Raw genomic sequence first — 72,089 nt, forward strand, 5'->3', positions numbered from 1 at the left:
TATGGGTGTTTAACGTCCCAAAGTGACTCAAGCTATGAGGGCCGCCGTAGTGAAGGGCTCCGGAAATTTCGACCACCTGGGGTTCCTTAACGTGCACTGACATCGCACAGTACACGGGCCTCTAGAATTTCGCCTCCATCGAAATTCGACCTCCGCGGCCGGGATCCAACCCGCATCTTTCGGGTCAGCAGCCGAGCATCATAACCACTGAGCCACCGCAGCGGCTTGCGTCGGACTGCGGAGAAGCATGGTGTGACGGCACGGAAGGTAAGATTTCAAATTTCCACTGCCGTCCACCACATCCTGCTGTGCCTCGTTGGATGCTGCCAAACAACGCTCGGCGGTCTTTGCCTTCGGTGCCGTTGGTTGTCTTCTTTGCAAGCGAGCGTTTATACGTTGTAAATGTACCGTTACACTCTATGACGCAATGATGCGCCCACCACTTGCCCTTTTTGCGCTGTGGTGAAGCTTAAAGCGCTAACCGCATGAGGCGATAATTCGCGGCGACACGCCGCGCGATGGCACCGCGCGATGAGCTGAGGGCCGCCGAACCACTTTCGCTCATCGCGTCGCCCAGTTTCTGGGTTTGCAGAAAATTTCGCCCATCGCCCGGAAACGGCGTGCGAGACTAGCCAATGACGGTAGGTCTTGCGGGTGCGCAACTTCCGAGCCGATTTGCGCGCGAAAGTCGTTTTTTTTTTTTTTTCAGCGGAGCAGCAGCCGACATGCCCCTCACCATGGCAGGTTCTGAACAATGCCAGTTTCTGTCGGCGTTCCATGGCGCGCAACGACGCTGGGGGGTGGGAGGGGGGGGGGGGGGGGGGGGAGCAGGAGGTAGGCCGGCAGCAGGCGGAAAAAGCGCGTGTTCATGGAGGAAGGAAAAAGTGTGCGCACTTTTCTATGTCACGTGACTTCGCGTATCAGACAAAAATAAAATTATTGCCCACATATATTTTTGTCAATATTTTTATTGTGTTTTATCTTGCGTGGAGCCCTAGAAACGTTGTTCGACGCATTAATTAACGCAAAATGACTGAACGCTGAAGTGGCAGCAGTCTAGCAACAGTGAAAACGCGCCGCTCCGATGCTCAGTCCCGTCGCTTCGTGCGGTTTGCGCCAGCGACAGCGGTGGGCGATGGCGTCGTCATCGCGCGACGCATCGCGAAGGAATATCGCCTCATGCGGTTACCGCTTGTGGTCGCGATTTCAATCGGCGATCACGTCACCATTTCAAATGCTAGCCCGAAAGGACTCCGCATGCTTTACCTGCAAGTTTCACAGGTCCGACCCCTTTACGTTTGTCGACTTCTAAAACATACGCAGTTGCCCTTTAAGCGTCTACTCGAGGAGTATCTCAGCGGTGGCCTAGTGGTGCAAGCAACCGCCTTCGCATGCGGTAGTTGCGTGTTTTGATCGCGAGCGTCGCCTATAATTCACCAGTGATACAATGAGTAAAAGCTTTCCCTTGCCTGGTGCTGGGCTTCTCTAAGGTGAAATGCCTGGAAATGGGTATTCGACCCCACCTTGAGTGAAGAAAATTCTTATGTAGTGCTATGGCGCTGTCTGGCCGAAGCTGCCCTTCAGCGAATAAATTTCGTCTTCATAATTATCCTCTACTAGAGTTGTTTACCGTGCTTGTTCATATATTTTCCTCGCCCTTAGAGGCAGCACCTGCGACTGCATCTGTATATCTCTACTTGTTCCGCCTTTCAGCAGCCCGTTAGACGCAACGACAGCTTTGCTGCAACAAGTAACAACGAGCCGCGTGCTCTCACCCGCTGCACGGTTGCTCACCTGAACGGGCGATCGTTTCCACCGTCGGAAGAAGTATTAGACGACATCCAGTGGCATAACTCCTCGTTCTCAACTTCTGATAGAAATCACGAGTTGGACATTGTACAGGCAAGCTAAGCGTGATGAACCTAACGGCGAACCATCTTAGTTCAGACCATGCGGTCATTATAGCCATGAAAACGACGCTGTCAGTTAGTCCCGAAACGAGACCCATTGAGGAGACCACCACAGCTTACGAAATTACGCAACCTGTGCGGATAGGCGGTTTCAGTTGACTCTATGGTATTCTGAATAGCACTGCATTGTTACGGAAAACAAACACAGAACTATCAGGAATAAGAGCAACGTCCTTGTGTTCGTGCCCCATAACAGTGCAGCGTAATTCAGGACACCATGTACAGCTGATCATCCCACATCTTCGCAGTGCTACAATTGGCTCTGACCAGTCGCATCTTTAGACTGCGTGTTCTAAGCGGAAGCTCAGCGAAAACCCAGTTGAGGGCAGCATCTCCTTTGTGCTTGAACTTTTTTGTTGTTGAATTAATCGGGCTTGTGTACTGTAGTGTCTGCAGTTCTTTACGCATCTAAATTCTCACAAGAGTACAAAATTGCCTGAGGCATCACCAGCATCGCCTCGAAAATTATTGTGTATCCCCTTTAAAGGTGGAAAGATTAACGAGACAGAGCCAAAAAATTTTTCTGAACTTCTTTTTTTATTAACAATGTTTGCTCAACGTTTAACAGCGCCACCGGAAACCATTTCCAGCAGCTCCAGTGTGGCAGAAGCTTGAAGTCTTGATTTTGTGGAAGATATTAAGAAAAGCATAGCTGTAGCATTCTTGTTAAGTCGCTTTGCAAGCTGCGTGTGCTGTGCACACAAAGCTGAACCAAACATGTTGCATCATTTCAAACCTGGATTCCAAACTGCGCACGAATAAATACGTTAAGTATAGAGGCACGCTTAAAAACCGACGGAGACAAATGACGCATGCATCCATGGTGTCTGTGGGTCCGTAGCGATATCGTATGGCGAGAGTATTATACAACAACAGTCCGGCAAGTGCGCGCGGAAAACAGTGGGCTCCGCTTTTTCTCAAGACAAAAAAAAAGTGACGAACTACGAGCAGAAAACAAATGAAGCGACATATTAAAACAAACTGGAAGTATGGTACAACAGGAAAAAAACGGAGAAACTAGTAAGTTTAACAGGCGGTGATCGCCGAAAGCATGCTCGTCTTTTTCTAAACACCTAAGCTGGGTTGGTAATAAAACATAACCATTTTAATCATGCACATAATGGCGTAAGACGACGACAGTGAGATGATATCCAATTTAAAGCACCTTTCGCAATATTAAGGGAAGGACAAATTAAAATTCCTGGCATCTTTTCCCGAATATAAAGCTAAAGTTCCTCGAAGAATGCACTCTATCAGCGTCAGTGTGTACAACCTATTGTCTCTAAAGCTTCAAAACTATCAATTTATAAACCCCAAGCGCCCAACAGATGAAAGCTCTGCTATATTGTACCCCCAATTAATATATCATTCCTTTGCGAAACGAGAATTCGGAACACAACAGCACGTCCAGAACAGCACACGAGTGTCTCGCCTCCGCATACATCGAGGCACGCTCGCTTCTGTACAACTTGGGAAGCGCAGACGACCACGTGCGCGCGGACTCTTCAAGAGCAGCGAAGCGCACAGAGAAACGCGTTGCTTCATTTCCTCAAGCAAAGGCTTCGACACCCGAAATTCCTAAAAATGTCCTCGTTCTAGCCATCTTCAAGCTCTCCGGCAGTCAGGTGCTGCAGCGGCACCGCGCACTTCTATGCGCGTAAAAAGCTTCAACAGGCGTGAAAAACCTCTCGTTGCCATTCAATTGCCTGCTACCGGATGTTACTGGGAATCTTGGCTAACGGAGCTTAAGTGTGCTTTGAAAGGCAAGCATTGTGTCGGTTGGTCGGTTGGCTCACGACTCACTGCTTGTTTCAACGTTGCCATTTCTGCGCTATATAAACAAACAGAACACTGTACTTCTCGAGAGTGTGCCGACAGGATTAGCTGAGGACATCACGTGCAGGTCACGACAGACTTTCCCTACTCAGTCGCTGAACGGGGGCAATTTCCGGAACTGAGGGAGGAATAACAAAAAAAAGAAAGAAGGGAAGCTCTTCGCTTGAGGGGATGAAACCGGATCCATAAGCTCTTGGGCGCCTGGTGCTCGTCCTACGGGCAGGTTGCTTCCTACTTCTTCTTGATGTACTGCAGCGAGGGGACGGCCGGCACAGCTGCCACGAGCCCCGTGTAGTATCGAGCATAGGACTCGACCACAGTCGCCCTGGGATGAAACGAGAACGAAGCAGCATTAGTCAGGAGTAACTTAGTCGGGTATCTCCATGTTCACGCGCGCGCGGGAAGAGGGAGAGACCATACAATAGAATTAGTGAGAGAGAACAAAATGAAACTGAAAGGAACACAAAAGTGCAATAAACTTGGTGTGCGTTCCGGCAGTACGTCCTGGCAATACTAAGCAGAGGTATAACCATTTCCTTGCGGGCTGTCCGGATAGAAGTCAAGAAGTAAGCGGCAAATGTCCCTCGAAGGGACATGACGTCGCAGTGAACCGCCTTGCATTTGCTAACCACCCGCGATGACACGCTACCAAATACAAGGAGGTTGATTGCGACGTCATCACTATAGGTCGACGCAATTGTTTGGAGGGCCTCCTTCGAGGGTCATTTGCCACTACGTTGGTGAGTTCGGTGCGACTAGAGGTTGAACAGTTCCGAAACTCATAGATCGGTTCTCACCTAATTTAGCCGCCCACTAGAGCGGACTCCATTTCCCACCACTCAGTCACCGCTATTGCACTCACCCGGTCGGCCGCAATTGAGGCGACTCGTATTGAGTTGGCGTCACGCAACGTCAATGTCACTAACAGAGCGCTTTGAGCCTGGCAATTCATCACGCCTTGTTTTCGGATTTCTTGCGAAACATATATACTTCTCAGGATTAGCAGCCCACCCTAAACACCAAAAACATCTCCGGGTGAAGTCTCACCATTTCAAAAGTGAAAGCGTCTTTTCGATGGCGAGAAATTTCAGATCACGGCGGCAGCTGGCTATCTCAAAACACGGCTGCACATTCTGGTCAGAGAAGACTGAAAAACATCTATTAAACATGATTGCATTCAAGCCTCATTCCCCATCGGAGGGAAGTGAGGCGCGCATGCCTGAAGTATCCAACGTTTTACATAAATGGGCGGACGCATTCCCCAGTGACCTCGTATGCCGCAAACGCGCCGAGCTTAAACGGCCCAGCCAAGTTGAGTCGCTAGCCACAGATAAAAGCGAGTATCACCACTGACATCCAGCGTACCAGCCCGCCTTGCTCGCCACTACCACTTCAGTGGAAACGGTCGCTGGAATCACGCCGTGCAAAGCACTAAATCCTTGAAATGCGCGAATAGGGAACGGTATTTTTCGAGCAAACGCATCCGTAAGAGTTGAACATATGATCGCTTTCCTGGATCGCCTGAAATGAAAAGCTAGCCGCCATTATTCCCGCTACGATAATTACTTGTCTTTTAAGAGTAGACGTTTTCCCCCTGGGGCACAGGCATGTTGCTGCATTTTTTTTTTTTGTTATTGCTCTAAAGGGTCTGCATTCCCCTCCAGGCAACTGTGCAGCCTCTTGGTCGCTACGAGCCACGCTGTGGCATTACCTGGCTGCACACATCCATGATATCGTATCAAAATACCTGTATCAAAAGAACCAGACCACGCCAAATGAAAGCATGATCAGCTGTAACTGGGACACGAATGGATAAGGAAAAAGTATTTCCTTCTCCTTATCTCTCTCTGAGACCTTCCTACTAAATGCCGTCGCAATTCGCCGATCCCATCGACAGAGTAAACCTGTGTAGCAATAGACATTGAAGAAGGGTGAAAAAATCAAAGTGAGAGTGCATAACAAATCAATGCCAATTGACAACTTACGAGTATTTTAGCCCAGGCGGAGTCTACCGTACAGGCAATGCGCCCAATTATGCGACAATAAGTGGTAATTTGCTACGACTTCATTTTATCTTTCGATGATACGCTTGATCGTAAACGAACTCTTTTATCGTACAACAGTGAAATCCTGACTTCACTGAGGCAGTATAGGTGACCTTGACGTCATATAAGGTTCGACTAAAAGATATGCACGGCCAGCATGAATATAAAGTGACCAGCGAAAATTTACGGGATGCTTCTGCGCGGGAAAAAAATGACCTCGGTACCGTCACACTTTCCAGTCGCCTGAAATGCCTATAAACATAAGAGGGCGTGCATGCCCTACCCGTTGGTATCGATACTAGGCGATCAGTTTGCGAGGCACAGCTACGATTTTGAGCACACGCATCGGACAAACCTTTACTATCAACTGTACCAAAAATGTAAATAATGTTTCAAGGATCGTTTCCCAAAGGTTCGGCGTTACTCGAGGCGCGTCGACAACTCGGCATGCAGTGGTGACAGCGCACTCGCCACAGCGGGGACGGCCGGGTGCCACTCACATGAAGACGACCTCTCCCTCGGGCTGGTTCTGGGGTGGCAACCAGAGCAGGGACACGTGGCTCTTGGGGTGCGCGTCGTTGTGCGTCACGGCGCTGCAGGTGACCGGGTGGGTGCCCTTCACCTTGAGGAAGGAGCCGATGCGCTTCTGGGTGCGCGGGTCCATGGCGGCGATGAAGAAGCCCTTGAAAGGGGCGCCGCCCAGCTCCACTGCGGAGACATCGAAAGTGGGCACAGAGGTCAGCTCGCGCAGGAACACACGCCGCCGAAACACACGCGCATTCGAAGCTAAACTAGCCGATTGCAAGTCCTTATTCTCGAATCAGGCGTCAACCATTCCGGTCAGTGTGTAGCGTGTACCGAACTCGTCTCACAGAATGCTGGGTTGAAGAGTAAATACAAAAATGCCAGCAGTCCTACCTTTCACAACGCAAAGCCAACTAGCGCATCGAGTGCCAGTTAAAAAAAATTGGAGGGGACACTTAAGCTCCGCCTTTAAGGGTACGACGTGATAGCTTTAGTGGGTCAATTCCCATACATGCAGAATGACATTCTATACTTTACATGCACAGATCCCTGGGAGTCCTCATACCCCTCCTGGCGCAGTGGTGCAGCGGTTAAGCGATGCGCCACTGCCCTGCGATGGCAGGTGCTCCCAGCGGGGGGCCTTGTGCGGCCCAGTTTGATCTTCCCGAACGACCAACCATTAATTTAACTGCCACCTGCCACGGTGGCAGCTTGTGATGACGCCTCAAGGTCACGTGACGAAGGTGGCCCACCCGCCTCCTGGGTTGCTCTTTGGACATCACCTGCCAGAGTCATGTTGCACACACGGCGATACCCGGCTTTACCTAGCAGAGTGAAGCTATCGCATCAAAAGGGGATGCCCCCCGAAAATAGCCCAGAGCTGTTATTCTGGTACGTGGCTTGGGAGGCTCTCAAGTATAATCAAGCTCTGAACTTAACCACTGCGTTGTATTTTTTTTTTCTCCCGTACGGATTGGGGATGCCATTTCGTAGCCCCCAAAAACCGCGGAGATAGCCATAACAGGCAACCCTTTTAACTTCGCCTTTCACGAGCAGTGCACTACTTTCTCATGCATCCGGTTGGAAGCTTACCGTGAAAGCAAGCACGCACTAATGTGAAGCGTCTGGTGCTCCACATTTAGGTCGGACAGAAAAGACAGACAACAATTAGGATCAAGCAGAACTTTTTGCTGGGCTAGTTGGTTCATTGCGACATGAGTGAAAACAGCGCGAAAGAAGCCCGAAGGCTAAACGAAGAAGGGTCAGCGCTCTTTCCTGTAAGACACTCTCCGGGGCATGTTGGTTCATAGCTGGCAAGAATATAAGCGCAACAAGACGACACACGTTTTTCCTCCTTCTTTGTGTCGTCTTGTTGCGCTTATATTCTTGCCAGCTCTTTCCTGTCCCTTCTTCGTTTCGCCTTCGGGCTCCTTTCGCGCTGTTCTCGCTCATGTCGCAATTAGGATCGCGATTTTTTGTTTGCACACCTAGTAAAAGCTCTAAAGAATATGACAACAGTGCTAGGCAAGTTTCCGTTCCTCTTTTCCCAAGAAAGGACAACATAGAGGTAAGACGATAGCTAATATATCCTCTTCTAATCATACCATCGATGCATTTTCTTCGACTCGGAGTGTAACACTCCTGAATAACTTTCTCCTCCCTGGTGCTCTTTATTCACGAAAGCGAGCAGCTTTGCGAAAACAAGCGCTTTAACTGCAAACGCGCCCAGCGAATTCCGCCAGATTGGAGGTATTCGTGAACACGATTTTTCACCCCCATCAAGAGGCCCCTATAATTTCTTCCGAACACTAATCCTGAAAAAAAAGAAAGAACGCGTGACCAGAATACACGCCCAGTATAGCCTTCCTTAACGGCCATTAGTGAGGTATATCTACAAGATCTAAATGCCCAAAAAAGGACCTAAATTTACTCCGTCGGGTTGTGACTGCAATTGATACAGTGCCCAGACGACTTCGCGCTGGGAAGCGTCGTAAAAAGTCAACGCACGTCGCGACGCTCTCGGCAAGCACGCGGCGTTCCGAGAAACGCCGCAGGCCTTCGCACTGCATCAAGCCCGAAGGAGGAAAAAAGAAAACCGCCGAAGCGCTTCGACATCCTGATGGCACGTTCTAACTCAGCTTCCAAACTTCGTGACCGCTCGGTTAAACAAGCTACGAAACCCGGAACTCCGTTCGGGCCCGCCGCTCTCAGCAGCTCCTTGCTGCGGGACTTGTATTCCCCGTGATCGAAATGTCCCGAACGCTATAGTTCGCCTACACGGAGCAGCGCGGGGATAAGGAGCCCAAAACCAGAAGCAGAGGGGGCCGGAAGCCTTCGAACTTTGTCCGGGAAGATTTCGCTCGCACGAGCGAGGAACGAGGACGAGAGGTTGTTTGCATTCGCTTGTGATTACCCGCCCCGAGGCGTTCCATTCTCTGTTCGCCACGAACTTGCTACCCAAGCAACATAGGTAAACGGCCCAGTACTGCAAATGGATGGTTTCACTCGGGCCCGCTGTAGCACCGGCCTTTGCCGATACGTTTCCAAACATCGCGCCAATTGCGTATGCTGTTTGGGTACCGTCACAGGACAGACGGCCGAGTGGACGCCAGGTGGTGTTTGCGCGATGGCGAGCGTGTACTGTGACGCACGTTTTCTTCCTCCAGGCCTACGTCAGACATTCAGAGTGCCGAAACGATCCACTCGATTCGCTCTTGCTTATCTGCTCCAAGACTGCGTGTAAGAAAAAAAACCTGTGAAGGACGTCGCTGGCGGACCCGCCCTGCGGCAGCACAATCGTCAGTTTCTTTGACCTTTCCTGTGGTTTCGCGCGATACTCGCAAGAGCACGAATATTGCAATTGCGGAGGTTAAAGGTCAACTCACGCCTCAACTACGCTAACTCTATGGCCCGCATAAGCGGCCGCACTTCCGCTTACAACCACGCATTTTTTCCCCAACGCAATAGCACTCTGGAATTCACGACCTAAAGACATCGCTTCATGCGTAGATCATAAAGCATTTCGCGAGAAAATAAGCGCATCTTTCATAGCCTTCACCGCTTTCGCGTGTTACCTTTGTTACCTTATTTTCTGTTATGTTGAACATGAATCCTTCGTGAAACATTGATATTATACATGCGTTATCATGCGTGTTGTTTTTTCTACTCCTTTTTCCGTTCCTGTTTTTTTTTTCTCGGTTCCTCTGACTTCTTTGTTGTTGTTGTCATGCGCGCTTTCACCGTAATTCGCCGTATGGAAACCGATACTTCCCCCTCCTTTCCCATCCTTCGGCCTCTTAAGAACACCAGAAATGATATGAAATGAAACTGAGGACAAATTTAAGTTGGCTTGCATCGAGAGGGCACCGCTTTCGAATCACAAATAAACCACTATTACCGAAAACAGACCTTTTACAAGCTAGCACACGCGTCGAAACTGAATGAACCTGTCGGCATCATCGGCCAATTTCGCAAGTAACATGCGGGCGTCGACACATATTTTTTGTGCGGATCACGGAGACTACGCTACGCCGCCATTAACTTCAAACTGCCGTGTAGCACCATTGTACGGCTTACATTGTCACTGCATGACTTATATCACCGCGGTGTTCTGGGAAGATGTGGTATAATTTTACGAGAGATCACTGGCCTGCCTATGTGACTTCTAATCGTTTTCGGATAGCGTTCCTCTAATGGCCAGCTTAGGCTAGCAGTCTTCTTCCTGTGTATGCAGGGTGTTCAAGACTGAACTTCCATGGATTGTTTCAATACAAAGGATGAACAGCCAGCGAAAGCCGCTTTTGCAGGTAGGATATGCGACCAGGCGCACGCAGAGTGAGAGGATAAATGTAGGCGTCAATCTTGTCAACAGGAAAATTAATTGCCTTTTAGTCAATGCAGTTAGCTTGCGTGAGGTAGTATTCTAATACTATTCCACTTGGTACAGTTTCCCAAGCTCGCCAGCGTTCCGAGACATTCGCCTCCGAATTTCCAACGCAATCGGCGCAATTACGCACGTAAGGCGGCGTGAACTTCTCTTGGTGTGGTGCAGCTATTTTTCACGGTGTTTGTTAATTTCCGCATGCCTAATGTGAAAAGGGGATAGTATCCAGTTTCACCTATTCCCTTCCGCCGTAGGAAAACGAAGCGCTAACGCTATATACGACTGCGGCATCACACCGGGAGGATTTTTGCGCCGAACGTCACCGCTTTGCACGCGCAGTTGTGCCGACTAAGGTTTAAATTTGGAGATGAATAACTCTCAACACTGGCGCGTTAGGGGAGTTCCACCAATGGAAGACTCTATAAAACTCTATAAACGCTATAAAACTCTATAAACTCTATAAAACATAAACACGTAGACTAACTACATGGAGTCACTAAAACTTTTATTGATCTATGTTCATATCGAGAATGACGACGACCATTACAATCTCACTGTGTGTCCTCCTGGTCGCGTAAGCTACATGCAAAAGTGAATTGCGTGCGCTTCTCTTCGTTTGTTCTTCAAAAATCCTGAATGCCTCATTTTAAACTCCCTGCATATAGGAACGAGTTTTTGAAATTCTGAGAGTTTCTTTCGTTCACGCCCGAAGTTCAGCCTCGGAGAACGAGAGCGAGAGCGCGCACCATTCCACAGCGTAACTGACCCGCGTCTTCTGCCCGCGCGGCGAGCCTTCGAAATCGAGGAAGAAAAAAAAAGATAGAGACGAAGACAAAGAGCGTTCTTCTGCCATGGCGGACGTCGCATAATCCTATCCTTCGCAGGCGGCACGCTTTCTGGCTTTTCCAAACAGCAGCGTAGCCCGTGGAAAGCTCTCGTTCCGCGGCGCATCCAGCGAGTAATGAGCTACTGCAACGCGGCACATTTTCCGCGCTCTGGCGTAAGGAGCGTTGATGACGATGAGCGTGACGGTCTCGAGAGTGTGTTGCCCGCGCCGGCGGCCTGTTTTTCCCTCCGACAGCCGCGTGAGCGCAGCGCATCCGCGTAGGGCCGGCGCAGTAATGACGACGCTGAGATGAAGCTTCTCCCGCGAAAAGGCGATGCATTCGTTCAGTGCCCTGTGTGGAGACGCGGAGGGGAAAAAGACGCGTTCTAATACACGGCTCGAGCTTTGACGGCAGACCAAGGAACACAAAAAGCGGTCTCCTGAATGCGAACGACGACGGCAACAATGCTGAGGTGTTCTGCCCGCTATGCCCGAAGTCATCTATCTTTCCACCTAAGCCGCTGCGTTAGGCGAGTTTCCTTTCGCTGCACGCGCCCAGCAGTGGGCGGCGCGTATGTAGATCTTCCCGACCGAGAGCCCGTGTGAACTGGTCCGAAGAAATCAGAATCGGCGCTGGCAGCAGCCACGAAACAAGAAGGCGGAACCGTAGCGCGTGAAGTTTCGCCCGTTCTTTCGCTTCGCCCCCCGACGCTGGTGTTCGTGAATAGACTGAGCTGGGTCTATCGCGGCGTGCTATTGTTGCCTTCACGATGAACTGGAATATAAATGCGAGACCGTACGCCTTAATTATCCCGACCTGCTTGTTGATGCTGCAGAGCGTAAGAATGTCTGCTAACTGCTAACAGCCTTTCCGTTATCAAGTTTATTGACCGTGGCGTTTCTCTCTGACGTCGGTAGTATGCTCTGCAATGACGTTCAGATAATTCAGATTGCATCGATGCACAGACATTTCAAGCTTTCGGTAAGGTTACTCGCGAGGAACTTCTTGTCCGCTCAAATGGGCCGCTTAAATGGGCTTCCAAGGTTCGTAAACGTTAATTTTACTTGCATGAGCCCTCGCTGTTAATTTTTTTTGTATTCTCGTTGCGGAATAGGGACGAATACGAAAATATCTGCGTTTCTCATTTTCTCCTTAACACGTCAGCAACATCACGGCGGAACGAAAAAGTTCCAAAAGGCCCCGGCGGCAGTGTTTGTGACGCCAGCGAACTGCTTGTTTTCACTCCTTTTCTTGCTTTATCATTCTCTACTCGCACCACCTTCAGCTCTTAGCAAGTCTATGTTGTCGCGGCAACAATTGCTGTGGTAAGCCGGACGAGGACGTTGCAAAACTACAGAAACACTTTTCTCCTAACGTCTTTTTTTCTTGAATATCATTATTTTCTGTGCAGCTCGAACAGTGCAAAGACCGAAGCCACCGACCAAAAGTAATTAAATAACTCCGAGTATGCGCGTATTTACGGACGGAATGTAACTCACGGAAACATGAAACGCTTTTTTTCCAAGCACACCTTGCTCCCGCAAAGGCGCCAGCAAGAAAGAGCACCAACTAAGCATCATCCTTCGTTTCGTCGCGCTCCGCTGTGCGCTTCACTTCAGCCTGTGACATTCCAGCGGTACTCAATGGAGCCATGCTACGCGAGAGGAGACGATCGCGAGTGCGCGATCATTCGCCGTTACTGCAGTTCGCCATGTCTCTACACATCACCCGCTGGCGCGTTTTATCCGAAAGGCAAGAAACAATTCAGTACACGACGCTGTTTCGAAATGTCGACCGTTCCTAAAACACGACGCGGAGGAAACAAGGCGAATAAAAATAAATCGGAGCGCACAAGGGGTTCGCGCAATCTTTCCCGGAAATCGGAGTGAACCAAGGTATGCAAATGGCATGCGGAGAATGCCAGCGGCGCGCGATTCCGCCGGTTTGTAGAAAAAAAATGCACAACTTTTGCGACGGAGGCAAGAAACTGGGTTTTCTCCGCGGCTTTGTTTCACCGGTGGCTGATCCAGCACCGATAGGCAGTGCCACGCGAAACAGTGTGGCTCAGTGCGTTTTGTCCCCGCGGCGCCATCAAAGTGGCCGATGCAAATGACGTCCTGCTGCGTCCTTACCGCAGCAACAGTGTATAACAATGCGTGAAGGCACGGTTGGCAACACGCGCGACAGGAAGACAATGCAGGGCGAACGATAAAGCCCCCACTCCTCCTCAGGACAGAAGCAAAAACAAGCGACGAGTTGACGGTTCATCGAAAGTGAACTGCACTAAGAAAAGCGAGGTACGCCACAATCGCTGCTGCCGCCTTGCACTCAGTGCAGCCCTTAATCGTGTTGGGTAATCTCTGTCCTCGAACTATGCCCCGCAAACAAAGGACTGGCGGCGGCGAATAAGCAGACGCGTAGCTTTATCGCAAAATAAAGGTGCACGTCTTGCGAGAAGCAGAAGCGTCCACTGTAACTTATACCGGTAACTTTTGAGCCGTAGTCGTATAGTGAGATCTGGAACAAAGTGCGGTGTTAGGCTGGTTAGTTAGCGATCATAAAATAATAAACGAAACGAGAGGGAAGCGAGACAAGGGGCATTCAAACCCGCTTCTTCTCTTCTCGCCTTGCCTTACATGCCACTGAGCATTTTAAATATCCCGAGAGCGGCCATCTTGGTAGTAGGAAACCTAATCAAAGCAGCAACTGCGCTGTCAATGTGAGAAGTAGCAGCCGCATCGAATATGGATAGCAGCGGTCCGGAAATCCCGGGCCCTCACAGCTCTTCATTAGACCCCTATAAAATTGTTTCTAAGTAAACATTCATTGTATCGTCCGTATCAGGCGACACATACCGTGGCAGCGAATCTGAACACAGCAGGTAGCAAACGCCTGCGTTATGCAGTGAAGCATACTTCAGTGATATTAAACTAGAAACTGATTATCAACTAGCGCGACACTAAGAAACTTCCCCAAGGGGGAAGGCGATGATGTCACGGTGTTATGTCTTTTTTCACCGCTTCGTTAGTGGCTCGCAGCTCTACGTAATAAGCAGTACATCATCATCGCCCTTGTTTTGCTGCTCGTCTCGCAAAATCACACCAGCGATTGTTGAGCCTCGGGCGTGTTTCTTTCCAAGCGTCGATGGGAGACTCGTTTACAATTGCAAATTAATTGACAACGTCGCAAATTCGCCTACAATCACTACGGACAAGTTATCTCGCCGTCGAGCACAAGGTCGCGGCTCTGACATCAACGAGCTCCGTTCTTCGGGCATCAAACTTGCCGATGAACCGGCTACACATTTTCAAGAAGCTTGTTGAGGAAAACTTTCTCAACGAATTAGTTTGGTCTATCGTTCATGGGGGTTTTAACGTCCTAAAGCGACTCATGCTATGAAGGAAGCCGTAGTGAAGAGCTCCGGATAATTTCGACCACCTGGGGTTCTTTAACGTGCACTGACATCGCACAGTACACGGGCCTCTAGAATTTCGCCTCCATCGAAATTCGACCGCCGTGGCCAGGATCGAACGGGCGTATTTCGGGTCAGCAGCCGAGCACCAAAACCCCTGATCCACCGCGGGTGCTTCAACGAATTAGTTGCAAAGCCGTTCTCAAATTAGGCTACTATCACCATCATCACAGCCACCAGTCAGGCTACATCTACTGCAGGAGACCTTACCCCTTCATCTGCAATAGGCGCTGACCGCCGCCAGCCGCAACCCCACTTAATTCGAGCAAATTTCCTAATCTCGAATTCCCACCGGCCACCCAAAACAACATTTCCTTCGCTCATAATGGACCCAGTGATATCCTAAGACAACCTCGACAGACTCTAGTGAGAGGGAGGAAAAGGTGGCGCTACTACAGTTTCACGTTGTCTCGCTCTAGCGAAGACGAAAGCTTGTACAACCCTGCCCTTCCGGATTGATGGCACACTTCCCACTGCTTCAGCAACGGTTCGCTCAGGTAATGTCCAGCGAACATTGTCTTCGGCCGCGCTGTAGTCATCACTCTGGGCGCCGAGGTACAACGGCACGAACTCACGTGCTCAGATGCGGCCGCAAAAAAAAAAAAAAAACCGCGCGTGATGAACGCAATCGAATATTTAACGCCCAAGCCATTCTTTTAAAGCGGATACTCTCGCATTGCGTGCGGACACGCACTTTCCCAGAAAGTTCCCGTTCCTTACAGACCTTCTGCGGCAAAACGCGCAGAATGAAACGACGAATGTGCTTTACTTCTTTTTTTTTTTTTTTCAGCGCTGTCGCGCCGTTACATCAGGCCGCGCTCGTAGTGCGCCCATAACGCTTGAAGGCCGCCCGCGAAACCCGCGGAAACAGCACGCATTTCCAACCCTCCCCTCTCTCCGCGGCCGCGCACGAGCGGACGCGTGTAACACCGAGCCGACGGCGGCATGCGCCCGCGAGCCGACGCCCAAGCACGCGAGCCCGGCATCAAGAGCAACCTTGCAGCTCTCAGCTGCCGAGGCGGCCGGTAACAACGGAAGCACGTATACAGCGCGCGCACGACGCCGTGCTTGCCACTCGCGGAGCGAGACAAGAGCGACACCCCCTCTCACTGCACCTGCTCGCATGCAGGCACCCCTCTCTGCTGGGATTTTTATGCGAAGTACGCGACATACATTCCGCTACTCCGTTTGGACACCGGTATGCATGCCGCATGCATGCCACAGCGGGGCAACGGTCGCCCGCAGCCAGACTACATCGACTGGGGGAAGTAGAAAGGAACGGCGAAAACAAAAACACTAAAGAGAACAACAACAAAAAAAAAACGCCCCTGGCACGGAGGTTGCTTTGTCGCCTTTTCTTCGCGTTCCGGTCACGAGGCGGGTGCCGCCGGAATGAACGCCGCCGGGCCACGATGGCGGCGCCTTAGCTCACGAACAACGTGGGCGCCGTTTTCTGGACATCTGGGTTGGATGCGTCGAAAGCAAGGAAAGTGGCTGGGACTCGGCAGACAGGAAGGGTTGCACAACCACTCTTCGAGTTGATTGTGCGCATGAATGAGCGAGCAAGTAAGAGAATAAGAAGGCCACTGAGGGAGGGAGCAGCCGGCGATAGGGGATCCCTGAACACTTCATTCGATGTGAGTATTACTGCACACTGTTCTGCGAGCTATCTACGTGTAATGAGCTTGAAAATGATCTTCCTGCTCTATATCAAGTGTCTGTTCAAACGAGTCACTAGCACTGTCGTGATAGCCAAGCCTAGCAGAGCTCTTCGCGACTTGTCAAAGCTGAAAACCACAATAAATTATAGGCCGACTTTTTGAAGTATGCACACAGAGATGGTTTAATTTTCTTTCCTTCCGTTACTCTGTTTTTTTTTTTATCGTGTAGGTACAGGCTAAGAATGTTAAATTAATTTTACGAAGTTTTGCTTCCTGACCCCGCGGTGAACTCAGCTATGCCTTGTACCTGTACGGACGCAGCCAAACATTTTCTTTTTTCGGGTGCTCTTTGACATTCGAGCCGCTTTTGGATCTAAAATTGGCCACAGATGTCCTGTCTCTTCCTCGCTTCTCACAAGTATTCAAGAGAATTCTCACAAACGGCACAAACCTTCTGCCGCCACGTTTTTCTACCGCCCTAACCCCCCCCCCCCCCCCCCACACACACACACACACACCCTTGTTGCTCATGGTTAATTTTTTTTTTCATTGAGTGCTTATATTTGTGGCCAGTAAAATACTCGTTTTCTGAAAACATCGCGCTTGCAGAATAGTGCGCGTAAAAGCGGCAGGCAACCTTTGCAAAGACGGAGATGGAAAAGCAAAAAATTCACACAGGAGAAGTGAAATTTTAATCGCAGCTTTTTATTTTATGTTTTTATTCTCGACGAAGGCGCGAGAAGTGCGGGCAAACTGAAAACTGCCGCTTTTCCACGGCACGGACAAGGTGATGTTTCCGTATGTAGCGCAAGAAATGTGTCTCCTGTGCGGCGCGCGGTAAAGAGCAGCCAGCCAAGTTCCACAGGGGGAATAACCTAACGCTCCCAAGGCGGAAGGTAAGTGCAGGTGAAAATGCCGCCACCCCGACCGCTCATCCGTGAAGACAGAGCACGTTGCGTTACCGAAATAGACTGACTAGGCAGAGGACAAGAAAGAAGGAAAGCCAACGACCCCGCAATGTAAATGCACCACTCCAGAAAACAAAAAAACTGCCTACTATATTCCATTTATTCATCGCCATTCACGTGTGTTGCGTTATGCGATAAATAACAAGCAGGGGGTTTTTTAGATGCTCTTTTTTTTCCAGCGGGGAAACCGCGAGTTGACTAACAGCAACGCAGAATGCGAACAGCTGCTGTCACCGGCAGCCCAGTATCTGTCCTACTTCTAACAGTACGCGAGCGGTGCTCTACGGAGCAAATAAACCACAATCCACCCTTCATGGCTGACAGTGACAACATTAATGCACGTTTCTAACTCTGTGGGCATATACAAGCCACATAGACGGCAGTACGGCACCCTAAGCTCAGAAGCTACCGCCAAATTTTGCTGCTTTCGCTCAGCATAGCAAAGATCATGCACTAGGTGTTTCACAACTTGTGCTTAACGCCATAGTCTCTCGAACACTGGTCCGAACACCTGACGGAAGATAAAGCCGACGCACGGGGAAACTATTTCCACTTATTCTGCCACTGATCAGAAGTGACGCTCAGCTTTGGTGGCGAATGAAAAATAACGGCGCAATTTTTCTGAGCTGCCGTGACACACACGAAAAGAAAAACAAACGCGATGTAGCTTCTGTATGCAGTGGTCATAAACTTTAAACTATACAACCAAACTCTCTTCGTTGAATAAGCAACTACATTTCCCTCAACGACTTAAATCCCGTTGTCATGGAGTGGATGCCATTTGAAAGAAAAAGAGACGCCCACCAGTAAAAAAGGATTTTAGATCTTAGGCTCCCAGCACAACTTCTCTCTCTTGTTTAAAATTTACCCACCCCGGAAAGGCGGGTTTCCGTCACACTCTTTACTGAACGGAACATCACGCCGATTAAATCCCGCCCCCCCCCCCCCCCCCCCTCCATTCCTTGCGGTAATTCCCCCTCCACCGTTTCAACTGTTACGCGGCCTGTTCTTGGAAGTAGCCTTCAAGATGCGCGGAAAGCATCTAAAGAACCAATGACCTTTTCCTTCGCGTCTCACCAGCACGCAAAGCCTGCAAAGTATTGCTTCAACACCGAAAGCAACAGGTTTGAGTGGCCGCCATGAACAAGTTGTTTTTTCTATTTTTTAATGGACCCTTCATGTTTGGCTCCTCGTATCCTGTTTCCCATGTGCAGCACTCAGCTTAACTCAGACTCGTTAACCTCCATTTCGTTCCTTTCATATCTCTTTATCTATTTATCTCCCTTTCTGTGTTGTCTCACTGCGAACGGCGCCATCATTATAAGTGACTGGGTTCAGTTTATCTTAGCTTTAACATTATATGTGACTGGGTTCAGTTTATCTTAGCTTTAACAAGTCGTGAGATTGAAATCCCGTGCAAGCATATGGCCTCAAAACCTCTTAGTCAGTGTATTGGAACGCCAAAAAAGAAAGCGACACACTTCCGTCTTCACCTCTTTCTTGTGCCATCTTTCTTCACCTAATCCATGTCATGAGCCAATTCCCCGCAGCTGCGCCGACTCTGGGCGAGTGCGAAAAAAAAAAAAAAGAAACCATCAAGATTGGAGTCCACGGCGCTCACATTCACCGCGCCGCCGCTCCATTGAAAGCGCATCCGCCCCGTTTTAATTGTTTCCTCTGCGTGACAAACTCATTCGCACGCTTTACCGTCTTTCCTTATACGGTGATGACGGGGCATTAGCGCCTTAAGCCACGCGATGAGCGCGCATAAATCACGCTTTGCTCTGGACGCCTCTGAAGGAACACCGTCGGCGTCAAGGGCGAGTATGGGATGGGCGCGATCGCGCCACTCGCTATGCAGATGAATTTCGCACGCCAGGTCGCGAGAAGTGGCTGTGGGAATCATTCGCGTGCTCCCTGCGGGCTACGAATAGAACTCCCACGCTTCATCACCACCAAGGGCCCAAGCGCAGTCATTTCTTTCTCATTTGGCCCTTCGCATCGAGATGCCCGAGCGAACGTACGAGACGCCTCCTAGGACACAGTTCTGAAGCTTAAAAAAGGTTCGGATCCTGAAAAAAGTATTGGATGCGGCAGGTTCACAGAGATCTGACCTTAACGAGCGCTGCAAACCGCTCGCTAGATGCTGACCAACTCACTTTAGATGTAAAATCGGTGCGTTAATGAGGACACACCCATTCTGCAGTGTACGTGCATAACCTTCCTGGTCACCATTGAAATTTGTAAGCTTAAAGTATGGTACAGTGGCTGCAAAGAGTTAAGCTTTATCGCCAGCAATGACCTCGCTGGAATCGACACTTTTCTCTCCTGCTTATGACTCACGCGCAGTTATGGCCGTGCCTTTATTGAGCACACAGACGTACCGCCAGTGAAAGATGTGTGCTGTATGAGGCTATGGAACCTTGTAGGAGAACGCCGACAGCGTTAAACGAGACGCTGAGGTTTCGCCTGCGGTTATTACCGCCGAGCGATCGAGGGCTCGTAGTAGAATTTCCAGCTCGTAATTGGCTGCCTAGGCTGTAATTGGGAGGATTTTGTTAGCTATGCGAACGTGAACCTTCTCTGAACGCCATGTTTTTTTTCACGGTGGCCGAGTTTTATGTCTAAACTATGATTGCCGAGCACTGTTGGGTTCCTGCGTTATCATTTGTCTAAACGCTGTCCTAAGGGGCACTGTCGCCCTCCGTAGCAGCGTAGGGATGAATTCAGGAATCTCCGCATGTCACCTGCGTCTTAATTCCCATTTCCCGCGATTCACGGCGCAAATACGAAATTTATCTGCATTACAGCAAGTCAGCGCTGCATTTCGATGAACTTCGAATACAAGAACCAAGGGGAAAACGGAACACTGTAAAGAAGATTCTTGCGAATTAGAAGAGCAGTCGATATCCGCGCATCAACAATACTGTGCGCTTGTATGTTTGAGTTCGACTTATCTTGTAACACACGAAACCATTCGTGCCAAAGTTGCTGACATTAGGCTGGACTCCACTGAAAACGATGCATGGAAGTTCCTCTGATGGACATTTTCTGGCGCATGAGCCAGCTGAGGTATATATGGCCCCAGATATCCCGTAAACTTAGATTTCCGCGCCCAGGTGCAGAAACCAAACCGTTTAGATAAATAGCTGACAAAGTCGTGCGACTGCAATCACTCTTCGACAAAAGAGCGAAAAGATCGTTCTAACTGATATGCGACGGAAGAGGAGAGAGAAATGAAAGCGCCCCCGCACTTGGGAAGGACGGCACGCGGGAGCTCACCCCCCGAGTTTCTCAACTTCCACCATTCGGCGTTCCAAGCGTTCGGGGACCTTGCGCCGCGACCTGGAACGACACCGCGGTGTCGTATGACAACGGGTGTCCGGCCGGTTGCGTGTAATTGCCACGACCTCGCTTTGTATGCGCATTCGTTAATAGGTGCGCACGGCGGCTGCCTGCTTCGTTTCAAGGAACCGGGCACGCGTGCCATGCCCTCGGGAACACTGGCGCCCTTGAAAGTGGATTAGATGCACTGACCGCGTCCAGCGAGCAAACGAAGAGAGGAGGAGGGAAAGCCGAACGGTACCTATACATCTATACACCTACCTCCTCGCTACGTTTTTCTTTTAAGGAGAAAACCTTTAATGGCTCACACTGCCGTCAGTTAACAAAGCGTGTCACATGCGTTTAACTCGGGAACTAAACAAGATAGAAGAAAAGCATTGGTTGCTTCAGATAGAGGAGGAAAAAATGTACCTAAAAGCCAAGTTTGATGACTGTAGATTAATTAGTTAATTATAGGCAAAATTTTCGAAATTGCGTCGAAATAGCGCGGACGTCGATATAGCCACGGGAACGGTGTGACGTCACATCCACCGGAAGTCGTCACGGCATAGTGTCCTCGGCTTTCTCCTCTCAACAATTTATTTGCCAAAGTGTCCAAGAGATTTTTTCCTCTCACTTTCTCCACCGTACGCATATTAACTTTTGTCTTCCATTACCAGGCAGTTTATAACACACCTCGCCCAACACTGCAAAAAATTCGGAGAGCAGTAGGTCGTACGAGCAGCGTGCTGTAGCGTTGCAAAAGAGAGCATTAGCGCACATTTGCGTATCGGAGTTTCTTTCAGGTGGTAACTTTTTATGCGAAGCATACTACTTTAGCTACCACTTCAGCCCTTCAAAGTGGTTATGCGCCTCCAAATCACGTGATAAATGACGTCACACCACGTGACACGGTGACGTCACGACAGTAGAGAAACGGGGACCCACCTCGCGCCATCGCTGTGATTGTGCGCCTCCAAATCACGTGATACATGACGTCACACCACGTGACACGATGACGTCACGACAGTGGAGAAACGGGGGCCCACCTCGCGCCGTCGCTGTGGTTGTGCGCCTCCAAATTACGCGACGCGATGATGCTTCGCATTCTCCAGGCTTAACCAAGTTAAGCCTCAGCCATTTTTTTTTTTTTTACAGAACATCCTAACAGTGAACGAAACTGCCTCACGTGCGTGTGTTCTTCGCCAAAACCAAAAGTATGCCCCCCGTGCCAGTTATAGCGCCCATTTGTTGACTATGTGCCGCGAAAATGCCCTGTGTATACATAGCCCGCTCTGAATTCTCGAGAGAACACGTCCACACGCTCGAGAGCACACGTGCGCACGAAAAGGAAAATAATATGAGCACAGAAACCGACGCGTACACGCTGGGTGCACTGAGGTGTTACTTTCTTACACGCCTAATGTCGGTATTTTGCTAGGCTGGAAAAAAAAAAATTTATACGCTCGGTCTTCGCAAACCCCCCAATTAGCGCGTCCCGTCTCGCCAAACCCATATAAACCTACACGGCTGCGCAATCACCCTGGGCTACACAGACATAGGCCCTGCGATTTAACTGCCTCATAATGCAGAGCCATAGTCGTCCTATTATATTTCGCCACTTCTTTTCCAAAGTGCTTAGTTCTGCACCTGTATAGTTCTCGCGCCAACACGCCGTCAGCGCCGCTCCGGCGCTGTCGTATACTCGAGTGACGAGCGCGGCTCCCGCAGTCGGCGCCCAAGTCGCCAGGCGCGTAAGCGAAGCGGGCGACGCTTTCGTCAGCCAGCGTGTGATCACCAAACAATGCGCGTTATCGTGAGCCAACCAGCGCTGCTCCGCGGGCAAAAGAGTACGCAGCCAAAATCTACCACTCCCACCCAACAAAGCGTGCAATGCCAACTCGCGGCCTCGAAGCGGTTCAACACCCCTCCACGTCCAGCCGCTGGCCGCGAGAGGCCATTTCTAAAGGCTCGCGTATCGCGGCGCGTATACACGGCTGACTGCGGCGCATAACAGCCGGGGCGTATGCCCGCACTGGAGCGAGGGAGCGCCAGATTGCCCGCCGTGCTGGCGGCCCATTGTGCGCCGTGTTGTTTTTCGCTGTCGCTCAACTACGCGGCATTGCACTGTGCGTGCGGCCTGTTGTGAAAACACGCCGACACGTATCGAAGAAAGCGTGACGCGATATTTAAGGCAATTTCAAATAGGGGCTTCGGCTCTCTCTCCCCCTTTTTTCTCTCTCTGTCTGCGACGGCGAGTTAATAATAAGCTGACCGGGCACACGAGGCGAAAGAAAAAGCGCGGACCACCGCCCCGCCGTAAAAGGCCGCCATTGTCTTCCGCGCCGCTATTCGTGCCGCTGTTCTGCGTATACGCGGACACGTGCGCCGCGAGCGGGCGTGTCTCGTTAAAGGCCATCATTCGCTTTTCGTGCGTGCGTTTCGCGCCGCTCAAGCGAGCGCCGCGTTGCTGTCGCTTTTTAGTTTCGTTAATTTTCCCGTGATCGGTAGATAAAGGCGTCTCAGTGTAACAATGGCCTTGAGGAACCGCGCCTCTCGACGCTGTCCTTTTGTGCGGGAATATACTTGGCCTCCTTCGCGGTTTCCTGCGTGCTCTCGGCGGCGTCGGAAGGCTAAGTGCAGTGGCACTTTGCTTTGCGTAGCGAATTTCATGTCCCCTGATTTGAAACGAATAGACGCGTGAGATACAGCGTGGAACAGAGAGTTTAGCCATTGAGAATGAGCGATTTACGACTTTACCCTAGTGAGGCTATACATTACGGCACTACCGGCTGCTGAGTTCTTCTATCTGTTCCTTTATTTTGTCTTCGTTGATCTCAATCGTGTTTTCTTTCTTTGTTTGTTTAATTTCTGAGCCACGTCTGTTTGCACACGAGATCCGGTGTGCTGAACTCATTGGATGGACGGGTTTCATTTGGCTTCGGATAAAAAGCCACTCATGTTGCACCAGTTGTGTTTCATTCCGTAACGAAAAATTCCCTCAGTCAGACACAAAATTCCTTATTTCACACCCTTTTTCCCTGCGCCAGCTTAAACGTCAATCTGGAAAAAGTGAGACAATTTCGGTTCTAAGAACTCCTAGTAACAAGCTACACGTTCCCCATTCGCCCAGGTTTACCCCTCAAATTCTCTGAAAAAGAGAAATTTCCCCGAATTTAATATCATTGTGTTCCGCAATACCCGCACTTGGAAAAGAAAAGCTTATATTACCTCTTTGTAAGCTACTGCAAGAGGACAATTTTAACGAACAGATAAAGCGCTCTCCGAGCGCCACGCACAATGAAGGGAGGAGAATAGATGCAGCCAGCGCGTTTTTATGTTATGTAGCCAGCTATATTGATCGAGGACATCGGTTTTTGCGCAGTTATATTGAACCATACTCAATACCTTGGTGATGAGCTTTTTAGTACCCAAGAAATGCTTTTTAACACCACCCAGTGTCTTTTAGCTTGGAATGCAAGAGACGGCATTTTAACTCTGACCGAAGAACAATGGTCGCTAGAGGTTATGTTCTGTGCGCAATTGCATTCATGGCATGTACAATGGAACAAAATATGTGAGCACGTTCTAGCCAAACGAAAGCTTGTTTTCTTTTCTACAAACACGCATATATGTGTCCATATTACATATGAGGACGACTCCCAAGAGATCACTTACGACTCACTACGCACAATTCCGCTCCTCTCTATTACAATAAAATGCAGATCCATGTACACTTCGCATCTTCACTTCGCCCCCTCGAAGCGTGTACCTAGTACTCGAGTCAATAGCATCCCAAGCAGTGCTAGCTTTCTTATTCGTCCTATCTTGTGGGATAATGGGAACGAGGAAGTTGTCGGATAGCCCCCATATCTCGCGCTTTGCGGTCATTTAGTTTGAGGGTTTGCTGTTTGCGTGTCGGAGACAATGTTTGCGCTCGCATTTCACGACTTCCTGAAGTGCTTAAAAATTGCGTACGTACTTCCAAAACCATCAAGGCAGATAACTGAGCAAGTTGGTAAATATTCATTGTGAATAACACAAGCGCTACAAACCCAGACACAAAGGGGAACACAGCGCTACTCGCACCTGAAGGGTTTATTAAGAAGTTCCAAGCCACGCAAATGCTCTCATCAATACTTGTCAAAACACACAGCATAGTGATCCTGCCCCTGAATAATGCAAGACTTCGATATTTTTTCAATCCCTGCTTTCGCGTCTTGGTCTTCAGTGACGAATCCTCACAAGCTTCGACACCAGCACTGACGTCATAAGAGCTAGCGACTAACAATCAGGAAAAAGTCACAATCGGTAAAATTTCGCAGCACGATAAGACCCCTACTCCGCCAGCACTCTCGTCTCACCTACCAGGGTCTCGGCTCGACGAGCAATCGTGACTCGTGCAGCAGCGAAACGACGAGTCGGCTTCGGAGGAGCCTGATAAGCGACATATTCTCATGTCCACAGCGAACTTATCAATCTATGCACTGCTTTTATTTTTCTGTGCATGATAAGGCGAAAGAGGGTTACTCCTTCTACTCTTCTCGCCGATTAATCAGTCTCCGCGAAACGCTGGACGCGGGCAAATAAACACTAAACAGGCGCACACGCTTTTCGCCGCCCGACAGAACACGACCGATATTCTTCGATCTCGGCGGCAATTAGCGTCATCTAAAATAAGCGAGGCAAACCCAGCTCTCCCCAGTAACCCGCACCTGCCGACCTCCGTTCCAGAACAATGGCCCGCAACGTAGTCGCACGGCCTTTGCGTCCAAAGCTTATATGCATATCGCGCTCGCCCCGTGCTTTGTCTCGCCCCGCGCACTGCCCTCGCTGCAGCTGCTGCGCTGGCACGCGTGTAGTACACGTGTAATCTCGCGGCGGGTCGGCCGAGCGGGCGTGGGGTGGAAGAACCCAACGCGTCGCCCCGTGGCGTTCCTGATCGTCGGACCGTGCCCGCTCGGCGCGTCCTTGAAGTTGCAGCGGCCGCCGCGACGCTCGTATCTGATCCGCGGCAGGGTCGCGGCCGGACCGCCGCTCGCTGGGACGGCGCCCGCGCGCCCCAGTGCGGCGCTTTTAATGACAAACACACCCACCACCCCTCGCGCGCTGTGCCGCTGCTCGCGGACGCCGTCGCGCTGCGTGCTTCCCTAGGACGGGGAAGTAACGCTTTGCGGCGAAAAGGGAAAGCGGCGAACCGAGCCCCCTGATAAAACTCCGCGAGAAAGTGCGGAGAGGAGTGAAGACAACGATGCATGGAATCATTTCGTCCTTTCCTTGTTTTATTTTCTGGTTCGTGGCACTCGTGCGTTCAAACCTCGCTGCCGGGTCTTTCCTTGGGCTCTGTACCATCGCCGTGCGTTTTCGGAGGTGCAAGGTCCGCACGGAAAGCCAGGCCTCGGGGCCAACTAGAGAAATGTCTCTCTGCTGGCTACGCACGATGTTTCGAATTCAGCACTAGTCCTTCATACTTATTTTCGCGGGCTTTCAGCAGCCGCAGTGGTGACGGCCTCGAGAACGAAAGAAGTTGTCGTTGTGGACAAAACAGTCGGAACCAAGAAAACCGGAAAATATATGGATTCACCTCATGACCTGAGCCCCAAGCGACGTCGTAGGGCTGTTCCTTCGAGAAATCAGTTAGCTGGGCCTTTGCGCGCATCCAAATACCGCCACTTCTCGGGATATTTCGCATATTCCTTGCAACAAAGTTTTCTTTATCGTGTTTAGACTGTCTATTGACTTTTTTTTTTTATCTGAAGATGGCAGCATTAGTACACTCCCGAAAACTGATCGTGCAACCGCGGTTTCCTACGTCTACTCGAGGGCGTCAGGCTGCGGGAGAAATGCCCAGAGCGGTGGGTGCTTTATGGCTCCATCTTCCGGAACCTGTCGCCCCACCAGCATAATGCAGGCTTGTCACCTGTCAAACACGGTTTGCTCGCGAATGTATCTGAATGGAATATTACGGCGGAATGACTTCCCGCGGAACGCTTATAGCCGTTCCCTTCTCTCACCTTGCCTATTGTCTAAACATTCCTCAGATCGGCATGAACGTTGCCCACTGGACTGAAGAACGCGTACGGCACTTTTATTTTTTTGCGGCTACATATGTGCTTCAGCTTTTTGACATGAAAACTGCCTCGCGAAACAGTTTCAGCAACTGTTTTTACAGTCCTTGGGCGGACCGGGTAGTATGACGTGGAAAGGAACAAGACTACGTTGACGCTTACTTTAGCATCGGTCGAGTTACCCGGCTGCTATCACTGACCTACTTCTGTAACATAAGGAAGAGCACTTTGACCCCCAACATGGACGCCAAGAAGGGTCGCTATATATACTCTCTCTCACGAAAATGTGACAGCCGACGACAGCAAATAACGGGTTCCTCTTTTGAAAGCTTCGAGCACGTGAGAATGGCCTGTTAGCGGCCGGCACCATGGACGTCATATTCTTTCACCAAGGTCGCCAAGGTCAAGGGAGCGAACTATGTCCTGAATTGTTCTTACGTTCCAACAGCGCTGGGAATGCGGCCCTCGGTTTACTAATGCCTGCAGCATTTTCCACGACGCTGCCATATACTTCAGCGTGAAGCATATATATGAAGCAGGCAATCCGTGCCGCTAAACGAGACATTTATGGTACAGGAAGCCTTGTTCCAGATGGGCACCTGCACCCACAAAGAGGCAGAATCACGCTGAAAATACTCCGCGAAAAGTGGGTAAAAAAACCGACCAGTATTTTTCGGTGGCGTCGTTTACGGGACGATGAGAATGTCGCGGATGGAGAGCGTCAGCGCGCAGCTTCCACAGGCGGGAATTCTTTAAGCCCTATCAAAAAGCGCATCAGCGAAGCAAGAGAAAGGAAAGGAAAAGGTAGCGCGGCAGAAGGTAAGCTGCAGCTAACCCGCGGAAGCCTCTCTGGCAGAATAATTACTCGAGCACCTCGGGCACGTACACACTGGATGCGCTGTTGCAGGCGCCGCTCCCTCGCTATTTCGAGAGGCCCGTCGAGAAAGCGCCCGGCCAACCGGCCGAACTGCGTTTGTTTCGTTTGTCGCTATTAATTTCGGGCTCGGCGGCCTTGTCCCACGGTACGAGCGCTTAGCGCTTCGATATCTCGTCCAGCGGCTTCGCTGCAAGCAGGAATCGACAGCCCGTCGTTTGACCGCTTGTTTCGTTTTGCTTTTTCACCCATGGCGCTCTTTTTCCCTCTTCTTTCCCGGCATCCTTCATGCCGAAAGAGGAATGCGGATGAAAAACTACCGTTTTTACGTCCGCATTCAAACTGAATGCCAGAGTAAAATAACGGCGTTCTCGAAAGTGAATCGAGAACTGCCATTTGAAGGCCGCAAAGGGGATTTACCCGTGTGTGGTCACCACTCAAATGCCGACGCCGGAAGCTGAAGCTGTTTGCTATGCGCTTCCGCAGGTGCAAAGAAGAAATGACAAACGTGAATGGTGCGCACGTACTATCGCGGTGGAAAGAAATGCGACCAACGCGGCGCCTACGCGCTCCGCTGTTCGAACTTCTTGCGATCGCGCTTTTACCGGGGTGGTAAAAAAAAGGAGTTAGAGTCGCCCTAGAATGCATCACGGACGACTCTAGCGTCTTTTTGCTACCACGGAAGTAAAAGCGCGATGAAAAGCAATGCGAACAGCGGAGAGCCCAGGCTCCACTCTGTTCTTGTTTCTTTCCATCGTGTGCGCAGACTGGCATATGCCTAAAACTTCTTTGTTGTGTTGTTGCTTAAGGCAGGAGACCTGACGACCATATAGCAATATATACTCACACCTTATCAAGCACTATATATATATATATATATATATATATATGTATTCTTGTTCTTTGTGTGTGTGCGTGCGTGCGCGTGTGTATGCGTGTGCGTGTGCGTGCGTGTGTGTGCGTGCGTGTGTGTGTGTGTGTGTGTGTGTGTGTGTGTGTGTGTGTGTGTGTGTGTGTGTGTGTGTGTGTGTGTGTGTGTGTGTGTGTGTGTGTGTGTGTGTGTGTGTGTGTGTGTGTGTGTGTGTGTCAGATGTTCTCACGAAGGCTGGTCCGACGAGCTAAGCGTCAGGTAGTTTCACATGTTGGTCTTCTTTTTCACCACATCTGACAGTGGCAAGAAAATTTCTTTCCATCGATTACATATATATCCGGTGAGCACTGCAGCTGTTTAATTGATTGCGCCCCAAGTAAGAAGGTTACTGAAGGTCATCGCCCTTTGACGCCTGCACTGTCAGTTTGAAGCGCTTCGGTTTGCCAACCACATAGAAAAGACTGAGTACTGAGGCGCAGCTGTCACTTTTGTTTCAACGCATCATGCTTGCGACCTTTGTTGTAAAAAGTACTAGGCGCATTACGACTTCGCGAGTCGGGACCTGCAGGCGCCTCTCACGAGTGCCGACACAGTTAGCTGTAGCCAGTAAACAAAACGCCCGCGAGTAATGGCGCCAACTGAAGAATTATTTTCTTTGTTTCAGAAAATACATAAACATCTGCGCTTGTGAGCTGTTTTGAGCTACGCTGGTCGCTCTCAGTTGTCGAGTAACAGGAGAGCCGTAAGAAAAAAGACTAACCTCAAGTTTTCTTTTTTATTTTTGCCTGAATAAAGCTTAAGCACCCGCGCCACTCAGTGAGAGCCACCGCTTCAATACACACCACTGGTGAATTAACCACTTTAGCTTTTCGGACAAGTTTGAAAAAAAATAAGAGTGAAAGTCTATCCATGATAGTTAAACGACCATTTGTAGAAAAGCATTGCTGGATGACCATAGCATGCCCGTCCGTTAATTAAACGCGAATGTCGCCAGACCATTTATTCTTCGTGTATGGGGCGATTAGACGCAAGCAGTGGGAGGACATTAATCGACCCAGGAGTTGGCCAGTCATAGGCAGTTCACTGAGAATTCTGTGGGACACAATAACGGACCTCTCCGCGCTAGCCTTACAAGTTCGATTTCTGTCAAGACACCAATCACGCAAGGTATCATCCATCTTAACGCTGTCACGAAGGCAAAGCTAGGCTTGACTTTTTTTTTCCTTTCCCCGCTTCCACAAGGGCCGACCCTGGGTATCAAGAAAATGAGCCCTAAACCACACCATCCGTCACAGCGTGGCCGTTCTCCAAGCCCACAAGCAGTGCGGTGCACGAAGGCGCGGTTTGTTCGCTTCATTTCTCATTGTTGTTCACCGCCACGTTTGCACAGGGCGCGACCTTGGCGCGGTAGCATCTACGGCTACGAGAAGCACGTCGTCATCCGTCACGCGCAAGGGCGCCACGTCGCCTGGGACACCAAACAGAATTCATGACTTCCCGGGCCTCTCGCGTGTGCCTCGCTCGAACAATGGCGCCATCTGTTATGGTCAGCGGGCCACAGTCGCAAAGGGCGGGCGCGTGCACACGACCAGCGACCTTTTCCGCCCCTCCGCAATGGACTGGCAGCGAGAGATAGACGGTGCACCTCCTCGGGAGTCGACGAAACCTGACGGCGGAAAGGACTGGACCTGGACACTAGACCTGTCTGCCCCTTGTGCTACCCAGGCCTAGCCACGTGACATCCTGCTATTTTCTCTGTCTTTTCGTTCGTTTAACGGTACACTGTGTTTGTCTATTTTATGCGGTAAATAAGAAACGAAGGGCATGACCGTGCCATGTAAGGTTAGTGCAGTTTAAAAGCACAACTTTAGCTTGCACATTGCTCACTCTAAAAGAGACATGGACGAAAAATTGTAGTTTGGCGCGTATCGATAAATTATCCCATTCTGATGACATAGCGGCTACTTTCACTAAAAACGGAGCCGTTTTAAGCGACAAAAGTTTTAAAGTGAGTTAAATCTACCGCCACCCCAAGCCGTTTTAACAACCAACCCGCAATGACGTCAAGAAAGTTGTTTTTTTTCCCGGGGGGGGGGGGGGGGGGGGGGTGGCGTGCGCGGATCCCTGAGAGTAGGCTAACCGCCCTTCACTCCAAAATTGTAATCACGCACTTCTTTTGCTCCATGCCGAGGAGAGCTTGGATTGACTGGCGAGAAAAAAATTACATATTTAAGTTTTATCTACTCACTAATCTCCCCAGAAAAAGTCGCAGAATAAGTTTTTACTCGAAACAAAATTTTGACAGAGTTGTACTCATCGTTCCATTATAAGGTGCAGGATGGGGCCGCAGAGAGAGTGAGAGCAGTTATACGGCAAACCTGGGTTAGTCGCCGAGGAGGAGAAGGCATAGCTGCAACAAAGCCTCTGGTCGTGTAATTGATTTGAGGTCATCTGAGCGCTACATAAGTGCAGGGGCTCGTTGCGGGAAGTGGGAAGAAATATGGGAATACTATGCCCGGTCGCCATATTTAGACATTTGTGCAGGTGTACGTATGCTATCAACTAGGAAAATCCACGAGACTATCGTTTTCGCATTACATTAGGCGTACAACAGTCGTAACATAGTAGCAGGGCAGTAGAATGACGCTTTGCTCCTGCTCTATACATCCTTCTTTCCTCTTGGAAAAAAAAAAGAACAGCAGCTCCTCGAACACTTTGTCCGCGCAACCCACACGCACAACGTCTCGTCGCCCCGTTTCACACTCTTAAAAACGGCCACGATGTTTACCTTCGTGATTCTCGCCGTTCACCATCGTTTTCCTTCCTCGTTTCACAAGAGGCGCATGACGAGGCAAGTTACCGCGCCGCGAGGACGGCGGTTTATTACATCACCGTGACCGCAGGTATCGGGGCGGCGGGAGCCGACCTCAGCGCTTAGCGCCAGCGAGACAATCGTGAACCGCTGTGCAATGCGTGGCACACACGCGATGAAGATGGCAGCCGCCTAATGGCCGCAGGCACGGCGGAGGTGTTAAACCGCATCCACCGATGTTATCCGGATGCGTGTGTAAGCGCCTCGTGGTATAAGGCTAACGAGCTCTCTTCCTTCGCCTTCCTGCTAAACCGTGCGCCGGTGTGATCGGTCATTAAACGGCGCGCGTTCGCACGGCGAAAGGACACCGCGCGTGCGCGTATGACGCGGCCTCCTTTCGAACTCGCTCTGCGTTTAAGCGCCGGAGCCAATTGACTGCCTCCAATGCCTGTGAGCGCGGGACGCCTGCATCCTGCGATTGCTGCGGTGGCGGGCCACACCGTGAAACACTGCTGGCGGCGACCTTTGAGCGGGATGCCCGCACGCCTTATAGGGCTGCCCACTTACCTTGCACAAATCAACACGTGGCTACAACAGCGATTGTCGAGAACGGAGCCGCGACCAAGGACGGCGCGCATTGCGGTGCTGACAACTGGGGACGGAGCCGCCATGGCCGCCGCCTAGCAATGTGTTAGCCGCGCTTCGTGAGATAGCGAGGATTACATATCCTGCATGCGTTTCTCGTAATCTGAACCAGGTATTTAAATGAAATGAAATGCGGAACCACGCGTGCGGATCAAATCCACTTCACATCCTTTACTGTAGAGTTACGCAAGTGTAGAGTTACGCATCTTCTCTATCGAGTCTTATTTCGCGTATTGAATTATTCAGAATACGCTAAATTTTATTTATACTCATTTAAAAGCAATCCGATGAATTGGAAAGTTGTAGAGAGCGTTCGGAAACACCGCACTCAGTTGTTTGCAGCAAGATAGCTCAGCTGTTAAAGAGTCGACGTTGCATAAGGAGATCGTGGTCATGTGACTCATGTCTCAGGGGTTTAGTCGGTCACATACTTCACTGACAATTAACGTACAACGGGTTATGTGACCTTGCTATGTGATGTGAAGCCATTACCATGAGGTGTCTGTGGTGGTCATTATGACAAATGCAGCTCACGCTAGAGAAACCGTACGATCTGACATCTGACTCGGAGGATCGTTTTAGACGAACGGAGTTTGTATATTCGCTTCCAGGTGAGTGTGGCCTGACGGGTGACAGAATTACGGAATACACACGCGCTCGTTAACCTGCACTCTGCTCGCGATGCCAGGTTCGCGAGTCTATTGGTGAGCAGATTCGACTCTTGACTGAATACATCCCGTTCAATGGCCAGTTCCGAATGACGCAGCTTTGCAAGTTGTGTCAACTCGTGCGTGGCTAGATTATTCAGAGCCGGACACATTGGGTTGGAAAACGCCCGCAGAACCGGTTTCTCCGTGTGGAAAAGCAACACCGACGCCCTGCTTTATTACCCATACTTTGGTTTCGCGAAGCACGAAAAGCGCAGTCTTACATGTCATTAAGCCCCGAAAACGAAACGGCTAAGTAGGAAGTTTTTTTTTTAGTACTACAGAACCAAGAATCAAATTCATTAAATGGTTGTGATGAGGCGCCTTTAGAACAACAGACACCTGTGCCTCGTTATTTTTTTTTTTTTTAGATTACCGATGGTACGGAGTGTCTCGTCCTCGCGCGTGACATGGAAGCAAGTCCGCTCGCGACAAATCGTGTCACGACCGGAAAAGAAGGCGCAGACGAAAGCTGTTCGTGTCCGCTCTCGTTTCTCATCACCATTGTTGCGAAAGCAACACTACGAAAGTCGCCGAGACATTTCGCGGAGCTGATCAAAGGCCATACTGCGCATGCGCGAGGAGCAGCGACGTCACACGGTGCACAGCTGGCGGGCCGCCGCCGTCGCTGCGCGTGTGACTCAGGGGTATCGCCTCCGCGCTCGCCCGTTGCGCATGCGCAGTAGCGGCGCATAGCTAGCGTGCCGGGGCCGCCGCCGCTGCCGCGCGCTCTCCATCGCCTCTCTATCTCTCCTCGTTGCTTTCGTAATCCTCCAGGTTTAACCAGAGCTAAACCACTGTTGTTTTTTTTTTTTCATTGCGCTTTCAAAAGCGCGCTGACTAGTACAACTTTCGAATCGGCTGATAGGCTACACGTTCAGACGGCTCGCGCTGTATACGCGCGTGACGCGGCGGCTCACGTTGCCTGCGCCTGGCGGCCCCTCGGCCTCGAACTGTGGCACGCGACCTGCGCGTGCCGACCGACAGAACTGCGCGAGTGTGTGCGTGCTTCGAGAGTGCCGGTTCTTGCTCCGTTTCCCGTCCGTCCGCGCCGTGACTTTTCCGCCGTGCCACTCGGCGGCCTCACGATCCGGCTGCAGTACACCTCCCCGGAAGGGGTGTGCTGAGGCGTCGCGTCAGGCAGCCGTGGAAAAGGACTCGGACAGCGCGAGGACGGGTGGTACGCGAACACCGGAAGGTCTGAGCTGGCTTGCACAGGCTAACAGGCGCTACTCGCGTGAAAAGTAAACGGAACATGGTTTACTGATCTAACTTCGCTGTTGTCGGAGGTGTTTTACTATCGCAGCCGCTGCATGCCGGCACTGAAAAGCGACGCTGAAACGCCCACACTTTTAGGCAGAGTACGGTCGCTAAATTCCACAAAGTGTGCGTCCATGAAGTTAAGTTTCAGGATCCCGTTCTATTCATTCTGATGCCATAAAATCTTATATTTCAGCAATTAGAAGTTCTCACGCCTCACTCTAAGACAAATACCTGGCTCGGTCATATGACCACTGTCGTGAAGCACAGCTCTCTCTCAATTCAATAGGAGGGCGATGACAGTACTTGCACATTATTGTTGGGATATTTTTTTTTTTGAAGGTTTGTTGCGATCGCGGTCCCTGCAACTCTGTTGCCCGTTTTGCTCTCGCAAAGAACGCTTCTCAACGAAGTGGCCAGGTAGACTGGTCCCCATGTCGGTATACTGTTTTTTTTTTTTGTCCAATATGACTGTTTAGTTCCCGCCCCACTATATTTCACATTCAACTATTTCAGAATTTCAGTTTATTTAAGATGAAATAGTTGAACGCCGGCAAACATACATGAGGGCAGAATTGGTACAGTCAAGAACCGAGAGGCTGTGGAGCTTTTTCGCGAACTCGAGGCGACGTTTTTGCGAAACTCCCCCAGAAAACGATAAACGCGCGCTAGCTAGGTGCGGGAAAACTCTTGAATGGCAACGCCCCGCACTTGCACACCTCTAAAGGCTTTTATAATGACAGCCCTCTGTGCGCAGTCATGCCGAATGTTGAGGACGCATTTTGCAGCGACACTATTTTTCATATTTTCTTACGGCTCAGTGCCACTGGTCGGCGCGGTTTTGGAATAAACGGCAGAGACGACGGACCGCACTGCTTGCTACCAGCTCTGATGTCACGGGAGGTATAGCAATCAATGAGATAGGGACGAACTAAAGAATAAATAAGAGAGTCGCTACGAAATACAACCTCCAGACCTCTGTGTGGCCACATGGAAAGCACGAAGTGAATGGTCAAATGTTTAGGGGAATCCCCCAAGGTGGAGTAGATTTGTAATAAGGGAGTAATTACTCATTGGCATCCACCCAAGCGCAGCCATACGGCTACAAAACAAAGCTATACAGCTTTCTCAGAAACTTCGTAGTTAAAGAAAAATTCGTCCTGGTCCGAAGTTTGGACCAGGACGAATTTTTCTTTAACTACGAAGTTTCTGAGAAAGCTGTATAGCTTTCCTTTGTAGCCGTATGGCTGGGCTTGGGTGGATGCCAATGAGTAATTACTCCCTTATTACGAAGTGAATGGCGACGCCAAAATCCCTGCACAGCTAATAACGGCGTAATGAGTAGATTCCCTGATCCCGCGGCGGGTGAACATCCCGTATCGACAGCCACAAGAGAACGGCTTCGAAAGCCGCCCCTCTGGCTCAGTGGTTATGGTGCTCGGCTGCCGACCCGAAAGGAGCCCGTTCGATCCCGGCCGCGACGGTCGCATTTCCATGGAGGCGAAGTTCTAGAGGCCCGATGTCAGTGCACGTTAAAGAACCCCGGGTGGTCGAAATTATCCAGTGCCCTCCACTACGACGTCCCTGATAGCCTGAGTCGCTTCGGGACGTTAAACCCCTGTAAAACGAAACCAAACTACGGTTTCGAAAATTGCACCGCGAAAAACGTCTCCGCGCTCGTTTACGCTCCAGTGGAAAAAGGGGAGGAAGTCGCAGTCCTCCCTCCCTTGCGGTCTCTGCCCAATGAGTTGTGTTTGTTCCCTCCTCATGGAGTCGGTTGCGCAACCTGACTCCCGTCCGTTTGCTCATCGCGTCTCGGCACACACAAGCGCGGGCGCCCGCATCGCGTGAGTGACGTTTCGCCTCGGCGGCTCAACGTGTTTGTCGACCCAGTTTCAGAGGCCTGCGGTGATACGCGCCCCTTTCGCAACTTGGCCGCACGAACGGGACGTTCAAACAGGCTCGCCGGAAAGAAAGCAAGGTAGTGCATGCGTCCTGACTGAAATCCTGAAAGACAGATAGCAGTAAACCAAGCAAGCACGAAAAGTGGCATCCGAACAGTATTGCGTCCTGCTTCTTGACGTCAGCCCTATTTCAGCTTTCGCGTGGGCGTTTCAGACATGCTTGTGATTATTTTTTTCCGTGACGAAAATGAGAAGAACGTAGCGGTGGTCCCGTAATCTATTACCCGTGTTTATTGCGGCTCTGGCCGCGTACCTATACTGCGAAACGGTCGATTATGAACTGCGAGCATGATTGCACAAAACAACAAAGGGCGTGGTCGAAATAGTCCAGCTGTATTGTGTACAGCGATGAACTTCAGCACAGCACGCGACTCGCTTTTTGACTTTCATACATACGTCGAATTGAGCTCGTTCAAAGTGCTTCCTATCTCGTCATTACGCATGCGATCAAATATTCACGAAAATGTGTCGAATGCTATTCGACGCGAAAATGCGCCTTCCCCCCACCCGCTTTCATTCGTCGTCATTTCTTCTGTACCGCCAGTGTTCCATGTTTTTACAAGCAGTACGCGTTGGACTGTCGGCCGGATCAAAGCTCGAAAACTCAAGTAACTAGCCGCATGCCGATTGTGTCACGTGCCGACTGTGTACCCGCTGCGTCAGCAAAACACTATAGCATGTAGCTTTGTTTTTTTCGTCAGCTGAAGACTGTGGGCGAGCTGGTGCGGCGTCATCCCCGAGGGAGCTTCTCACATCGAACACTTTACCACAGCCATCGGCACGACTCAACAGCAGCCAGGAGGGCGGAATAGGAACGGCGCCGAGCACTCTCCATGGAGAAATCACGGTGGCTGCTCCGTTGCGCCGCGGAACGAAAGAAGAGGAGAGGCACAACGCTGAGTCAATTCGTCGCGGTGCATTCAACGTTCCTCATGCTGCGCCACGCTCGACCACAGGTGAACGGCGCGGCGGGCAGAACGCGGTCATGCAGAGCAGATGGTGGTGCTTGCCACTGGGTGAGACATAAAACAAACACGAACGGGTGCAAGGCAGCGCTGGGTTCCGCTGACACAGCTCAAGTCTCCAGCGTTCATATGGTCAAAACCAAGAAGCCGTTCACCCAGCTCGAACTGACGGAAAAAAAAAAAAACAGCTCTCGACGGTTCCGCCTGTCGTGAGAGCGAAACTCCTGATCTTGTTTCTTTCTGAAAACTTTTAGTTCGGTTGCTGTTATCCTCGATGCTATTTAGGACCGTATCTCAACCCTCTTTCGCCTTTTTTTTTAATGCGATGTTGATTGCCTCAGGGCATAAAAAGGCATGTTATGATAGATGACGATGCCTAAATAAATGAGAAAAGGTTCGCTGATCTAATGAAATCGAGCAGCGAACGATGATGAGGTCCTTGTCTCCAAGCGTTGTATGAAGCACTACTGTTCGGCGAAAGACCCGCTGCCGCCAGGTGCCTAATTCTTGCAGGCTTCAACGCCGGGCAAACCCACAGCAGGTGATGAATGTCGGCCCCAAGATTTCGGTTCTTGCTGATTGGACACCCGGGGCGGGGATATACACCTTCGAATTGCGGCCACTTTCGTATCACGGCAGGTGTGAGGGAAACCCCGACCCGGATCCTCCGAAGCGCAACCTCCTCTGCACGGGTAAGACCACGGGGGAGGGTTACCGCACACGGAGGGATTAGTGCACGTGTGCGGCGCCTACTTTCAGCTCGATCCATAGTTCGAGAATAGAGGCTTGGCGAGGCTTCAAGCGTGGATCAGGTATTTGAGACATTGATTGCTCAACGGTTATGAGTGGCGAATTTCACACCAGAGTGTAGCCCCGCCCGTAAACAACGCCCAGCGAAAACAATAAAACGAGGGCGGTTTTCTACCGTTTTCAGGTTACATTACCTCCCGTGACAGAGACCGAGGCGGAAAACTCAGGTCGCCGATCATGAGCATCCACGCCACTTGACGCAACGCTGCACATGCGTACCGCTATCTCAGTGGAATGGACTATTCGAGTGCACCCCATTTCATGAACAGCTGTTCTCAGGGGTCATCAGTTGTGGGTGTCCTTCAGTGCGTCGTGCACTCGATGCCGTTCGCACGCTGGACACGGTACAATGAATTTATGCTACCTTAAAACCCATAAAAATATAAAGGGCATAATCAACTATAGCGCATGATATTTGTAACGATGAATGTTGCTACGAGGCCAATGCATGTGCTCTGCTAACCGCTCCTTTGCGAGAGCAAGGCTGACCTAGAAAGAGCGGTTTTCCCAAATCGAGTGATGAAATGAGAAAGAACTGAGTAAAGGAAATCAGCGCTGCGCCGCAGGAACTGCGGCGTGTCATGCGATGCCAAGGCAGTGTGTCTCTTTCTGTAGCCTGTTGGCTTTGGCTGGTTTTACCGCTGCGTGCTTGAGAATCGGACCTCATTCTCCGCCTGCTGTCAGACCCCCCGTTCTATCCCTCGGGAGCCTTTCAAGAGCCTGAAACTAAGCAAACAGAGAAAAGAGTGCCAAGGACCCCAGTCTAGACGTAATAAATGTCTTATGCCCCGTGGCGCAACTCGCCAGCCTCGGGTGTGCGCTGCCCGCGTCTCGAGGCCCAGCTCGCATATCGTGCGCGTGCCGAACGCCCAAAGCCGCGCCGAGCAGAGACCGTGCCCTCGATCTCATGCTTATTAGCTGTAGCCGCCATGGCGCGGGCCACTCAGCCCAACAGCGCACCTTGCTCCCATTCTTATTCCCGCCGCAGTTTCTCGTTCTTTTCCCCATTCGCGGGCAATTAGCTGGCGCAGTGCAAGCGCACCTGGGCGCGCGCACGCCTCTGACGCCGACGCAGGCTGGCGCGAGCATGAAGGCGCACGATTGAAAGCCAGAAAGGGGCCGAATGGTATATACTGCGCGGTATGATTTCATTATTCTTAGCGATTGTTTCCCCCTGTCGAGGGATTAGCGGCCGAATGCGGTTCGCACTAAGGCATAACAGTCACCCACCTCGGGGAGACGGCTTCCCTTTCTTAAATGTGATGCCGAGGTTTGTTCTGCTTCGAAAACGATGAATTTGCCGAAATATCACGCGTCAATCGTGGCTCCGTCTCCTTCTTTGGCGTCAGTTCTGCGTAGCTGTTCTGTCGTCCTAGGTCTACTTCTGACGGGCATACGTCTGGCCTAAGAGATTCAACGATACTCGCAAAACGTTAGATGGTTCACCATTAAGAAAGAAAGCATGTAAGCACTTGAGAAAGCAATACTGCAGGAGAATGAGCCGGGATTCGTAGAGAAAAAGACATAATCTCAATGTGAGTGGAACGAGACGATGTTAAGGTTATGGTGATGTATACAATTGCATTGGAGCGAGACATCGCGGAAATTAAAAGACGTATATAGCCACTAAAGGACGAACGCGAGGGTTCTATAAATTCTCACCCGAGGACGCTTCGGTTATCAATGACAGTATCTGATGGTTTTGTTTTAAGCTGTACTGCTCACACGGTCATCACCCATGCACTACCGTTGTATCCGGGAAATGACAGGGGGTGATGGAGTCCCATTGAAAAAAAAAAAAAGGACAGGTTATGCCGTTTGCGTTTGGCGACGACTGCTGCCAAAAACTATCGACACGTCGTTAATAATGGTCTCGCCTGCCGGTAAGGTGCCGCCGGCATAAACGCGATGTTGCCTTGCACTTAATAGGAGTTCCAGAGACATCGAAAAACGTGTCAACTGCCAGGCTTTCTTAAAATTTAACGAAGCACTATACAATGATTTCTAGTATATTCATGCCCAACCGCTATTAATTTTCTTTTCTTATACAACGTGTCTCCGTCCATCCCTCCCTGTTGCACCAGGACCAAGGCGTAAGATATTTATACCGCGACTGGGATGACGCCGATTATGCATTTATTGCCGCCCCTACCTTTCCCGAAATACGGGTCAGATTTTCTCGCGCCGCTGTCTCATACACATCGAGACAACCGCCCGGAGACATTTAAGCGCTGAAAGCACTGCCAAGGCAGCGAACCATTTACGGAAGTCCAGCCGTTCAGAGCGGAGCTATAGAGAACTGCTGGGCTTCAAGCCACAACGCGACTGTCGTCCCCCAACTCCAAGCACCCCCCTCCCTCCTCCCCACCACGGCTGCTTATTGAAACTGGCCCCAATTTCGCACGACATCGAAATCAGCTCCCGCGTGCCGGTCGACCGGTCACGAGCAAGCGATGCGTGAAAATGGGCGACTACTGAGGCAGCAGGCAGACGCCGCCGTGTTGTCGTCGTGCGCACCGCGCACTCGTGTGGACCGCGGGGGAGCCGCATACGCTGCGCGCACGCAAGCACACAGGAAGCTGTCAGTCGCGCGTGGGCAAATGCGGGCGCCACGGCTGATCGCCAGAGACAACGAGCCGCCCGGTGCCCTTCCGCCGTGAGCAGTCAACCCGCGCTCATTCGCGCCCCGTTTGCTGCCTCCTCGCTAGCGCGTTTCCTTTTTCTCGGATCCCACAAGCTGCCCGAATTTTTTATCGGGGTCGACGCGATGTCGCCTAAGGGAGAAAGCGGCCACTCTCCCACGAATGCCAGCTGGCTATACCCGGGGTTCGCACTTGGATGCGCAGTTCTCGTCCCACAAGTGGCTTCCGCATGCGGGCGGGCATGAGGGCGATGTTCTCCAACCAGCTGAGAACCTGTCTTTGTGGGCACCACGCACGAAGCGATCCCTGTCGGAGAGTCTGAAGAGTGGCGCGGGTCCGTGCAAGAGATCGCGGCAGCGACGACCCACATGCAGACAGCACCGCGCGCGCCTTTAGGGTTAGGGAGAACGAGGCAGCGAGGCTGGCTATAGCCAGTGAAAGTTGGCCGCTCCACCGGCCTTTCGCACGCGCGGCCATCGGCGCACTCCTTTGCAGGAGCAACGAGCCTGGGATGTTCAAGCATTTTCGCAGCAAACGCGCCAAGTTTTCCCTCGCCGTTTTATGCGGCGTTTAAGCAGGCATTCTTCATGGAACTGCCGACTCCATGTGAATACATCTACGACAAGCATTAAGTCCACAAAGGAAGGGAAAAAAAGGGCTATGACCTGCATGACGTTATGACATACATGACAGAAGCAAACAGTCACCGAAACCAAGGAGCATAGGTCTTTTTTTTTATTTGTGGGGCTCATCATTGGGACGGTTAGGGTTCGGACTAGTGGGCAACTGACATGAGGTTCCATAGAGTACAACAAGAGAGGGATACAACACGAGCGCTCATGATGTGTCTCTTCATTGTTGTGCGCAATGCAACCTCACATCAAATGGAGATTAACAGAGTAATTATTTTAAAGATCACTGCTTAGAAAGAAGAGGAAACAAGAACCGCATGCCGCCGGCGGGATATGAGCCCACGACCTCTGAATATCGCGTCCGGTGCTCTCCGGACGCGTAGAATTACGCACCATTACTAGTTGCGACGAAACAGGGCGAAATGCTCCGGCGGGATGCTTCATTACGCCGCCAGAGAGCCACAAATAAAGAGAATAAGGTTCCAAGAACCACGCGCTTTGATCCAGAACCTTGCCGAGTATAGTGGTTGCGTTCTGGTCTATCTACGGTATGACTGCGCAGGAGTTCACAGCGTCTCCTCATTTCGTCTATAGGGCGCATGGTAGTGTGCTTACGTCCGACCACTGTGCTCCTTTTTCTTTGGGCCACATCTCCTCCACGCCAGTATATATCGCTAAGAGACCGGTCATAGTCCGGATATTTCCTTTTCCTACTCTGTTTTCATCGGCCTGGTTTTTGCCGCGGAAGGTCCCGGCGCACAATCGTTTGAGTGAAACAACCAAGACGGCAGAGTGAACTCATTTAAGCATGGAAAGAGAAAGATCTGCCCGAGGTAAGCTGCTTAAACAATTGGAAAAACCACTCAATGCACTAAAGGCCCGTTGCTTGTGCTGCGCAGAATGTCCCTGCTGCAAAGTTCATTCGGGATTGCAAAACAGCGGCTTTACCGCTTGCGTACGTACGGCAATCCGCTCCGTAAGAGGGGAAGGGAGAACGCTGCGCTGAAGCATTACCATCTACGACTTGCGCTAGTTTCCTGAAACCGCTCCTGCGCAGCTCTCAACCGGCGCTGGCGGCGGCTAAATACCACGCCGAGTAAACCATGCCCAGGAAGGCCCGTTTGTTCGCGCCCTCCCGGATTTCTAATGGCCCCACGAGCACCACGCTCCACTGGGGGAGAGATAGTGAACTAACCTTCTCCGTCTCCGTCATCTGCAGCAGCCGGCGCAATGCGTTATCGTCGGTTCTCCCCGGAGACTTCCTTTTCTTTTCTTGCCTCGCTTTCGCCACACATTTCAGGACAAGCCACTGGGACGGAAGAAATACGCCCTTTTTGTCTTTTTTCTACCCCCGCCATCTCCGCCATCCACTTCTGAAGAGTTTTTTTTTAATCTTATTCTGTCCCCCCCCCCCCCGCGTTCACGGGGGCGCCAAGCACAGCACGAGCCGGTGATTTAAAAGCTGTAAAATAAACCCCGTTCACCCGGCAGCCGGATGCCCCGAGCGTAAAACGGGTCAGGAAATAAACAATACAAGGGATGAGAAGCTCTAAAGCGATGAAAACCGGGTGGGGTGGAAGGAATGGCTGTAATGACTGGCGCGGAATGACACACTCTCGCGGGGCTTACAAGCCCACGAAACTGGGTTGATAACGAAAGCGGGGACTGATGTAACGGAACGGTGATTCACTCGTGATGCACGCGCGCTGCTCCTCGCGCTTCCGGTAGCTGTAATGGCGTCAGTGAGGAGCCGCGGTGCTTTGCATGCGCCAGCAGCGCACCTAAATAGGCTCCGGGTGCTATATTCGGACTTTTTTCGCGGCGTTGAAGCAGGTTCTTAACGTGATCGCGCGCACTTTACCGTTGCGTGGCGTCGTACGTTACGCGATGACCCAGCTCACCCCCGTGCGTAACACATCCGAAGCTTCTGCAGCAGAGTAGACCTGAAAGTGCGTGCGAAGGTGCTGCAAGGCGAAACTGAAAGTTTCTGCCACAGAGCGGCGCAGCGCTCGAAATAAATTCGCGCTATCTGAGAGCGGAAGAACGAGAGGACGTTGAAAGAAGCGTTGCTCGGGTATGCGCTCCATTCAGCGCGCAACTCTGGAATCAAAGCTGCTGAAATACGTCGAGGAAGTTGTGTGGAATTAGGCGACTGAATGATTCAGTATCTCAGAAACAACAAAGTCAACGGAAAGAAGAGACAAAGCGAACGCTCGTGGCTTCCTATCTCTCTCTCGTCCTTGCTGCCCTTCTTTCTTATGCACCTTTATTCATCACTCACGCCATGCTGGCGAACAAGTATCGGTTACTATGTAAGCCAAAACTACAACTAGGCTGAGAAAAGCCGCAGCGGAGGCATCCGGGTTGATCCTGTCTTACGTTGTGCTGCGAAGTTTCAGCACACATGGCTTTTTTTTTTTTTGCGTTCCACCTATAATGGAGATGCAGCTGCCGCGGCCAGGCCTCTAACCACTCAAAGTCTTGACGTTATTGTGCAGCTCTTTACAATTTCTAGTGCGTTTCTTTGTTTACGGCAATACCTTTTGCCGTACGACGACGTTAGTGCGGTAGCGAATGAATAGCCTGTGTATGTCGAAGCCGAGAGCAGGAAACTCGCGTAGTCTGGGACAGTCGCAATAAAACGCGAAAAAAAAACAGGCGCAGGCCAAGGATTCAGGAACAAGGCGTTTGGGCCACGCACGAGAGCCTTGTTCACAAAGCTGCAGTAGGGGGGCCGTACCGGAGGTATGTGTGTGTACATTGCACGGCCTCGGGGCTTACCCGAAAGCCCGGGCCGGGTGCAGCAGTTTTTTGCCGGGCCCGTGTTTTCGGCTGCGGGCCCGGGCTGGGTTCTGGCCTGTAAGCTGACGGCCCTGGGCCGGGCTCAGAGTTTTCTACTGAAAGGATACTTTTACTGGACGCCCGCGTGCTATGTTCTCATGGGGTCAACGAGCGGGAGATCAAGACAGATAGGGCCTATTTTCAAGTATCTCCGGATTGCGAACTTCTTACTGTACGGTAATGCCACGTGATATGTTGGCCATGCACAAAAAAGTTAACATTGCAGAAAACGCAAAGCAATTCAGACATAACCGAGCATATCAATCCTTTTCCCGCAGCTCATCTGCTCTCTTCGAAATCGTCTCAGTTTCTGAAGCACTGAAAGTATTATAAACACCTTGCCACCATCCCAGCGCTGAGAGGAACATTATGCATGACGGTCGAGGCATCAGTACGGTGTCTGCACTCAGGATGAAGAAACAATTTGTTTTAATCATCGCCTGAGACCAGCGGGAACTGACAGGCTGTCTTCGCTGTACTACTGCTAAATTTTCAGCTTTGAATGCATCACAATGGCACATGCCATTGCTTGGAAATGTTCCACACTCAATGTTCGCAACTTTCATATTTCCTGATGATAGCTAGTATTATTTCCTCTGTTTCGTGGTGCTACTCCCCCGGGATGCCACATAGCAATTTGCATGCCGTGATCGGTCTGTGCGGTCTGCGTTCAGCGCCACGACGCGGTCTGTTCTGTGGCGCATTCGTAGTGTGATACGTATAGCCTTTAAATCTGGCAACGCGACATGGTACAGCCAGTTTTAACAAGCCCTGCCTTTATGTCCGTCATCGGAGCTCATAAACCTCGTACCACTTATGTACTCATTCATAGCACTCGGTTGTTGGCTGTCGTCGCCAGCAGCAAAAGGCAATTTTGCTACGAATATCTCGTGAAAGTCAATGACTTAACATACTGACTTAGTGTTTTATGTCCCCTTGTTGAGGTCAGTGTTGCGTAATTCGACAGCTAGAGCCTTAATTCCATAACTTATTGCGCCCCCGTTAGCGCTTCGCTGTTTCCCGTGAGTCTACGTTACGTACGAATTTTCGCAGAAGTAGCGAATAATCACACATATATTCGATTCGTATTCGATTCTTTCCCTGTTCGATTCGTATTCAGTTTGGTTCTTGATTACACTATTCGTATTCCATTCGGTTTCAAATTATGAATCGTGTGGTTAATACGTCCCAACGCGACACCGGTTATGAGGGATGCCGTATAGTGGAGGGCTTCGGACAATTTCGACCACCTGGGGTTCTTTAACCTGCACTGACACCGCACAGTATACGGGCATCTAGCTATTCTCCTCCATACAAATGCGCCCGACGCGGCCGGCATCGAATCCGCCTCTTTCGGGTCAGCAGTCGAGCGCCATAACCACTGAGCCACCGCTGAGGCTTCATTCTGTTTCGGAAAAGTGCTACTCGCATACCCCTACATTTTTTTCACTGAATTTTGTAGTAACAAGAACGTTTGCGCTTCTGAAGCGCGCATAGCTCTTATGCTGCTTCGGGCCTGAGCAGGACCCGCACACTTGGCGGGTCGGGCCGCACCGGACATATGTCAGCTTTTTCTCGGATTCGTGCCGGGCCCGATCGCATATTGGAGAAACCAGGCCGGACTCGGGCGGACAACGGTAGAGGATGCCGGGCCCGTACCGAGCCAGGCCAATAGTTACGTTACGGTCCGTGCAGTGCTTTAATGTGTACCGATCACAATTCTTCCAAAAATATCCGTTTGTTGGGCAGGGTTCCGCGGATGATGTGCTGAGATCAGCTAGCGTTTTTTTAGCCACTGATCGTACCGTTTGTATCGTTCTTAACAGGGCTCGCCGTTTATATGGTCCATCGTGTAGTTTAATCGTGCCGCTAATGCGGTCCATCCTGCTCCTCATGCTATTTGCAGAGATGGAGTTTTTCTTCTAACTAGAGGGCGGAGGAGAGGGAAATATTTCACGCGGTTTGCGCTTCTCGAGGTCGTACATTTCTCACCCACGTTTAAAACCCTGAACCATTTACTCGTGCTCCCGCCATTTTCATTCACAGCATGCGCTACATGTATATACAGCGCAGGTTGCCTTGCGCTCTCTGACTACAACGCCTTTCAGCAACCAGGCCCCTGCAACCACAATTAATCACACGCCCGCTGCACCAGAGAGGCTCTGTTCCCCGCAATCACGTAGCCGCCGCTTACCCTGGCTGCTACTTTTTTTTCTCTCTCTCTCTCTCGCTGTCTCTCTATTTCCACGCGCATTTCCACGCTTCTGGGCTGCCAATGGCAAGGAGTCGGCAGCTACCATTCCGGATTGATTGTATCGCCGCGTATGTACGAGAGGAACGACTTCGATTGCGCCCGCCCCTCCTCGTCGATGTAACTGTTTGATACGGTCTACTTAGCACGATGACCGGGCCCTGCGCACTCTCGGTCTGCGTTCGCTCCGGTATCCCAGAAAAGCCGTCTGGGCCGAAATTTTTTCCCCGAAAGCGCACGAGCCTAGCAATCGCGCAAGGGGAACGACGCGGCTTGACGCTATATTCCCCCTCGAATTGAGCCCTCCCATTCGCCTACGTGCTCAGCGTGTAATGGTAAGCAGTGCAGCGGTTAAAAACGCAGGCGACCAGCCGAACGACGCGAGAAAGTAGCCCAAGCGAAACAACCGGAGTACAAATTCACACGCGCTCCAATACCGGCAGTGGGGGAAGGGGTTTTACTGTTCGCCTTGTCTTCTTTCAACGCCGACCACCCCAGGACAAGTGACTCTTTGCTTCTTTTGCGAGTGTTCGCTCGGGAGGCCTTAAAACATATACGCCGCGTTTTCCACGCGAAAACACACCGCGACACACCTGTCGGTCGCCACAAGGAAAACGATAATGGATACGAAGACGTGGAAAAAGAAATGAGGCAAAAAAGAGCTTTCTTTTTTCTCTGTCGCTGCGTGTTCCCCCGTCTAACCTGGTTCTCGCGGCTCGGGCACTTTAGTAACACCGGCGTTTCCGGGAAGACAAGAGCGGCGCCGCGACGCGACACGGCGGCCAGACTGCGCGCGCGACTGCCGACAGCCCGGAAAGACGCGTGTGCGGCCGCGCGATATCGGCCAGAAATGCGAAAACCAAAGAAGCCGGGGAAACAATAAAAAGAAAGCGCGAGACGTATGGTACAGTCGCAGAGGCAGATATAGCGTGCCTGTCTCGGCCCAGTGCCGGCCCATCGCTTTCCCCGCAGTGGCGAGCGGGGCCGACAGGGAGCCGCGTTCGCGACGAAGCGTGATTTGAGAATGCCGCTCGATAAACAACAAAAGGGAAGCTATAGTGCCGCGCGAGTCAATTGGGTGGGCGGATGTATGGTCACGGCTAGTGGACAAATCCCGGGCCGCGCTTTTATTGAATGCCCCTTTCTCACGTTGTGGTCTTCTTTTTTCTTTTAGTAACGCGTTAGGTTTTAATGGGGCCACCGCACAGTGGAGTGTCGCCACCGAAAATTATCACCTAGCCTCGATGGCCAATGAAAATGTTACATGGGTGGGTTGCGGAGTCGCCGGTCCACTCCCACCACGCTGTCATGCCCCTGAGGGGATAGCGTAAATGCCTCATAATTTTCGTCGTACATGAATTCGTGGTCCATGCACCGCCGTCTGCTGTCGCTTCACTGTGGATGACTCTCCATAAAGGCTGCACTTCTGCTGTCTGGATAACCCCCATTACCCAGTCCATACATTTGACTACTTTCTCTATCGTTTCCCTTCCGGAAAACCAGTTCTCCACTGCGGCATCCTGTTTTCTTGTTTTTTTGCCCCCGACATTACATATCCTGCACAAACATGCTTCGCAACCGGAAGTGTACTGGAACGATGGAATTTTTTTCTTCATTTTAGCCATGAATTAAATTTCCCGACCAACGCCACATGTACGCCAAGAGGGGGATATACGAGGCTGTAACTAATGGGAGATTTGCGTGGTCGATTCGCAACAGCGATTTTGATCTCGCCTGTAGAACACGCCATACGCAAACCACTCTCCCTGTTTCGGCTTCCCCCGCGCTATAGCTTGGGCTCGTGGTGAAAACACCAATAAGACCTCGCACCAGAAAGTCGAAGCAAAAGTCTGCTACTAGAATCCGTGACAGCAGTCAATTTCGGCGTTAAAATGCAATGTGCTTTTATGGCGCTTAACAAGACGCCGCCCTATAAACGCCGTAGGTGGCACTGTGCTGGAGCGGCTTCTGTTCTCAATGACGTTATCGTCTTAATCTGATATTCTTACATCCCGCCTGCACTCCTTAAAAACCGGGTTTACACGCTACTAGATCTTGCACTCTGTCTAGCATGTGACCATACGTTACAAGCACCCAGTCGCAATTTAAATTCAGATTTGTTGTATTTATACTGTGTTAGAATAATGGGAGCACTTGCTTTTAACGTTGGCTCATCGGTACACACATTGCAACACTCTTGATACAATTCGCTAGCAAGCTTATGCCGCGTGCGCACCGCGATTGCCTGCCCCGCTCGAGAGGCAAAAATCAAAAGTAAATTGAGGCAGTCTACCAGCCTATGAAACGAACTGCTTCGACGGCTTTCACCTGCGAGTTGAAGGTACGGCCAGAGTTCACTCGCTCTGCCACTATACGAATAAGTTATCTTCATGATGGTCGTCGTGCCAAGAATATAGGGACTGTCGTATCACTGCGGTGTCGTAATCAGTACACTGTGATGCAATGGGAAGACAGCTAACTCCGATGACACTCTTGGGCTAAGCGCGCTCCGAATTTTTCTCACGATATGCTTTCACTCACGACATGCTAAGACTTGCTTAGGTGGAGACACACTTGCCTCATTTCTAGACGTCGCGCACAAACTTCAGCCAAGTCAGACGACAGTAGTCAATCAGTTGAACCTTGTCGTAGGAAACACTTGTTCTTTATTCATTAAAGTCTCTCTCTCTCTCTCTCTCTATTCCTGATATGGAAACGAAACATTTCCCAGAAGGGCTAATAACGATAGAAGCGTGTTGCCTCGCTACATAGCCTTTCGCAGTGTCTGCGAAGCTTTTATTCTTAAAGAGGCCTTCAAAAATATCAAGGAACAAATTAAAATAATTACACCAAGGCGCGTCGACACGGAAAACGAGTTATGGCGGTGTAATTTATTAATTTTCGGGAGAGAAGGTGACAGGCGTGACAGACGCGTGCCATTCAGGAAGGAGGCGACTCAGCTCCCAACATCGAAGGGCCGTTACAACTGCCACACAATTTGAAAAAGTGCACAAGCTTGGGTCGGTTTGCTTGCAATTAATGTCAAGCTAAAATCGCGATTTTTTTTTTTAAACGCAACACTTTGAACACCCGGAACAAAACTTAAAGGATAAAAATTTCGCTTCCAAGAAGACATCTTGCTGTTAACGTGGAGCGCACGACAGAAGTTGATAGATTTCGCAAGAACTTAAAATACGCCCCCAACTTGTCAGTTTTTAAACCATGTAATAGATAATACGACTTATAGTTATGATTTTACTGCTAATACGGCATTTTTACTAAACAGACGTCTAGCTGTGGCCACATGAACAGGTGTGCTCCGGGGTAATTTAACAAAGTCAGTTATTCCCTAACATTCCGAGTTTTTCCGAGTTTGTGCCCGAGACACAACAAACTGTTTGATTCTTCGTAACAATTACTCCGATGTTTTCGCGATTGCAGGGGCATGCCTACACGGTAACGCAAACGATACTCAAGTCGCACTTTTTTTTTTTTTTTTGCAAAGTAAAATACTTGCAGGCACAACCCTGTAGAAGGAAGAGGTGGTGGTATCTTACTCGAAAGAAAAAAAAATCGTTAATTCCTTATTGATTCAAGTAGCTCAAGTAGCCCATAGATAGCATAGGCGACGTATTTCAGTTGCGATAGCGACACGTTTCACGTAGTGGTAACCGCGACACGATAACCGTGACACGTTTCAGGAAGACCGTATTTGAAACAGCGCGAGGATGGGAAACAGTAAGGAGAGCGCCCGTGGTTTATCCTCACTGTGTCCCATCCTCGCGCTGTTTCAAATATGATCGGTAACCAACAAGCCCAATTTACAACACTCGTAGAGTTTCACGAAGCGTAGGTGAAGGATTACGCTAGCATCGGCAAACAACGTTCCCTGTTCATTTCTTGCCTCGTGAACGTTGGCTTTTCTATTCGTAATCGTAGTTGCGTATTTATGGTTTATTCCTTCTCTATATTGTTCCTTTACGTAGTCTTCCCGGGTTACTGGCAGGTATTTTATTCAGATTTGTTTGCCATGTTGTTTTAGCCACTCGCCTTTCAGTGAAACATTCCTGTACAGTTTCTCTGTGGCTTTAAAAATTTTTTTAGACCCCTTGCTGAGTACCCCACGCAGGGTCCTGTAGCATGAGCAAATGAAATCTCGATAGGAGCTGAACTGAACAACTTCGCTGAGAGCACATGAAACAATATACATAAGGCAGGACCGCGCACACCGCGAAAGACTCGGTATCGCCGCAGGCAATCGCCAAGCGGGCAGAGCAGCCGGTGGCAGTGCGCATAAAGCACTGGCTGCCCCAATAACGGCCGCTTGTTCCCAGCCGAGGAGAAAGCGATGCATTCCGAGATCAGGACTGAGTCGGAGAAACCTGCAAGCTGCGCATTTCCTTCTGGAGCAAGGAAGGGGCCCTGCTTTCGCCTTGGCGGCAATTGTTCTTTCTTTTATGCCTCTCCTGCCTCACATATTCCCGCGTGCCCGAGCAGGGACTTCCGTCACTTCATTTATCTGACAGCTGGCGCGGAACACATTTATCTGACAAGCGGGGCGAAACAAAACGCGAAGGCCGAAATTCTGACACGCGTTGTGTGCCCATTCCAGCGTCAACACGTTCCACACGGGCATATACTTTTCAACCCGCTTCAGTCGCACGTATCTGCCTCCCCTCCCCCCCCCCCCCCTTTTTTTTTTTGCTGGGGACGCGGCTCGATAGAGATATTTGCTCATTCCTTCCCACTCCCCCCCCCCCCCCCCCCCTAAACGAATGACCGCGCTGTCGCTACAGGCGCCGGGGCCCAGGGCGACGCGAGTGGCCTTCTCGAATTTCGTTGCGAATTTCGTTTTTTTTCGCGGTTATAATATATATATATATATATATATATATATATATATATATATATATATATATATATATATATATAAAGCAAACAAGGGAAGGGGAATGAGGGGCTCGTTATATATATATATATATATATATATATATATATATATATATATACACACACACACACACGCCGAGACGCGAGCGTTTTTGCTTTTCCCCTGCCGCCCCCTTCGTCCATCGACTGATTATCTGCCGAGCAATGTAATGGATACCCCCCGAAGGTGTGCCAAAGCGCTCGCTCGTAAAGAGCCGTTTTCTGCTCAACTTCCTTTTTTCTTTCCTTCCTTCAATCGCCTTCCCCACTGCAGCCCTTCGTGTTGCTGCGTTGCCTCGGGTGGCGCCCGCCAGCTGTGGCGGCAGTGTCCATGCACGCCACACGTAAACGCCCTGCAGCAGACAAGCACTGCCACTCGTTTATCGGCCCAGGCGCACACAGACCACCGCCTCCTTCCCCATCACGCAAGTTTTTATTTTCTTCTCGTCTTTCTCCCGATCAGCGTCTGGTCTTTTCAATATATCAGCACGCCTCCCCCTCCAGAAGGCTGTCGGTCAGTGCGCACTATGCCCCCGAAGGCCGGAGCATGCAGCTGGCGCCGCGTGCTACGCCGAGCCCAGGTCAAGCCAAGGCGAGCGCGTGCCTGCGGACAGCGAGGTCCAATTGATTGTGCTGCGGCGGCGGCGGACTGCCAGCGCAGCGCTAGGGGCAAATGGGACAAGAACGCGAATCCGATTACAATCTCCGTCGCTACCCTCGTTACGAGTGTGCGCGCGCGGCGGCCCGTTAATGGGAAAACGTGTTTCGCGCAATGAACGCAGTTGTCGCGAAAAAGCGCTGACGGCCTCAACGTCTACCACTGGAGGGTGTACAGTGCCAGTGCGTGCCTTTGCCCGAAGTGAAAGAGCGGCAGCTGGAAGGTGAGATAAAACGGGCTGGCAGAAGCGAGAAAGGCAGCAGAAAGCGTGGGTAGTAATAAAATAGTATTCAGAACTTAAACGTTAACAAATTCTGACATTGCAACATTTCGGGCAATGTTGCAATGATGGCGAAATCGCATATCACTGTTCCGACCTATATATCTTTCAGGAACCAGTAGAACAAGTCCTTTGACTGGATTCTTTGTGTCGGAAACAAGGTTGCATCACTTCTGTGGAACTAATCTAGCTGAACCTTGTAATATATTGTAGTAATCTATAATAAATTCCAGACTTATTACCACGGCTTTATAAGGTTGCCGCCTACGCAGGAGAACGGGGGGGAAAAAAACGCGGCCATTGCAAACTCCCTCGATCACTTCGGGCCCTGGCGGAGAAACGTATACGTGGAAGACTGGAAAACTTGTGGGAACACAAGAGATGCCGGATCAGTCAACCACAGCGGTTCTTACAGCGCCCTTACTCAACAAGCAGCGTGTTGCGCTTTTCAGCCAAACGCTCCGGCATCGTCATTAGTCCATCGAGCCGCACGTTCTAGGCAAACATGGATCGTAAGCGGACAGCCACGACCATGGCCACGACGCCTCCATTCTGTTCAGTGGCTCTCCACCTCTGCGGCGAGTCCATCTTCCTTCCACCGAGAGAGCGCAAGCGTCGCATTTTCACGCGGCACACTTCCCTTCGCCACCCTCGGCGTCGCCGCTGCTCGAAGGCGCGCGCAATGAGCGGCGCTGCTGGCACGGCCACGAGCATACGGCGCGCACGACTTCGCGGGCAGAATGACACCGGCGTCGCAGCAGCGAGAGCTGCACGGAATGGGAGCAGCCGGCACGCGCAGTGCGCAGGGATCGCTTCGTTCCAGGCACTGCAGAGAGACTGCGTGCGCGCATAGCTGCAAGTCGTACTCGCACGCAGGCACGAGGAACCCGGGGTCTCCGCGCGCGATATGCCGCGTCGTGCGCTGGACGAAGGAAAAGCTCAAAACGGTGTCGCGCGCGCAGAGAGACGGCGACCCTGCGAGAGACGCTCCCATCGGCGGCGGCGCTCTGTCGCCGCGGCTGGCGTCGTGCGGCCCTCGGGGCCGGTTGATGCCCGGCGCACGAACGTGCGTGTGTACGGTGCGAGACGCGTTCCCTGTTTGTTTGTGCGCCCGCCTGTTTACCCGCTCGGCGAGGACGCCGCACGCATAAAGCCACACGCACGCAGCCGCGGAGCTGTTCCTGGTGAGCGGGCGGCGTGATCGCGCTTTCTTCAAAGGGCCCGATGCAGATCTGGCCTGGCTATCACCTCCGCGTTTTTAGCCAGGGAAAAGGGGAAAAAAAAACGGACCTGCAGCAGCTAGGCCGCCGCTGCTCGCCGTTTGGGTGCCTTCTCTCTCTCGGCGGCTATTAGCGCCACGGACCGGCCCCAGTGCACCCACAACGACGCACGCATCTGCGTGTATCTCTTCTCCAGCCGCGTTCGATCCCGGCGGCTTCTTTTCTTTGCTCGCTCGTAACCAGACAGCCACCGCGCAGCCGGGAGGAGTGCCGATGCAAGCGTCCAAAGCGAATGCGGCGGACGAGACCTCCTCTCCGCCTGTCCCGAAACAAACGACGCGATGCTGCAGACAAATCCGGGTTTCGGACTCGGCCCAGTCTTCGTTAGGCGAAGCCGCCGCACGCAATTCGCGCGACGCTTTGGTCTGAGGACTTTCGCGAGGTCCGAAATTGAGATGCATGGTCCGTCGCCGCGAACGGTAAATTGTATACCGTGGCTTATCGCCGCACAGAGCGAGGGATGCGCGCGGCGATATCGAACAGAGGCGCACGCGCTATACATACATATCGCCGCGAACAGCTCCCGATAATGACGCGCGTCGTAGGGCAGGTAGCGAGCGAAGAAATCGCGTTAGCCTACATAGTCTGCGATGGCCGCGTGACATGCCAAGAACGTTTCCCCCTGTGGCACGTGCGGTAGCTGAGGCGATAATATGCTGTCCGCTCCAGTTGCATATGGTTGGTTTGGTTTATTGGGTTTAACGTCCCAAAGCGACTAAGGCTATGAGAGACGCCGTAGTGGAGGGCTCCGGAAATTTCGACCACCTGGGGTTCTTTAACGTGCACTGACATCGCACAGTACATGGGCCTCTAGAATTTCTCCTCCAAAGAAATTCTAGCCGCCGCGGCCGGGATCGAACCCGCGTCTTTTGGGTCAGCAGCCGAGCACCATAGCCGCTGAGCCACCGCGGCGGCCCAGTTGCATATGCTTCGCGCAAGCGCTCGGAAGCGAACGTCGAAGACCGAATTACTCGAATCCACGCCTCTTCGTGGATGTTCACTGAGCACGCCGCACCCGCGGTTTGAGGAGCATCAGTGGCCGATGTCGTTATAAGAGCATTTTCCTTGGAACTTACTATCGGTATCCGAGATATTCATGTGACGTCATGGGCGCCATTTTTGTGGTGCAACGCGCAGCTTTAGCAGTGCAAACCTGAGCGGGTGGCAATAAGCCGATTAGATATGATTGTAGCCTTTCTCTGCCCTACGTGCATCGCAAAATGGCCGCCAATGTGATGTCGGTGCGTACTCATCTCAGGATAGGCGTCAGAAAAGACCGTGTGGCATCAATCCTCAGGAGGAGTGAAGAAACGTGTGGCGTCTGGACGAAAAACTGCTACGCGGAACACTTCTGTACGCTGCCGTTGCAGTTGCGCTCCTCAGACAGAATTCGCTGACCGCCTGGCTTCCGTTTTTTCGGAACACAAATCATTTGTTAACAACCACTCGTCACTCTGAGCTGTAGCAAGGCGCGTTGCGTCTCCAAACAGCCTTTTACCTCTCACCTTGCTCTTATTTTTCTTACAACTTTCGGGTCTTACCGTTGGTTTCGCGCTTCGAGGCTGCCGTTGGTATATGCTCCATGCAAAAGAAGAAAGCAATAAGAACAAAAGCAGTTCTTATGGGGGTTTAACGTCTCAAAGCGACGCAGCCTATGAGGGATGCCGTAGTGAAGGGCTCCGGAAATTTCGACCACCTGGGGTTCTTTTAACGTGCAGTGATATCGCACAGAACCCGGGCCTCTAGATTTTCGCCTCCATCGAAACTCGACCGCCGTGGCCGGGATCGAACCCGCGTCTTTCGGGTCAGCAGCCGAGCGCCGTAACCACTCAGTCACCGCGGCGCCAACAAAGAATGTGTAGAAACACCTTCAACGAAGATTTCAAAGCAAAAGAGAAAACGTGGAACGCAAGGAGGCAAGTGCGCATCTCCAAACTTTTTCAACCTAGCACCACATTATGGAGGAAGACATTGCTTGCTGACTTCCTGGTTATATATGCAGTTCGAAGGGTGCTTCCTGAAGGCGCAATAAAAAACAAAACAATGAGAGCATCAGCCCCCAAGGTCAAAGCAGCGAACGCATTGAGCACATAGCGACTGTGCGATCTCCCCGCATGTCGAGCGGACGAAGCACCTCTTACTAGATCAGCCGAGCCATCGAGGTAGATCGTAGCAGAACTGAAATAATCAAAGTGCTTTTCTGCAAGTGTACAAGCTCTGTGCAAATTCACGCTATGGTGCTGTGAGCGTCCTTCATAATGCCTGCAAATGATGCAACGAGCACTAGCGTGAGAAGTGAACAAGCACATAATGCGCACGCCATCGGAGCACGCGGCCCCCAGGCGTCTAAACAAATCCTAAGCCGCCTGTCTTTTAGTAACGCTGCACAATCGCACAGTAATTTCCGTCTGGACAAATACTCTACCAACGGGAGCACGTTGCTTTTCAATATGTAATAGTAGAGGGTTCATTCGCACGCCCACGGTTCGCATCAAGAAACGGTGGTGTGGTCCTCAAGAAAAGACAAGCAAGCTTTGGAGCAAAAACAAAGGCAAAAGAAATCTACATCTACAATGTCGCGAGCCGTTCTTTCAGGATGGCGATATTGAACAGCTTGGCGAAAAACAAAACAATAAAAAATAACTCGTGCGCAGGGAAGGCAGAGGCGGTGCCGAGTTTTCGCCCTCTGTTCTATTCCTACGCCTCCGTTCCTTTCGCACTCTTCCCACCATGTAGCCGCGTGAACTCCGCCCCGCTAGCCACCGTACACTGCGGTGTTTAACGCGTTCTGCGTGCTGTCCCTGTGCCTCCTCCGCCTTAAAGTGTTCAGAATATCGTGCCCTGTACTCTCTGCCGATCAGTTGCGCCTGCCGTATATTTCCATCGTGACTCCGTACCATAAGCCTCCAGCACAAAGGGTGGCAACTACCGTGTGGCTGCTGTCATTCAACGGCTAGTTCCTAGCTCCGGACAGCCCAAGCAGCACAATTAATCGGCCCAGTATTGAAAATGAATGGTTTCACTGTGGTGAAACCATTCCCTTCCATTCCCAGCGCACGTCAGACGTCATTCACGATTCGCGTCTTCTCATGGCACTGCGCCAAAAGCTCCGAGTTTCAGAGATTTCTAGGCCGAAACAAAGCAAGAAGCTGAAACCGTCAAACCTCGTTTTTAATCTCGATCGTTCATGTTTAACTTTGTCCTTGCCGGAGAAATATCTATATTGTAGGCGATAGAATAGCTTTTAGTGTTGCGAAACATGTAAACTTGTTGAACGGGCATGCCTTTTTTGGCGCTTGGTTCTTATTTTACGTTAGCACCCTTCACTGGTACAGCTCGAGCAGTGACCGTAGCGAACGATGAGCACCGGGTCAATCAACCGCGTAGCTTCCAACAAGGAATGAAAGGTCTACGTCGTACAGAGCACGGGGGGACGGCTTTTGTGGAGTGCTACGTCAACCTGTTCGGCGGCTGCACGACCACTCTGGGGATTCCCGAAAAGTCCGTCGACCCGCGAACAACGCAAGCACATTGTTAGTTACAGTCGCGTTTACACCGCAAAGGAAGACGGAGAAGCCAGGCAACGCATACAGAGCCCGTGTTCGTCCTCTTTATATCGTTCGAGTCTTCCTGGCGCAATAAACATAGCCGCACGAAACCAACCAACCTATTAGCCAACTCTTCTGAATTGTTGAGCACATCCACAGTGGGGAATCCCCAGCAGTGGACGGAAGTCAGTCGCCTGCGATAAATACACAGAGAAGTTCCACGAGCGTCAGCGCGACCTTCTCGCACGTAAACGGCAGTGCGGAGGGGACCTTCCAACGTGGGAAGGCAGTGTGGGCGCGTTCAAGGGGCCAGCCTACGCAAACTACCGACGACATTGCAGGCATTTGCGAAGAAGAAACTAACAAAAATGTGCTATTGGAGCGGGCTCGGTTTATCAGCCCCTAAGCGACCGGCCCACAGCACGCTTGTTTGCTAAGCAAGAACTGATCTTGAAGCGAAAGCAAAATTCGCGTAGTTGTCAAAGCTAAACGGATACACCGATTCGGCAAGACAAAATATTATTGGAAACGACGCGGTACAAAGGTGCTTTGTTCGAAGAACAGTGTGTCAGTATGCACTGCATGTCTGCTTCTAAGTTGCTGAAATTGCGGCGACGCAGTTGGGTGCTCTCATTTCGACTCTGAATGAGGTGACGCCGAAAGCGCATGTGGAGAAACTAAATCAAGCTTCAGTTCCGGTAGTGTTCCGACCAAGACGGGCTTGCTCGCAAGTGGTGCCGTGAAGCTAACAGCGTAGGGACACTTTGACGAAAGAGATGGAGCCAAGACGAAGAGGGCGCTGCTGTTCCCTGCTGCCCACCATGCAACTACGCCACGGCCGTTCTCTGGCATCCGAGTTTGCGAGAAATCTTTCGCAGATGAAAGCAAATAGTCCCGTCACGAATCGCACTGTTCTGCGAGCACTGAGCGCTGCAGTGAAATGCATTTGGTGACGCGAAGCTGCGCTCTTGCGAAATAATAGTCGTTTCCAGATGCGCGGCACGGTTCTGAGAACGAAAAATTTTTCTCGTCTTTCTAATGCCGCTAACCTGGTTCGGAAGTTTAATACTCCCGACGTCACGCTCGGCACATTGTCCAGAGCGCAAATGTAATGAAATAAAACAGGCAGACCTTCTACCCCCTTTAACAAAAGCACTAATGCCACCGAAGAAGTGCTGCTACAATTTCACGCAGCAGCACAATGCAGGAGGAAGGAGCTGACGCTTACGAGTTAAATACGGAGTCTCTTGTGGTTCCAGCACGCACACAGCGCTAATAGAGCGCAGGGAGCCAGCAATCATTCATAAGTAATAAGCGACGACGAGCGTGCTAACTGGGACGCAGCTGTCGTGAGGCTTTTCGTTCAGTTAGTACTCGCCACACGAAGCCCGTACCCGTCGTAGTCGTGCGACCTGTACCTTTCCAAATTTCTCCTACGGTATGAATCTTGTACGCTGCGTGAAATCCCTACTGTTGTTATTGTCGCGATTTCAAAAACTGAGCGGAAAAAAGCGTGACCGAGCGAGTTAACGACGCAGAAGGAACTTGCAGAGGCTAAGTTGGGAAGTTTCAATGCAGGCGCTTCACCGAACAACGGGTTACTGCAGGTAATGTGCTCTAGCTGGCAGCGTCACTCAAAGGAAGTCAACTGATAAAAATAATGCCTCCTTTAGGAGCTTATGCGTTATGTGTGCGCAAAACTCCGTCGAGCGCAACAATGAGCTCCGTGATGCGTTGTATTTCCCATTTTTCGCATGCATCTTACAAATTTTTCATCTTGGTCTTGTTTTGAGTGCAAATCACAGTGATTTATGCGGCTGTTGATTTGCTCAACAAGGGCGCTGTCCACCTGGTAAATACGGCCCATCGTTGTCATAATCTCTCCGTTTCAAATACGGACTTACAAAACGACGCACTCCTTCTGTGCACTGAGTCGTGCAGCTAGTAGCGTAGAAAGTAAATCTAACTTAGCGCAGACAAGTAACCACACTGGAAGCAAAAATAAGATCGAGCACTCTACGCAACGTTGCACTAAAGCACAATTCAAGGGAGCATTCAGACGAATGATGCAATAGCCGCGACGCCTGAAACATGCAAAATGTATTGAGACGGTTTTTTCTTGCTTGCATTATCCATAATCTACTGAAAACAAAAGAAATGACGGATACGAAAAAAAGGTATGCTCAGGTCTAAGACGGGCAAACCGCGAAGCTGCATGAAAGTTGAGGGAAGTTGTCATGCATTTCGATAGCAGAACACTAAGGCCTTGCTTCCATAAACTGCAGGGGCGTCATTGGTCCGATATTGGCCAGTTTCACTGCCAGTATTGGTCCAATAGACGTCCTGTTTTTGCGCTGCAGAAAGGCAGATTAACAGGCGACTATGCACTCTTCCAGCTTCGTTATGCAGTGTTCGCAGCCGGAGCTCGGCGATGTGGGTGCACTTACACCCCTCCCTGCTACCTGACAATGTATGAATAGTTAATATTAAAAAACTGTGAACGACACCATTATGGTTTGTCAAGTTGCTTTTCCATGAAAAAAATCTTATTTATAGCAAAAAGAGAAGCCAACAACATCGAAAGAGTAACTTACCAAGAATAAACCGAAACTATGAGACGAACGCGAGGCACCACGTTCACCTAAAGTGCTGCCTAGTGAAACACACCGTGCCGTCGAAAGTGATAACAAACACGGCTTTCTGCATCAAACCACTCACCCTGGATGCCGTCGACGTTCTGGAAGGAGTAACGGTTGGCGGACGCCACGAACGTGTAGGGCGACTCGTGCGCAGGCTTGGGCGCCGTGTAGACGTGCCTGGGCAGCAGCGAGTCGCAAGACTCGGCGGGGCCCCCTTGCGGGAAGGCCTCTACGCTCCAGTGCGATAGCGCTGTAGCCAGCAGCAGGGCCACGGGCGCACAGGCTAGCGCCGAGCAGACTCCGTTCTTCATGGCTGACTCGATGCACCGGCGCGACGGACAAGACGAGCACGCTGGAGAAGACGGGCGGCAGAACCAAAACAGAAAATCCGAGAGTTTTCTGTCCTCTGCGTCTTTGGTATGCCGCAGTAGCTCGCAGGCCTGCTGGAAGGCGCGTCAAATCCTGCTTCTGCTCGCGGGGATGGTTCGTTCCTGGACTGCTGGGATGCTGGCTGTCCCTCTGGCCGCTGACGGAAGAGAGGAGACCCAATCCACTCTCTCTGTCACTCTCTCTCGCTCCGAAAGTGACGCTCCCGTTGGCGTCTGGCGGCTCCCCTCGCCGCTCCACCTTCTTCCGTCACTTCTGGAGCAACGGTTTCCCTTTTCAACCGCGGGGAAGGCGCTGCCTCCCTTCCCTCTCCGCCGGCTTTCTCTCTCGGCCTCTCGGCTGGACCCGCTTTCCTCGGGAAACGGCGGTGGTCACCTCGCTGCTGGCGGCGCGAGAGGCCCCCGCCCTTGCGAAGTCGTCGTCGCCGGCTGCCTGTCGACGCTGCCCTCCGGCCTCCCGCCTTCAAGAGCTGGTCCCGTTCACTTTCTTGTTTTTCGCTTGTCGCCAGCCTTCGCACGCAACTGCGTCTCCGCTGCACGGACGCGGCGTCGCGCAGGGAAAATTGTACGGCTGGTCGGACGTACAGGTTTTCTTTTTTCAGTGCAGAGATCTGTAAGAGAGAACAGGAGAAAAAAAATGCCATGAAAGGCAAAAGGGAGCTCTTCAAACTGCAGACTGGACCCGCACGGGCAGGGAAGCCCGATGATCGAACGCCGTCGTGACTCGCTGCTGACAGTGCATGTCGGCGAGCGGTCACTTTGCTTTAGTGCGGCACCGTAAACGCGCGCAACATTCGGCAAGACAAGTTCTGGCCTGGTCACCGGTTCTGGCCGTCACCGCTGTAGGCAGAACTGAAATCCTTTACACAGAGAGTTTCGCAGACTGTTATCAATTTTTAGGAAAAGGAGTTTTGAGTTAGGAGGATGCTTTCTCCGGCAGAGCATTTTCAGGGGCAGTGTGCATCATAATGCAGCTAAGACGCGTTAACCAGCAGATTGGTTAACTAATAATAAATAGCTAACTGTTTTAACTATTGAAGTTAGGCTTCGCATTTCACGAGCGGTTTGTAGCCACTGTTATTAACACAAATATCAGCTTCTAGATTTTCGAAAATGCCATTCTCGTTGCCATTGGAGCGAAAGAAAGTCTGAGGCCGCGCACGGGCGAAGCCGAAAACACGCGGCTAAAGGCATCATTCTTGCACTGCAGCGTAAACAAGAATGGCATTTTATAAAATCTAGAAACTGATATGCATAGCGGTGTGCGAATAGTACCTTTTCGAAACCGAATCGAATTACGGCAGAACCGAATACGAATCAAATATTCGCACGGTTATTCGGTACTTGCGCGAATATTCGCACAAATCGAACGATCATGCGAAACAGCGAAGCCAGTGGCCGAGCTTTAACTAATGGAGCTAAAGCTGTAGCTGCCGACAGATGCAACTCTGATCTCCTCTTTGAGGCACTCTGCACACAGTCGGTATATTAACTCTGTGGTGGTCATTTCATATTTTTGGTGTCCGATATCAGATATGGATATTACTTACGGTGCGCTTCAAACCTTTTAATAAAGAAGTAACTCAACTGCATTAGTTATAAAGTAGCTATTTAATATTACTTCAGCAGCCTGCCAAATAACAAATGTCAGTTACACTCTGTTGCACACCGTCCCCAAGAATGCCACGCCGAAGAAAGAATTCTATCTAAAAAAAAAATATTTAAAAAATTGCTAACAAACGTAGGTGAAATATCCTGCATATTTGCCTTCACTGGCAATAAGAATTTCACGAATGATGTCTGATTAATACGCCTAAGCATAATATCATCAGTTGTCTTCCTGTTAGTAAAGCAACGCGTTATACAATACAGCGGTAAATGATCACTGGCATCACAGGCACCTACAGTAGCTGCCTGCTGCGTGCTGTCAATAATTGCGACAGAAATATTAACTGAAGGTGCACAGATTGAACTGATTCTCGTAAGCATCGCAGTTGCATTCTGGGATCTATAAGCACCGTTGAGGTGTTCAAAATTGTTTGGAATAGGGGTCATCAGCAGCTCTAGTAATCATCATAGCACCCCGTACGAAGTTAGAGGGGCCATAAGAGGAAGGTAGTTGCATGAACTACGAAAAAAGACCAACGAAGGTGCGCTTCAATACCTTAGGCATCCGTTACATGACTGCAAGCTGGAAATATACTGGGATAATGGCGAAGAACTCAGCGTTTGTAATCGAGACAGCTAACTGCTCGGTAACGGCGGTACTCTGGTCTTCTCCAATATAGAGGGTGTTTTAGCTGAGAGGGTTAGTAATTTTTAAATACAGATTTTTTTTTTCACTTAAAGCGGTTTTTTCTTCACTAAAGTACTGCCACCGGGGAGGCCACCAAAAATACCTAACACGTGTTAATTACAGAGTAAATTAAGTATAGTTTATAACGGACTTGCGAATTTTTTTACTATTACCGTCAAGTTTCTTCATTTATCTTGAGATTTGTAGCTCGTCATTGCAGATATTGATAAGTTTTTGGATTTTTGAGAACGCTGTTCTAGTCGGATCTGCACAGCAGAGAACATGAGCCGTTACCACGCACGAAACCGAAACCCAGGAGCAGAGCGGCGCATGGATCCTACCAGTGCGCGTGTATAGGTGGCGAGAGCGTCATGTGTTCTCTCCCAGCTGGCGCTTCGCGGCCAGACTGGATGCAGCGGTGGCGCTTGCTACGAGACAGAGCAGCTTGTTATGCCGTATCAGGAGTTCATTCACAAATATAGGAGAACCTGCCCCAGTTTGATCAATATCCTTCGTCGTGACTCGCTTTTTATTGGACTTAAAAAGCAGCGCATGCTTTCTCGATCTTCTAACGAAGCGAACAAAAATTCTCCTTTTGTGTTTCATCTTAGGTCGCAACGCTAAGACATATATCAATATATTCCTGATTACATATTTTCGGAGCGTTCTCACAAATTTCTGAACGACAGTGAGGCATTCAAGTTACTCTAAACCACTCCTTTGGAGTCCAGGTTGTTGCTTTTGCTCGTACTGTTTTGAATTGTTTCACCTTTGTTTCCAGTAACTCGTGTACTGACTGCAACGTAAGATTTTCGTTCACAACACTTCGCTGCTCAGGTCTGAAGGCTTTGATTTAGTCAGTCATTCCCCTAACATCTTTATATGCGCTGCTGCAGTAATTAATTGGTTCCTTCAGAGTTCTCAGCCAGGACCAGGAATTGAATTAAGAGTGGAAGACAGGGAGGGGACCACCCTCTCCGCCTACCCCCCCCCCCCCCCCCCCCCCCCAAATTTCACTAGCAAAGATTTCACTAGCATAAAAGAGCGATGTTTCTCAGCAGCAGTTCAGATCAACCAAAGCACAGTCAGAGTGTGTGATCATCGCCTCTCACCTGCGAAAAATGCAGCATGCGTGGGCAGTTACATTCTTCAGCGGTTCTACCGAACTGGCCAGGCAAACTCCACGGTCCGTTATATTCTCGTTAGTCCAGCCGAGGTGTCCCGTTGCGCAGAACCGATGCCACAACAGCCCATGTCCAGAGCTTTGCAGTGTCGCAGGTGCCACGTGGTGCAGCTGTTCTGGTTCGCTCATGCCTGTGTTGGTTAGCCACTCCCTGTAAAAAAAAGAATGGTGGTCGATTTCCGTATTTAGGCCAAATGCGAATTAGGTGCACTATCAGTTCGATTTTCACTTCGCTTCCGGTGTGCAGATGGAGTGTTCACGGGTGGCAGTTGTTCGGATAGCGACAGTGGGTTAATGGCCATATATGTGGAATTAGTCATTCACTCCATTCATAGATCGCTGGGAGTCTTCCTACCTCTCGTGGCGCAGTGGTGCAGCGGTTAAGCGATGCGCCACTGCCCTGCGATGGCAGCTGCTGCCATCGGTGGGACTTGGATTGCTTGGGTTGGGTTGCGACCCAGGTTGCTCTTCCCAAGCAGCCTCGCACGATTAAATGGGCTGCCGCCTGACACGGTGGGCGGCATGTGAGCAGTCTGCCACAATACCGGCTTCGGACGGACGGACGGACGGACGGACGGACGGACGGACGGACGGACGGACGGACGGCGGCGGCTAAATGCGGGGAGTGACAACTATAACTGCTAACGCACTAAAACCGTCCTTGTGAGCAGCTACGTTCTACAGCGCCACTGATGAAGTATCAGACGGGCTCCGCCAGGACGGGCATGTGCAGGCCTCAGGACCCAAAACACATGCCTTTTGGACTGCTGAATGCATGCTTACTGCAAACGTAGATAAAGCTCCAGCGAAGCACTGTAACGACACGCAAGGAGCGCTTCCGTGTGAGAAGGTAATGAGTAATCACTTACTTATTTGACTTCTCCTTCTTGGGGGTCCCCTTAAGCACACTGGACGGACCGTGTTCCCACTTCGAGTTGTTGATCACTTCGGCCTCGTTCTGCCGTCTGCTAGCCGCCCTGGTTAGCTTGGCTGAAAGATACGACTGCTCGGACAGGCGGTGGTCACAGGTTCCATCTACGGAAAAAGTCGAAGTTTCCGTCAACTACGAGGTTTCTGTGAAAAATGCACAGCTTTTATTCGGAGCCATACGGCTGCACTGGGGTGGACGTTAATGAATAATTGCTCAGTTTTGAGTCTATGAAGTATGCCGCTATTCTTCACTAATTAATGCCTGCATTGCAGCCGTTGAAATATGGAGTTTCAAAACAAATGCAGTGTTCAAGTAAAAGAAATGCGTGTTGCAGTCATTTTCTGCTGCGCTTGCGCATTTAATATTGTCATTCAAACAATAAAACATTCTGCCATTAAAGCAATAGAGGCTATTGCGCGCGTACACGAAGCGAAATGGCTGTTTGACTGCTGCCATGTATGACTATCACTAAGGGAATTTCGTTAGCCAGTGAGCGTGGCTGCTGCTCAGGCAACCAGGTGGGTGCTAGCCATACCAACCCAAAGCAGATATGGCATCCCGCAGTTTCCAAATCGCAGTTTCAGCATTTTCGCTGCCGATAATTACTGCATCTTTGCCAATATAATCCATTCTGACCCGGAAGCAATACGTTATTGCTTTCTAAACCGTTCGCCGAACTGAAGGGCATCTGTGGTCAAAGAGCGCCGTGGCACAAGATGTTTTCTTTCACTCAAGGTGGGGTTGAGGACCCATTTCCCAAGCATTTCACCCCAAAGAAACCGAGCACCAGACCAGCGGAAAGCATGTACCAGGACTGTGCTTGCACCCGTTGTATCACCGGTGGGTACCCGGTGGTACTGCGGATAGAACCTCGCACCTCCCGCACGCGAGACGGATGCTCGTACCACTTGGCTACCGCTGCAGTGGAAATACTGAATGCGCTAACGCGGTTATACGCGACCAAATACTGTACTCGGGAGCGCCTCTGTTCATCTACAATCGCTCTCCCAACTGGCTGGCACTAAGGTAGAAGCCGCAGAGGTGAAACCTACAGCTGTTGCGAGCGGAACAGGGGCTGGATTCACTAAGCAGTTTCGATTGCAGCGTGCTGTTGCAGTGTTCGCCTAACCAAAATTTTCGCAGCTGTAAGCCGCTGTGCGGGCCAGGTGCCTTTTTTTTTTACATTTCTTTTTTATGCAGCCCAACCTAACACATGTTGCAGGGCGGTCTATCACTGCCGCCGAAGTGACGGGCGTCAGTCGGTGCCCTTCAGGCCCGTTTATTACGTGCACTGCCCTCTGAGTATTCAGCCCCACATTTTGTGGCCTCAGCTGAGGCGCCCACTTCAGCGCCAAATACTTTGGAGCTCATTAGCGCATACTGAACTGCCAGCGCATGCGCGCTACAGCATTTAGGTGATATTGGTACACGGACCAGCCGCAGGGCCTTAACAAATGGGGCGATATGATCTACATCTACCGCTTTGCATGTGGCTACCGAAGCAGGGAGAGCGGAACGCCCGGTTGGGGGAGAGAGTGAGCGCACTTGTGGCCGCAGGTGTCGCCTCACGGCCAGGCTTAGGATCACATCGATTCGTACGCACTTTTCCTCGGCACAAGAGGCTGCACAGCCGTACTTTTGATATTGCACTTGTCGAATTTAGATTAGGTTGATGTTTAGGTTTATTGGAGTTTAACGTCCCAAAGCAACTCAGGCTATGAAAGACGCCGTAGTGAAGGGCTCCGGAAATTTCGACCACCTGGGGTTGCTTAACGCGCACTGACATCGCACAGTACACGGGCCTCTAGAATTTCGCCTCCATCGAAATTCGGCCGCCGCGGCCGGGATCGAACCTCTGTCTTTCGGGTCAGCAGCCGAGCGCCGTAACCCCTAAGCCACCGCGGCGGGCTTGTCGAATTTAGAGTACACTGAAAAACTGCCGCGGTTGCTCTGGCTTTGTGCCACTGAGCCTGCGGATTCGACTGTCGGCCGCAACGCTCTAAAGAAGTGGTGTGGATTTCGAAAACACCCGCTTAGTCACACTCGAGTGCATTTTTTTTGACGCTCCTGAACGGAAAAAATGTAATGATTCTATGAGAATTCTATTTGTGGAGCACTAGCGATGGCGTGTCCCCACTGTCACCAAAACATGCGAGTCGGCGCGGCGGACAGGAAGAATGAAACAGAACCCACAGAGCAGAATAGTCACTGCATTAGACCAGCCCTGATCGTTTATACCACTCCTCTAATAAGATACGCTTAAAGATGCCCCTTGTGCATATTTGGCACGTGCAAAAAAATGTAACTCGTTTACCCTCACACTGTTGAGAACGGACCTTGCTCACTCTGAGTCTATGCAGCGGTGCTGAAGAGTAACGGTGCCATGGGCGGTCCGAGTACCTACACATCAAGGGCACCACTAAGGCCACTTCTCTTCCTGGCCAGTTCAGAGCCGTCGACGCAGCAGCCATCAATGCGCGAGATCGCACAGGCGACGTGTTAGGAAGAAAAGACAAAGGTTAGCGCCCCGTCATAAAGTGAATAACTTTTCCATAGGCCGGAAGTGGTCAGATGAGACGTTTGGCGCACGACGTAACGGCCTGATGGCCATCGAGATGCAGCCGCGGCTGTTGCGTTGCCGTAAATGTCGCGTAATGCGTAGGTCTTAGCGGTGATATGAGAGGCTTATCGGTAACGACGGTATCACGGGCGTGGCAACTCCACAATTATAGTTGTTGAGCCGTTGGAACGGGCGTTGCGGATGGCATAGTCCTAGCTTGCTTTTCTGCATTTTGTAACTGGTTCGCTTTTTGTGTTCATTCCTTCGGTTCTATGAGCGTTAAATTGCCCGTTCGTTCACTTCCGAGCAGTTTATTGAATGTTAAGGAGATAAAAATGGTTAGAAGACCGGTGTTCTTCTGGCAAATTAACTGACCACAAAGAAAAACTGAATAAAGTATCCCTAGAGACGTATTATTACTTGCTTCCGCATGACTGAGTTAAAGCACAGGCTTGAAGTGCACATTATACCATACCCTATTAGCGAAAAATTGGCAGACGTTTTGCTATGCCATGCGACGAACATTCCATACTGATAGCTGCACGCCCCCTCTCATCAACAGCTCTCGTGAGACTATATATTCGCAGAACCACCTGGGCTAACAACATGGGGAATATCTAAAAATTAGCTGGAGATAAAAGAGACACTATTGCGTCAGTGAAGAGTGCGCGTTACAATAAAAAGCTGTGAAAATCAGTACAAGCCACTAAAATCTGTAACAAAAATAAAAATTGCATTGAAGTGGTACCGTATGAACGCGAAATGTGTTGGAATTTATCTGGGTTAGTTTGAGTTGCGATGTGTCAGCATAAGTTTTTACACTCTGGGTTAGTTTGAGTTGCGATGTGTCAGCATAAGTTTTTACACTCTGAGATTGTGCGCGGTATGAATTACCCCAGAAATAAGACGTGGGATAGATGACGCGTTTAACATTGCAGGAATTATCACGACACGGAAAATTGACCGCAGGGGGCTGAAAGAAATGTTGATGAAGAAGTAAACCGTGGCAAGCTTATGAAAAAATCTAAATGTGCTACCTTGCGGCGGCGCGCTAAGTCCTCTAACTCAGCACTTGTTTGGAATGGCACGCACAGTGAGAAAAAAAATGAAACGAACGGCACGGTTTGGCAAGGCGTCGATGTTACTGATTAAGCATGCTTGTTCAGGGTCCCAAACGGCTGGCGCAAATTCTAGTTCGGGACGAATTTCGATTTACGTTGACGGAAAGCTTGTTATAGGTTATGCCTACTGAAGCCTACGTAGTGGTCAGCAAAGCTAGAGTTGGAATAATGTGATGATTCCTTGTCAATTCTGAGTGAGCGTGAACGCGTGGGTATTTATATTTTTATTTATTTATTCATTTTTAGGCAATACAAATATTGCCCACGAGGCAAGACAAAAGGAGACTATTGGTCTCCTGACTAGGTCTTGGCCTCACCGGGCGCGTCATCTATATGTTGTGACAATATCTGCGCTACTGGTTTTTAGAAACTAATTGGTGGATAGGCAGGCTCTGCGCGAAGATAACATAAGCGCAGTTTTGGAGACATTTATGCACATTAACCAGGAAGACCATTCAGATGTTATTGCGCCGAGGTCTTACTGCGAAGATTAGCGGTCCGTATGAGTAGTAATGTTACGGTGAATCACGCAATCGTAAACAAAAAAAAAATGCAAATTGCGAGGTTTACCGTCCCGAAGCGATATACGACTATGAGGGAAGCCGCAGTGGCGGGCTGCGGATAAATTCAGACCACCTGTGGTTCTTTAACGTGCGCTGGCATCGAACAGCACGCGGAATTTTTTGTATTTCACCTCCATCAAAATACGACGCCACGGCCGGGATCGAACCCGTGACTTTGGGACCAGCAGCCGAACGCCAGAGCAACTGAGCCACCATGGCGATGCGTCAGCAGATAAAAACCTAATTCACACAACTGGGTAAATCATTAACATATATCTAAAACAATAAGGGTAACATAGATCTAAAGCAATAAGGGACCTAACACGTTACCCTGGGGGACTCCCGCTGTTACCTTACCTGAAGATGAGTTAAATTTGTTAACAGAAGTGAATTGAATTTGGCATAATAAAAATATTTTACTCCTGGGATAACGTTAGGTTAGTTCAGTTGCTTAAAGTTGAAGTAACAGGCTGTATTGAGGCATGCGGTCAAAAGCCTTGGAAAAATAAAAAAAATATGGCATCAACTTGCAAACCCAAATCTATAGTGGTAAATGAAAGTAATTAATACAACAAGTGAGTTGCGTTTTACACGGATAGCGCTTGAGAAAACCGTGCTGTTACCTAAACATTTTGTTATGATCTTCAAGGCAGCTAATGATTTGCGAGTGAATGACACGTTCAAAAAGTTTGCGAGCAGTTCTTGTTAATTTGAAAGGGCAATAGTTGAGTGGAGAAGAACGATCACCAGATTTGAAGATTTATGGACACATGACCACAGGTAGCTCACCCCCAAACACAGGACGGCCGCCATGTCCCTCATGGCTCATGCTCACGTGCGTAGCGTTCCCTGTGGCCAGTTTGTGAAAGCGGTAGTTTCCGGGCACGACATACGACGCCGGGGATGGCGCTTCCTCTGGACAAGGCCCCTCGTAGAGCTGTCGCTGTAGGAGAAGCAAGTGCGATTAGGCGAAAGCCGACGCTAGTCATTTTCCGCACACTCAGACTGTTCGCTTGACAAGTAACATTCAAAGCGTAGTTAGTGATGGAGACGTGATGTATTCTTTTAACTAGTTTGCTTGGTTTGACGACACACATTTTCGTTGGTGCCGGTGGCATCGATGCACGAATATTTCCGAGTGCTGGCTACACTGCCTTTATTCATCCTTCATGCAACGACACCGTCTATCAAGTTGCATGATATAATTTTTTTTTGGGGGGGAGGGGTTAACGTCCCAAGCATTTTATAGAAATGACAGGAAATGAAAAATAATAGTCCTCACTGCAGACAGACTAGGAAAGAAAAGCAAAATACCCCGGCTTTTTATGGCTTTGTTTCTATCCTGGCTGCGTATAAACGTACGTACTATTTATTCAGAAGTTATAGATTACTTCTCATAATGGCCCAACGAAATAAGCTGAAGACGACTGCGGCATTCCATGCCGGGAGCCCTTTTGCTTACACAGGGAAAGCAGCTTTTCGCGAGGGCAGTATTCACGATGTCAAGGGCATGAACACTTCGTGTGCTGGCTGGCTATCACGGGCTCGTGAATATCGTTGAGGGCCCATCGTGATACTGCGAGAGCTGCCCCTTTATGCGAATATATACGGGGTGGCTGGTGTCTGATAGTGGCGCCGACAACTCCTCGTCACAGAAGCGGGCATAATCGCACAGGTACGGCCATACTAGGAAAGCACGCAAGAATATCGCGCATTAATATTTACAATACTCAGCACACAGTGCAATACAAGGCATCGAGGCTCACATCAGTAAAAATGTGTTTTAGAGATGTGTAACCCTAAACAGAACCCTAAACACCTGCAGGTGGCGAAAATCAGTACGAGAACCGAAGCAAGCACGCCGAATCTATGCAGTCAACTACGCAGAATAAAGGGCCACCAGACAGTACCGCATAGTGCAGAGAACGTCAATATGTGCTAAACACGGAGAAAACACATCTGACTGCTAAGATATCACGATTTCTTATTTGGACGGAGTCAGCACAGTACTGGCTATTAATGCAAATAGTCTCGAGAACTGCATTAAGGGATTAATTGTCCTGCTTTTAAGTGCAAGCATCGGTCATGGGCGCAATCAATTCTTCATATCAAGAGGTTTTATTAAATGCAATTAAAGAACGTGCCTCTGGAAGCCTCGAAGTGTCATGCAGAGGGCGACAGGCGTGAAAGCCCGGCTGGCCTCATTATAGAAAGTAACAGCTGACGCTTAGCAGACTGCAAGGAATTAAACGATAGTGACAAATAAGCGTCCATCTCCATTTGCTCTGAAGGATTGAACTTGACCTTCAATCGCAAAAAAGAACCCTGTTAACACATTCGTTCCGATTCGCCTGTCAAAAGCTCCCTTCCACCTCTCTCGTTCAAAACCCCTGCGGTTCGTGTTGACTTTTTATTGCATATCGCCAGCATGCTGCTGTGCTTCGTTTGACATCGTTGATTGCGGAAAACTGATCGGGCTTGCTCTCATCGTTAAGACTTGGTTTCTTGCTTTTAACTTTATCGTCTTTATGAACGACGCACAGATGTACAGGCGCGGCCATAAGAAAACGGAACACGCTGTTGCGTTCGAAGTGCAATCACGCTTTCTCCATTTGTAATGAAGAAGCGTTGTTTGTCTACAAGAAAGCCCACCAACCTCCTCTACCAGCATGCGCGTACCACTGCTGAAAAATTCAGTTAGGTGACGCGTGAAAGATATTTGAAGACAGTTGTGTCCTCCGTTTACTTTTGTCCCCGCCTGTACAGATGCGACCACTCAGACATCAAGCACCGCTATCACTGGCCTTTTTTATCTTTTGAGGCGGTGTCGTCTACGGCCCCTGACTGAATCCTGATGTGACGCTCACTGGCCACAGAACGCCCCTACAGCATGCAACACGCTCAACCGTATTCAACTGCCGACCACTGTGGTGGCTGAGGGCGTGTTGAGTCGAAAACGGCGCTGCCTACCTGGCATCTTACACAAAGGAACATTTCTGTACCAATTGTTCTGCACCCCAGGCAAAATGGCTTCGAGGGCCTCAACTGAAACTCGCATAAACACAACAATAAGGATACAGGAGGTCCAGAACAGCGGTGGAACGGCGACACTTCTTTCTCTTCTTTCACATGTTCACTTCTTTGTTCACAGGATTATTCCCAAGTCTCTTGAAGCGAGAGCCAGCAGCAGTCTCGCTGAATACTTACTGCAATTTGTCACAGTTTGCCGCACTTTGCCGCAGTTTACTGCCGCCTTGGACAACGCTTATGTACGCGTGTGAAGTGAGCGCTAAAGCGTATGGAAAGAGATGCAAAAATATTTTTCGGCAAACGAGATGTATTTTCAGATTAAAATATTGCTAACAGGTGCCATCGCATTGCTTACTTTGTGTACGATAGCGTCAGTTTTGAGAGAGAAAGAAAAGTTGTACGGGTGGATGCTGAATGCATCACTCCGTGCAGCACTTGTATACACGCGCACTCAGCATGTGAACTTTTTGGTATTGTGCTATTAGCAACGAACAGAAATATACACGCCGACAGTATGTCAGACACAGAACATCATTGTCAGAAGCTAAGTGATGTAGTGCTTCTCGTTTTAACGGGATTTAAGAGCGCGCCATTTATGACCAGCATGCGGAGCGTAAATGGGTTAATAGACCGTTTGCCGTCTCTCACTAAGGTGGCGCTCCTCGGAATTTTTTTTTTTTTTACCACAAGGCCACCATGAACATTTCGCCGCAGGAAGAACTGCAAAACGCCGTTTCTTTAAAGCGTCTTCGTGTATACGTTAGCATGCATTCGTACACTCTACAGTCTTTGATGTTCATATAGCGTGCCAGAGGAAATATTCAGCGCTGGG

General features: G+C 50.4%; 1 protein-coding gene across 1 annotated transcript; it reads right to left on the reverse strand.

The window, feature by feature from the left end:
* Positions 1–2,520: 2,520 nt before the first annotated feature.
* Positions 2,521–59,772, reverse strand: LOC149357915 (defense protein l(2)34Fc-like). Its single transcript, XM_089577990.1, has 3 exons — positions 59,267–59,772; positions 6,352–6,559; positions 2,521–4,131 (listed from the first exon to the last, which is right to left on the reverse strand). Exons 1-3 carry the CDS (start codon positions 59,496–59,498, stop codon positions 4,038–4,040), a joined length of 534 nt encoding a protein of 177 aa, XP_089434116.1. The 5' UTR covers positions 59,499–59,772; the 3' UTR covers positions 2,521–4,037.
* Positions 59,773–72,089: the final 12,317 nt, after the last annotated feature.

This window comes from Amblyomma mixtum, chromosome 3 (assembly GCF_055824585.1).
Source record: "Amblyomma mixtum isolate Tamu chromosome 3, ASM5582458v1, whole genome shotgun sequence".
Lineage (NCBI taxonomy): Eukaryota > Metazoa > Arthropoda > Arachnida > Ixodida > Ixodidae > Amblyomma > Amblyomma mixtum.

Bases quoted from the DNA above. Each gene is read 5' to 3' on its own strand.
- LOC149357915 (XM_089577990.1), bottom strand. From the start codon at position 59,498: ATGAAGAACGGAGTCTGCTCGGCGCTAGCCTGTGCGCCCGTGGCCCTG. The intron at 6,560-59,266 runs GTGAGTGGTTTG...ATGTCTCCGCAG, and splicing joins GAACGTCGACGGCATCCAGG to TGGAGCTGGGCGGCGCCCCT. The intron at 4,132-6,351 runs GTGAGTGGCACC...GTTTCATCCCAG, and splicing joins GAGGGAGAGGTCGTCTTCAT to GGCGACTGTGGTCGAGTCCT.